Genomic DNA, 70239 nt, shown 5'->3' with positions numbered 1-70239 from the left:
AATCTGCTCCACCACACACCTGAAAGGTTGTGCTCTGTCCATTCTACTAGAGTTGAAACAAATTTGTCGAGCTGCCTCTGAAATTCATTCCAAGGATCCCCACTCAGCCCCTAACATCTCACAGAAGGAGGAAATATGTAAACAAACAGCAGACTGCCCCCGTCAGCTCAACACTGTAACTCTTTGGCTACAGTTTCCCAGCTCTGTTTATAGGCTGTATTCAAACAAAGACGAAAACATCCTGAGTTTAGACGACAATTTATGGCTCATTTTTTAAAACAGAAACCAAAGACAAGACTTTACAGACCCATAAACTTGTTAAAGTGGCTCAAAACCATGCTGAAGTAATCTGGCTCATTGGACGAGATGTTAAAGGAAGGTGTTTTCTGGTTTTGTAAACATGTGGAGGTAAGTCTCTGCTCTTAAATCTCTGAAATACTACTAATAATAATTATTATAATAATTATTAATACAGTTTATTTTAATGCAAGCTTTTAATTGCTAAAAAAAGCTAAAATAATAAAGGTGATGGAAAATTAAAAACAAAACAAACCAAAAAAAATTAATCTATACATACGTTTCTTGTTCATAAAATGAAAAACTGTAGTTTATATAAAGTATATATCCAAATTTTTGTTTTGGGTGGATTTTCGCTCAATTTCAAATCTGATGGCAGAAATTCACCTCCATATAAACACACTGTCACAAGGGATTCGAGAACAAAATCACTGGTTGATGCTTGATACTTGAAATTTCCCTACTCTTCACATTGCTCTACAGACATATAAAGTGGATGTCAGACAGACCAGATCATAGCAGAGGCTGTTTATATAATTTATGGCTCCATAATGAACATTCAACCCCCTGAAGAAAACTGAAAAAACATTGTACTGCATCATTTCAGGCTCTGAAAAGTATGTTACATAGTAACTATATCTACCTCATACAGTGAGTGCGCAAAAACCACACCAGCCATTGCCAATCTAACTTCCATCTCCACTTCAGCCCAGCTGCATGTGCCTCCCACTAACGCTGAAACCCGAACCCCACTGTCTCCGAGCCTCCTGTCACTGCTGCCTCACGTACTTCCAGACAGAATTACTCCACATGTTGACCCTGAACAACCTCTGTCTGTACCTGACATTAGTTCTCAGTAAGAAACAATACATCACGCGGGGAGTCAAACAGACATAGAGTTGAATTTGGATGGTTATTTTTAGTTGATGTTTATCAACAAAAAAAAAAAAAAAAGATTGTTTCATCCAAAAATGCGTAGCAGCAACCAATACTAATTGTGTATTTGTGTGATTGATGATAAACAGAAAGTCCCTCAAGGAACATCCAAGCAGCTGTGCTGTATCGACACTGAGAGCTCTCATTCATGAAGTGCTTTCCAAGTTGTGAGGATGTGTGAAAATCTCACAAAATACCCGAGCTATGAATGCATCTACAGTGAGGCTCTGTTTAACCAGCCTCTCCCAGGTTCCCCTTCTATGACTGACGCCTATTTGTGAGCTTTTTTCTTTCCAACTGCAATGGCTTCCCTAAAAATAGCTTCAGCAGGAAGAACTATCACTCACCTCGAAATGCTCCACCTGGCCTGGCTGAGCCAAGACAAAGTAAGAGCAACCCAGGTTTAGGAACGCCACGCGGTAGGAGCTGATCTTCCGGTGACCCTGCACCAGTTTGTACAGTTCAAGACACATCAGGCCGGCCACTGCAGCGGTGGTGGTGGCAATGGCGGGAATGATTTGGCCAGCAATGCCCTTACTCTGTGAAGAGGAAGAGAAATCTTCAGTGGTGCCAGGACAGTGAGCAGGGCTTCTGTCCATGCAACACTTTCAGATAGGAAAGAAAAAAATCGAATAAAGAAATAAAACAGGAGAATTTATGGAAGTTTATGTTTTATTTTATAGGGGAAACTGCATTTTAAATCGGTTGTATGAGACATAATATTTTAATGCAAGTACGGGTGGCCAAAGAGTACCCCCACAAAAAAATATTTATATGATATGGAGATGTTCTTCTTTAAATAATCTAATGTGTCATTATTAAAAAAAACAAAAACAAAGTTCCATCCATGTTTCTAACAATGTTGTAGTTTCAGGCCGGCAGTTTAACAGACTGTATTTTGTTCTGTGACTCTTCATATGATCGACTTCTGCGACACAGGTACATGTTCGCACTGTAGCAGTTACAGTCAGTGCATTATCGTTTTCTTTTTGTGAAAGTATTTATACTACATTTTGTGACATTGCATTATCAACAGTTTGATGATGTCACTGATGACAATATATCATACACTGCCCACCTCTACAGTCTCAGGAAAGCATGTGACATGAGGCAGCTCTCTCATTGGACACTTGATTTTAGCTGAAACGTGGGCCACTGTATATGGTGACTCAGAAAATCGATATATTGCGATAGTCTGACTAAGTTCGGACTAAATGCAAGTGAACAGCTCAGTGAGACTACTGGAGAGGAATTGGAATTTTTCTTAGTCGGACTCCACAACCTGGATACCGTGGGTAATAGCTGGACTAAGCCACTGTAGCATGTAGCCCAGTCGCTGGACAACGACCAGACTGAGTGATGTGCGGCTGTGTTTTGGAACTGGCCACGACCATGATCTCCAGATTTGTCTTCAACTTCCTTCACTGAGGTCGTTTTTATCGTTGGTTCTCTCAAGAAGATTAGAAAACCTGATTTTGTTGGTTTAAGGAGACAATATTACCTCCACATTTGCAACCGTTAGCATGGTTGCTAAGTGAGTCCAGGCTCACAGCGATGATCAAATGTGCGACTCTGTGCTTTAGCTACTCCACATCTATCATTTTTGTGATTAAAAAGACAACACGGTCTCTGCAACATTTTATTTTACTCTGAAACTAGCGAGTTTAATGCCAAAACCTTGTGAAGACGCATGGCTCCATATACTGTAGATGGAGTTGGGGGACTAAAATAACCTACTTTAAAATAACTCCAGATAGTGTTTTTTGCTTAATGCTCCTTTATAGATTTGCAGAAAAGTACAGCCATATTGCCTGCAGTTTTCTTTTCGTTACAGTGGGAGGAAAGCGGAGTGACAAGCAACTGTACTAAACAGATCAATAAATGTGTTGTTGGTTATATTCTTCTAGAACTGATCCTGAAACTGTACTTTATTGCAGAGGTGAGTAAAGTAATCCCTAAACGTGCTGCAACGCGTGCACATTTCAGCACGAACACAAAGGCACGGCACTGCTTTGTCTGCCCCTCACTCAGCAGTGACCATCCCCCACGCCACCTCCTGATGCTGTGTGTGCGTCTGCAGCGGCGGCGGGTACACGGCGCGGCTCAGGTGTCACCTCTCAGGCGACAGGTAAAGTGCTGTGATTAGTTCTGCTCCGGCAATAATAAGGTGCCGAGGCTAAAGGGCAGGTGTGCGCAGTTCAACGCCCCCCAGGAGAGCAGAAGTGGTCCGTGGGATACTCTCTTCCTACGCTACCAGCGCTGACGGACAGAGTTCACCTTGTGTCGATCAGCTGTGGGGATGCCGTAGTTCTCTGCCCTCAGGTTGGAAGCAGCAACAACGTAGTCCATGTGAAAGTTGGTATCATCGTCCTGAAGCAAAGAAGAGGGAGACACTTATCAGTCAAAAAAGTTTGATTCAAAATGCTCCTACAACTGAGTCAGGATTGTTTTTTTTGTTTAATGTGTGACATGAATATTTGCAGAAATAATAACTTGGAGACATCACCACGGGGTCATGCGAGGTCGTCTGTTTCCATTTAACTCTGATACCTTTGTGCCACTTCAATCAGCCCCAAACCAGACTCATTGCGACTGCAGTAAAAGTCAGATCACCGGCACGGTGAGGTCATCCCGCTACCTCAGCGGCTCTACAAAGAGCGAGCGGGCGTCTGTCACTCAGGAGTGGCCTGCAGGGCCGTGAGGAAGCACCGAGCGGGCAACCTGATGCCTCTGAAAAAAGGCCGCCTACACACATTCCATCCATCCTCAGCCCGACCAGCGTGGAATTGAAGGAAGAGCTTTCTTTCATCCAGGAGGACATTTGACCTGACTTACCTCACACACCGTCACCGACAGTGTGCTCAGCCTCAGCTGGCATTTATAAGCTGCCGAAATTCCAAAACACACCACAGTCGATACAGGGGCAACGGCATCACGTCTGCCTTCTTTACATGCTCAGTTCAATATGAAGCTTTATTGACTGGTTGCTGCAACAACACGCTGCTCAGGTCCAACTGAAATTGGCTAATTGGAAGGGTCAAAGGGTCAAGATGATGACGGTCAGAGATATGACTGGCTCAGTTGAGCTTTTTAGATTTGCGTCATACAGGACTACAGGCAATGACGTCATTTATGACATCTGCTACAATTGCGAAGTGAATCCAAAAAATGATGCAAACAATGTGAGGTACATCTGAATTTTTGGATTCTAACTACTGATATTTATGAAGAACATATCTTAAAAGTTCATGAAAACCAAAACCACTGACTACATCATTCTTCCGAGACTCTTTATAGACCAGTGGTTCCCAAAGTCAGGCCCAGGGGCCATTTGTGGTCCTTGGATTTACTGATAAAATTGCAAATCTTTAAGGCTCAACACCTATCTGTCAAATAAAAACACCACTTGGCGTTTCAATACTGTTAGCCTGTCTGTTTCCTATTTTATCCATAAAACTTGCTTGTGATGTTTAATAAAGAAGAGGAATGTTTAAAAATTTTCAGCTCCTGGGAGACAGACTTCGTCATAAAATGATACTTTTATGGCCAAACAGTTGCACTCTTTCTGTTGCTTGTACAGCAACTGCTGACAAAACAAGACAACCTCATGAAAAAAAAAAAAAAAAAAAAAAAAAAAAATATATATATATATATATATATATATATATATATATATATATATATATATATATATATATATATATATATATATATGAGTCCCTTGGCCTTGGCTGAAGCGGTAAATCAAGACATGTTCTGTTTAATGAAGACTGGAAGGAGAACTGGGGATAAAGGACGGAGACATTACTTGAAAGCAGCAAAGTTCTGCTCCCTGCTAAGTTCCGGCCGCCAAACTGTCTGTGGCTTCTTTTATCCTCACCTTCTCAAAGTCAATGGGGTACATCTCCGCGGCTGAGGGTCTCAGACTGGCCAAGAGTCCTTTCAACTCTTCCAGACGGGCTTTGTCTGATGTAAAGACAGTACAGCATTGAAAGGAAGATGTGAAGGATTCGCAAGATGGAAACTAGGTTCAAATACTTTACCAGTGTCATCACTGTCTTTTGCTTTCTCCTCCTCCATCTCTTGGTCAGTGAGATGGATCTTCACAGACGAACTGGGAGTGAATGAAGCAACATGGACTTTCTCAAGGGTTCTCCTGATCGATGGACGGTCTGAAGAACCCTGGAGTTTGTAGATCTGAGCGTAGAGGTTTGCTGCCGCCACCACGTAATCCAAGTGTGAGGACTGAGAGACAAATTCAGAAAAGCCATTGAAACGTTTATTCGCGTTAGCTAATAAATTCTTTTCATGTTTATGGTTTGCATGTTCAAAGTAAGGCCCTGGGCCACAGGCAACCATTTTCATGCATTGATCTGGTCCTAAAAGGCCACGCTGAGAAAAGAGTGTGTTAGGATGTGACTTTATAAGACTGAGCTTATGTTTACCTTATCAATGTTAAACTGATGTGAAAATATTAGTGTCAAAAAGTTTCAGTTGCAATATTTTTCTTTCTTTTTTTTAACCAAACTATTAATAACCATCTGCCTGGTACTAATTCCTCATTCATTGATGCAGTTTGTAAAATTATATAAAAAATAAAAAAAAATATTTTTTTCAATTTCTGCATTTTTTTTTCAAGTAAATAATTAAGAGTAAAAGAAAATACAACAACAGCAACAACAACAACAATAATAATAATAATAATAATAATAATGAAATCCTTAATGTTCAAGATATTTAGTTTAAGAGTACTTTTTATGGCTGATCTACATGGAAAGAAAAAAAAAATATATACATATATATGTATATATATATATACTTTTTATATATATCTTTTTGTAAAAAATATTTACAATATATAATAACAGATATATATAAGAACAGAATAATTTAAAGAAATATTAATCAATATATAATATAAATCAATACATTTATTTAAAGATATTTAAACGAATTATTTTGATTTTCTAATTGTATTTTTTTAGCTCGGTTCACTCTTCTATTTAGAAATCATTCTCCTCCTGATGTAAATGACCTCACAGGGACCAACAATGATGGTGGCAAACACATACATTTGATATGAGTTGGTGGGAATACAATGGCTTCAGCTATGAAAAAGTTGACACCAAATGTAAGTTGTTTGTTATTGTCCCACTGTGGTATAATGAGGATGCGAAGTCTCACACAGCAAGTGAGACACTCTGAACTGATAAGGCTTCTGTATGCAGCTGGAACAGTCTTTATCAGAGCTGATAAAGGGAGAATGTAAATACCTATTGACTAAGACTCAGATGAGCTCGGAAGGCATGAAACAGACTGGGGATCAATGTAGGAGCAGGCTTACCTCATCAGGGTCAAAGGTCAGAGGACGAGGGCATTTTTTGGATCCAGACCAGAAGGGTACACCAGATTCAGTTAGCTGAAACCAAAAGAAAGCCTTTCATCACATAAAGAAGATATCATACGAGTCATTCTACACTTCACTTTTTTGTTGTTTTTTTTTTTTCCCTTTCTGCTTTGAATTCAGCGCATTTGTTTACGATGGCCATACGGGCAGGCGAGTACTGTATTGCTATCAGTTGTGTGTCGACTCCACAATTTGTGCTCCTGATAGAGGAACAAAAGAGGCTTTGATGTTGCCAAATGGCCCTCAGGAAGGAGAGTATCTCCTTTAAGTGGTGAGACTTTTCAGTGCTGGGACCTTCTGTTGTCGCCAAAAGGCTCCACACACTTTCTCCTCAAGAGAAACACACTGGCAACAACGTGTTTTGTTAACACTCCTGATCAAATGTGATTATTAACACGCACCAGTCATGATGTCTGAGGTGCCATTTGGGCAGTGTTTTGAATTTGACTGAGTCTGTTTATTTTGGGAGTTACTCTCATGTATTTCATAAAAGTGTGGTGTGGAACAATAATTTCATTCATAAATCCCAGACATTTCTGCCAAAAGATAATCTCTCACCACGTCTGTTCAGCCTTTATGAAGCCAGATCCAGTTTCTATTGACTTTGTTTCTTTGTTAAGCAATGCATTTGAATGCAAGAAGCATTCTTTCTTTCCTGTTTTGGTGTTTTTATTTTAATTTACCAATGTAAAAAACAAGTTTAACTGTCATATACAAATATCCAAATGCTGACCTTCCTGTTTTCTTAAACTGAAAATGAGTGTCCATCATAATGTGTTTTTATATAGTTTACAACTCATACGGAAACAATTATATTGTTTTGTAATGTTGTCCAATATCATAATAATATAATATACTATGATTTTTGTCTATTTTGTTCTTAAAATTGTTATTTATAAAATATTATTCAATTCTATTATTTTCTTAATTGAAAAAGAAGATTGCATACTGCAGTGATATTTACATTCAATTTTAAATGTACAAAAGGTGGTGTTAATAATCATATTTTACTCATTAATCTTACCAAATTTGTCAATTAATATTTAGCTTGTTACATTAAAGCACAAACTAACATTGCTCCCTATTCACCAGCGCACATTGCGTCACATTGTTCAATGTGGTGAACTCACTCAGCTTCAGTACGACAGAGTCAATAGTGATCCACCGTTTTATTAAGCTCCTATTGTGACAGTTAACGGTCAGCAGTGGTCTTATCAAACTTCCTCTGAAAGTTCGGAGGTGAACCTTCCAGTGAGGCAATGAAACTGTCACAACTGGCACATAAAAAGGAGAAGCGTCATAAAAAGCAACTGCCTGATCGGCTTGTGGTGAATCACACTTGCTCTAACACAACTGGATGCCCACTCATAAACCACAGAGCGAAGGCTGAACTGGAACGTTATGGTTTGAAAATGAGCCGCCATTGCTGGGACTTGAACCCTGCAGATACAGAGTGACTGGCACCAGGGTTAATGAGGGTCTGTTTGGGTTGATACAGATCCCTGCGCCCCCAGGTGTGACAGCAACATGTGACATCACTGTCTGCATGCTTCAGCAGATTACCAACCCCAAGAGCAGCACAGAGATATTCATCTTCAGCACTGCTCCGTGGGTCAGGTTTCAAACACTGGCCAACCTCGCTGAGAGAAGGAGCCAAGAAACAAAATAGAATGCGTTCCAGTGTTGCGCCTCCAATTTTACCTGCTCAGGAGGAAAGCAGTGCAAAAGCTGAACGATGTCATCATGATAAAGAGTCTGCCACTTCCGACGAGCCCACTGGACACAGTCGGCCCAGTTGGCCGGGCGTTGGCCTTCAGACTGAGCATCCGACACGCTTCTCCGGACGCCATCGAGTATCTCCAAAGCCTCAGAATCACTGAGATCCAAAGTCCGCTTCATGAAGCCAGGAGGATCCCTGAGTGACAGAACACCAAGCATCTTGATGTGTATTAAGGCAGACAGGCTACAAATCTGCTTTGGATGGTGCGATATGAAGTGAGAGAGCTCTAAAAGACTAAAGAAGACATTACAGAAACAATAGGATAGAAAGGAAAATGATAAATATAGCATGCTCTGCTGTAAACAGTTGCAAAAATATGGAATGGAACACTGCCAGTCAAGAAGCGATAAAGATACAAGGAAGCAGATAAGAAGATTTTGACACTAGTTTTTAATCATGAGAAGTAAATTTCTCTCTAATCTACAACCGAGTCTTCATATGTCCGGCCAGAATGAACGACTTGAATTCTGCAAGCAACAGACTTCAATCAATATGATGTCTCTTTTTGGATATTCTCATGACAAACATGCTGAAAACCATCATGTTCATCTCCACCTCCATGATGCATCACGTATTATCCGTTTGTTTTCATGTTTCCTTTTTGTTTAAGTAAAATCGCAATATTTTCGTGGCCCAAAAAAAGCACTTGTACTAAGGTAGAAGTGATGAATTCTACTGATATTCTGTCAGTTCATTTGGATTTATGAATCTTGTAAGGACTCCTCCATTGAATTTTAAATGAACAAAAATGTATGTTTGTAAGTTTCTCGATTGTTTCCTGAGTGCACCTCTTCTTCAACCTCCCATGTTTGTAAAATTAAACACCTGTGACAGTACTGCCACCAGCAGAATCAGAATCGGAATAGAATATATTGCTATGGTCAGTGGGGGGTCCCACCAACTAGGAGAGTGGTTAGAAATAAAGTGCTGTTAATAAAATAATATAAAATAGAAGAGAAAGATTAGACAGAGGTATGCGCTGTCCCAGTGCCTTTCTAGTTGTTACTTTGACTCAGCTGCAGCTCAAAATATTTTTCAATAATATAAGTCTACGTTGCTGACAGTGAAGAGGAGCAAAGAAACGACTATTCACTTGTCTACATTTATGTAGAAAACATTTAAGCGCACGCGTTCTATCTTTATTTTGGAGGAGTGATGGGATGTCCTGTGTGTCTGTTCTCAATGTGGTCACCCGTTAGAGCGGTGAGTACCTATTGTGGTCGACAAATCGGACATGAGGCAACACATTTTAACACCATGTGAAGAGGGACAAAAAAATGTATTTTCCAAGAACTGAATGGTGTTGTGGTGTGGCGGTGAAATGACTCACTGTATGGAAGTTCTTGCAGCAAACAAGTCTGAACAAGAACATTTTGAGTTTTACACCGACCTGTGAAGTCGGTCGGAACCAACAAAACGTGACCAGTGCTTTCCATGGTGTCATAATCAGGACACAGCATCTACTGGATTAGACGGCTGAGCTCATCAATAAGACACAGATCTTACGCAGAAAAGCACGAGGAGGAGAACTTGATGAGTGACTCGGAAAATCCAAATGATTTTAGTTGGATTTTGGTCACACAGAAACCAGCCCCGAGTGTAAACGCGTTACAGTCTGGTGGATTACGTGGAATCCCTGCCAAACAAACACCGGGATGAGCTAAGAGACTCAGGATTAGAAGGGCTCCGATGAAGAAATCTCAGACGAAGCGTGGGCCTGAAGAATAGCAAGTGGCTTCCTGTTATATTTAGGTTCAGTTTTACATTCTAAAATACAAGAGAGAGAATAGAAGAACATGACATATGACAATTATATGAATTCATGACAGTATGAGCCCAACCTTCTAACATCAAGTCAAAGTTCACTTAGACTCCGATAATCTGCATCCGAGTGTTCAAGGATGAGGATCAGCAACTCTGTGTCTAGACTGTGAGCATTCAGTGTTATTTGTAGCAAGGCATCATGGGATTTGCAGTATGAAAGGAGGGAGAGACTTTACCAACTGATAATAATAGGTATTACAAAACTATGTCGTGGGCCATGTTTAAATTTATTGCCTCACATCAAACCAATGAAATCACATGCGTTTTATTGACATTAAAGCGCTCAAAATGCGCTGTTGCCCGTGTGTCCGCAGCTCCGCCCACAGAGTTGTGGAGGACCGGAGACGAGAAGAAGCAGCTGAGACCAGCTGTGGTGTCAGAACTTCGGACACACAGGTGAAAACAATGCATTTTGAGCGCTTTAATGTCAGTAAAAGATGTGGGAAGTTCATGATTCTACTTCAGAACATTGGCCAGCTTGTTTCATGAGTCAATCTCCATGCTGGAACCTGTTTTCAAAACTAGTTGCACCACTGACCTTTCTACGACACAGACAGCACCACTGCACCCGCGGTTCATATTTGAACAAGATCTTTTTTTCTTCTTAAATTTAGTGGCCATGGCTAATATTCCAGAATTTACGCTAAGTGCGCCTGTATTCCTACCAGCCCTTATTTTGTTTACAGATGAACAGAGCCCTAACAAATAATCTCTGCCACGCAGAAGCTATTTTTAAAGTCCAGCTTCTAGGGGGATCATCCATCATAAGATGGCGCTGTGTACGTTGAAGTTGAAGAAGTTGAAAATTCTTTCTTTTGCCGCAACAACAGCAAAATCTGGGATGCAACAAGATAGCAGAGTCAGTTCCAACTGCCAACTCTGCCATCTTAGCAGAAACCTTTGCGTCTAGTCTAGAGGGGGTTTTCACCTCTCATGAATGTACTTAGGACTTACTTAGGTATGAAACTATAACGTCACTTATTTTCCCATGATTAACAAGCTCTTCATGGTGGAGGGGTTTAAGCAGCTGAATGATCCGAGGAGCCGCTCTGGCAGGGTCTCTCATTGCAAATAAAAGCTTCACAAAATAGCAGTGCAAAAAGCTGAACAGGGATCCACTGTTAATGGACTTTTACGAGCGTTTTGCTGCCAAAAGCACAACACGTCTTCCTGTTCATAAAACAAATAATGTGCCACGAACACTTCATTAGCTCTCGTACGCTGCCGGAATGTTTCGCCAGAAAGCGGAAAAACATTGTAAAAAAATAACAAACCGTGATAATTAAGAGCCAGACTTTGAGCCTGGTTTCAGTTCAACAATAACATAACAAACGTGACGCTTACCTGACATAAAGATTCACATTCTCGGGGGTTTGTTTAAAAAGTCCTTCAAACTGGTCTCTGGCCCACTACAAATAGGAAGCAAAAGTTAGACCATTGAGCTATACATACATTATAACCCACTTATTCCCTCAGCAAGGCCCTGGAGTCTGTCTCAGCTACATCGGAAAAAAGAGGGAGACGTATCGCGATACAGCAGTGACGATATGATATATTGCAATATTGTAGGTTCGGTGTCATGAAAAGTGGTCTATCGCAAAGAAGCTTTATGGGAAAGCTGTTTGTGGTATGCCTTAAAACATCTAAAAAACACATACATACCCAAGTGTTTATTCATAAAATATCACTACTACACACTTAAAACACTGTCTCAATATCATACCATCAATTGTCGTGATGCTAGAGTGCATCAATGTTATAATACATCTCACATCCCCGTGCTGAAGGAGAAAAACATTAAAAGGATGGCACTTGCGCAAACTTCCTCAGATGACCTACTTTTCCCTCATCTTGACTCATCCGCAGACAGATCAGGGTGGATTATTCATTTGCCTTGTACCTGCAGGGTGTGCTCGATGCGGTTGGGGAAGTTCTTCAACGTGCAAAGAGGGTACTCCTCACTGGAGCTGGGAGCAGGTCGACCATAGGATTCGGTCAAGTGTGGCACCACCACCAGAGTGTGACCCTGTGTTCCACGAGTTCCTCCTTCCAGCAGAGACTTCTTGTACTTCAAGCAGAGCTCGTCAAGATACACCCCTGCCAGGAAAGCACACGATCCTCTTTCATTCATGGGTGTGTGACAGGAGGCTGACTTCTTTTCACAGGTTCTGAGTCAGTGGTTGAAGATGGAACCCAGTGGTTTCACAGACAGGAGTGGCCTGCACGTGTCCTGTGGTGGACGGGGGACCTGCCCAGGATGTACCCCTGCTATTTCCAGGGATCGCTGGTGGTCCCTGGAAACCACCTATCCCGAGACTGAGCAAAGACCAAGATTTTAAGGGGGACAGAGTGACCAAGTCATGATCAAGACCAAGCAAATGGACAGACTAAGACTCTTAATGCATGAACTCCAGGATTGGCGAACGTATTATTTTTGGTTCATAGCTATTAATTTAAGTAACACTTTTTAATATGTTCTCTTTATTTTATATATTTTAAAAAAAGATAATTATGAATTATACATTGAACTAAATAAACTCTTTTGTTATTTGACTAACTTTTTTCCTTCTGTCCTTTCTCACTCCGTTACAAAAGTCAGTGTATATAATAAAGAATACAGCCATATAGCCACCCCTGACTTAGAGCTAATACGACACTCACACTCTTTTTCCCCTCATATCTCATGTAAATATGGTCCACTTATGGGCACAAAGGCTGCATTCAGGAGGTTGTTTTGGTCTGAAATTTAACCCCCTTTTTTTTTTTTTTTAAATCATAGCAGTTATTCTCTTGACTGGTCCAGCATGGCTGAAAGAAGGCTGAGTCTAAATGCAGTCAATTCGGGTGGCAGGTCTAGAGTTCGATAGGCCACTTTGGGGTAAAATAAACTACTGGTTTCCATTAATTCTATTCTTGCCGGTTTTTTTTATTACTGTATGATGCATCTATGGTTGAAAAGAAGACATGGCTTTGACCGGAGTAGTAAGGTGAGGGTCAATGAGCTTTGTCCTCTCAGGGACTTAACTTTGGTCTTCCTCCGTTCTCAGTCTGCTTTGCTTCACTCAAAACGGGCACATTTCGATTTTTTTTTAATCACTAGAAATGACAGCTGAATGATGTCTCACTTTTTTCCAATAGCTTTAAGTTTTTCATTTGGTTGACAGACAACCCCTCACACATGACACACTGTAATGTAGCGTCATCAAAAACATGCTCTCCGAAAAGTTTAGAAAGACCGGTGTGTTGTTTTCTTACTGGCATCGATGTTGTCGAGTGCGGCCGCAGTTCCATCCAGAGTATGGAAAAAATTGTGATCGTAGGAGATCTCACTGTCAGGACCCAGACGATTCTGGTGGGCCGTGATGTTCATCTGTGGGTTCATTACTTTCACTGCATTTGCAGCCACCACAGACTTTGGTTTCTTTCAGAAGAAGAAAGCAAATGGAACGTTTATTTTCCTCAATTTGATTAGATTTCAAACGTCATCCTCACATTGATGTCACAGTGCCGGAACAGAAACTGGCGGTTCAGGTTGGATTTTTCAATAAAATCCATGTCTGTCACCGTGACTCGACCCTCTCCAGCGCCGAGTCCCATCAGAGCAAAGTTCTTCAGAAGCTCGCAGCCAATGGCTCCAGCTCCAACCTGAAAGATGTATGCATTTTTTAATGATGTTAATTTGCTACAAAGAAAGCACAATATAACACATTGCCATGAAACGAACCTTGTTATGTCATATTGATTTTTTTTCCAAACCCAATAACTTGAACAAGTAACGGGAGGACTCGCAGGAAATGCCTTCCTTTACCAGACACATCAGGTTTTACGCTCCATGTGCGTCCTCTGCTGGACAAACAAAATACTCACCAGGAAATACTGCTGTCTGCCCAACTTCTCCTGAAGGTCCGGTCCAAAAACAAGGATCTGGCCGTCATATCTCGTCCTTTCCTGTCAGATATATACAAATAAATCCTCTATCTCAATTCTGTATTTTCACACTATTGTTCATAACATTAATATTTTTAACTGAAATTAAAACTACCAATGAGGGTGCAGACTGGTGTGACTGGTGCTTATCCTCTGGAAGACACTCCAGCGCGTCGAAGTAAAGCCACTGTCTCACTGGAATGAATTTACTGGAACATGCCTGGAGAAATGTGAAGCGTTCACTGTGAGAATGGTTGAGAAACAGCACCACACGACGTGACCTCTGCATGGACCTTGATCACTTCCTGAGCTGCCAGTCCACCAATAAAAGCGTTGACTGGAGCCAGGTCTCCTTGTGCCGTGTAGGACAGGAGCCGGACAGCCTCCTCGTCCAGCTGCGGCAGATGTGCGGAGTCATTCAGCGCCCAGACAATCCTGAGCAGAGCCTCGGCATCTGTCTGTTGATGGACCCCAAACAGTTCACATGAGTTAGTTGTCCATGAGTATCAACTACTGATGCTAGGCACTTCCACCAGCTCCTAAATGTACTGCAGCATTTAAAGCTATTATCACAGTGCACAGTGAGATATGAAGGTTAGAATCAAGCTTGTATATAATAGTTCCCTTCAGATTAAGCGGTTGAGTCTGAGGGGGTCAAATGATGAAGAGAAGAAAATAATAAAGAAAATTTTAATCTGTTACTCTGCCCGCTTGCTAGTTAAGTTATGATACAAAGAAAGTAAATAATAGCAAGATAATTACAGTACACACATGCTGAACAGCGTTTGACAGAGAATTGTCTCCTCTCTACCGCCCCCAGCTGGACAGAGTCAGTACTGGAAAATGGGACAGTTCTGGAGAGGGTGGCAGGAGTGGCTTATAACTGCAATAAGAGCTTCAGCTGCTGCAACATTTGAAGACATTTGAACTGCAGTGGAAATAGCTTTTCCACAAACCTGAGACCAAGGATCAGGAAGTCGCCGCGACTCCCACACGAACCGATGCAGAGCTTGGAAGGCTAAATGCAACGTCTGATTCCTGGTCGGATTTCCAACGTAAACCAGGAGCTGGAGGTCTAGTAGAGCCTCAGGGATTGGCTTCTGTGTTCAGGAGAGTCGAGTCACAAAGATGGTGTAGAATCGAAAAACATGAAGGGGGTTGATGCTTACAAACTGCAGGGTGATGGGCTCCTTCACTGCAGTCACAACTCCCCCACCTGTGTATTTGGAGCAACTGGAGGTGCTGCCAATGGTGAACGAGTGCTCATCTGTGACATCGGAAACATGGCCACTCAGTGATGTATAAATCTATATGTATGCCTGGGATCAACAACCATACTGATGATGCAGATTTCCATCGGCCTCGTGTTGTTGAGCTCAGTCATTCCTCCGACCTCTGAAAACACAACCCTACAGCCACTGCTAAAGCAGTGTGGCAGCTCATCGACGCAGACCACCACTCCGGGGTCGTCCTGGAATCCGAAACAGACAATATCAGCAAGATTTGCAGGACGTGATATTTACAGTACTTACCTGGGTGATACCCTGAACTAACACAGAGGCTGGTGGCTGTCCATCAGGGTCCACAACCAGAAAATCCTCTCCGAAATCGCAGAACAGCTGACTGAAAATTGACATCAAAAATAGATGAATTTCTGGCTAAAGTCTGTTTTTGTGTTCTCCAGAACTCACCCGCACAGCCCCCTGGTGTCCGCTACGATAAACTTGATTCTATGGGAGTGGCAAAATTCGCCAAAACGCTTTTGGTCATCCAGTGAGGAGTTAGTCAGGACAACCACCTGGAACATCGACCCCTTTTGGTTAGACTTGTGTTTGATATTTTTATTTATTTACTAACTATAACTACTATATTTTCAATGTGGGTTAGGGGGTACGGAACAAGGTTACTGTAGTTAACAAAAACTAATGGAAAAAATAAAAAATTGAACTGTAAATCATTTTCGGTAACTGAAATAAAATAAAAACCAAAGTTTTTCATCAAATGATAACTAACTGAAACTGCACTGTTTACAAAATTCATCAAAACGAACTAAAATTATAGCCATATTGTCCTTTGGTTTATTTATTTAATAAAGAAGCATTTGAGAAATGTTAATTTTGGTCCCCTTGATGGACTTTTGGATGCAACTTGATGCATTTTTTTACATGCTGTCCTTTGTTGAAAAAAAAAAAAGAAAAGAAAAACTATATAAAAACGAAAACTTGTGAAAAATCCAAAACTATTATATAGTTGGTAAGAAAAAGGTGATTACATTTCCAGATTAACATCTGGAGCCAAGAAGTTCAAGCGCAAACTCCTTTTTCTTCTATTCTCTTCTTACTGTGTGTGATTAGCACGTTTTGCAACGCTACTGCCACCTGCTGTCCCACTGAGTTATCACAAAAAGATACCATAAATACAAACAAAACTAATGTACGACACTAAAATAGGGTTAAAAAAAAAACATAATGCAAGTGTCCATCTGGTTTTATCGTGAGAAACTTGTTGCTTTAAATAACCACAAATGTCTGTGAAATCATGTTTAAAAGTCCTATTTAAGTGATTCAAGACATATAAACCCTACAAGGTGTCAGCACCTGATGTTGACGCAGCAGCTTCTCATCCAGCGGTTCTGTGTGAGCGTGCACAGCCACGTATGGGTTCAAGTCTGATAGCTGTTGGACAGTACACGCGGCTCGGTTCTGACCCAGGTGGGACTGATTCAAATAGAACTGGGGACGAGAGAGAGGCGAGATATGAAGGAGAAATAGACAAATCTTGGACACCAAATAAACAGCAAATATTACAAGACTATTAACTTGGATTGAGGAAGCTCTTATACAACAGTCCAGTGGTTCAAAGTGCTTAACTGAAGTCTGCTTTTTTGCTAGATGATCCTCTGGTTACCTGAGAAGACAGATCTCTCCACTGGGTCAGGCCCTCATCTTGGACTGTCACCGACTTCACTCCAGACAGGATCACATTTTTGGCTATTTCTACACCAAGACCCTTCATACCTGCGATGAGAACTCTGGACGCCGCCAGGCGGCGCATTGCGTCGTGTCCCAAAACATATCTGCAAACATACAAAACCAATGAAGACCGTTTTAAAAGGCTTCCCGCGTGCAGTTACTCACAGCTGCCTCGAGTAGAAGCCTTCATCTATGTGGACCGGGTCAGACATGCTGCGTCGATTCACAGATGAAAATGCCAGCACATCGAGCAGGTCAACCGAATGCCACTTTGGACTATCGCTTTCGTTTTTGTTGAACTCTCGTTTCTTTTTGACGTGCTGTAGGCTTCCACTGTTACCTCTAGAGGGAGACATTTCTATTACATGTCAAACATTCTTCTTATCTACTCCCTTAAATTAATCTTCTCGAAACTATTTCATAAGGTTTAAAAAAACGATTGCATGCAGAGCAACAATAATAACATTATTATTATTGCTATTATTATTATTGTTAACAACAACAACAACAACAACAACAACAACAACAACAACAACAACAACAATAATAATAATAATATAGAACGATCAAGTTCTCCCTTTGGGAACGTTGGGAAAGTTGTGTAAATTCAATTTGCCCTGAGATTCTCTGGGAACTGAATCCCAGACACGAAAATGTTTCTTTTACAGACTACAGTATGACTCTTGTCTCATGATTGGGATTGTGTATGTGAACCAACCTCAGGGATCTTGATTTGGCCATGCATGCAACACAAACTTGTTTTCTTTAAAATCACTATTATGGTGTTTTCAACACAGATGCAATTGGAGCACAGTCCCTGAGTATTTGACGTGCATATTCCTTTAACCTTCTGCCTGATGGCAACCGTTTGGTTGGCCTCTGACATGAGTGAGTCATGGAGTTTTCTGTGGTTAAGAAATGAAAAAGAAAAAAAAAAGAACAAACCATTGGCGCGGTGGAAGTTTTTATTCAATGAACAAACACAAGCAATACATTCAGCAGTCAAGAAAAACTTATTGATAAAGCAGTCTTCATGAAAAACAAAAGAAAAAACAAGATGACAAATTTCTTATCAATTAAAAACGGTTAGTTAGGCATACTGTTGGGAACAATAAAAGTGAACATAATAAGGGAAAAAAAACGCTTTAAAATCACAGCCAATATGAAGTGGAAAGAAAAAGGGAGGGAGAGTAATAGGGGATCATTGAAACAAAAATAATAAAGTACTAATAACGGTTTAATGGTTTTCAATAGAAAACGGAAATGTAGAAGAGAGAAAGAAAACATTTTTTTGTTTGACCTTTCACTTTTCAAACCAGGTGCTGAGTGTGAGGGATAAACATTCCTCTCATAACTTCCTTACAGGAAGAGCCCGATGATCCACCTCCATTTCTCATCTCAAAAAGTCTATGAGGTCCAGGCCAAAGAGATAGTTTCCGCAGCGTTCCGCCAGTCAGTGACGCGTCTAAGGAAATTTTCCTGCTGGTGACAACGAGAGTTTATTGCGATGATGCAATTCACGGAGTGGTCACATTTCGCAATTTATGTCCTAGTTTTTTTTTTTTTTTCTGGGGTGCGGCTTGACAGACGAGCAAACACTAGGGACGTAATAGTTAAGCTGTTGTGCATGGGTAGCACTTCCGGCTCCTAACAAAATAAAGCCCATTTGAAACCAAAAATCCCACAACACCATGTACAGCTATAAAAAAAATAATAATAATAAAATTACATTTTCTGCAGTCAAAGTTGCAATCTTTTAGGACCACTCAGTTGATATCTGAACAAATAGATTTTTGATGCCATAAAATTAAAGCTTGACATTTATCCTGACTCAGGAACGTTTTACAATCCCTGATCAAAATTGTGAATATTATAGTATTAGTAATTTATGTTTTACACTCATCTGGGCTTGTTTTGAGTTTCTCCCTGGTGGAATAATCATTAAGATGTCCAAATTAAGACAAAAGAAATCCACTGAAATGTCTTCATTAATGCATCAATAAAGTGTATATTTTTTGACATCTTAAAGTTGGCTGTAAACTTAAGTTCATTTAAACTTACATTAAATAAGATCGAAAAGTTTAATGTACCACTAAATAAAAATCGTGACTACTGCTTTTACTTTGAAGAGCTCATTCGCATTTCCGGTTCTTGTTAGCAGGTTGCTCATTGACCGATCGAGAGAAGTCAGTTCAAGGCTGCTGCTGTCAGGTGAGTTTTGAAAAGTCGTTTATCTTGAACTAAGTTTGTCTCGAGAGAATGACATCATCTGTATTGTTTGACGATTCTGCACGTAATGTTTATTCGATTTTTCTCATCGTATTTTTTTTTCTGACAATGATTGGACTTCAAACTTAGGCGCATCACGACTGCGTCACTGGACTTTTATCTAGTTGGAACAATTCCCGACCGTAGTGTTTTCGCGGTCCATTGCAAGTTACGAGGGTGATTTCTTTGCGAGAGTGTTTGCTCTATCTAGAATCGACAACAGGCTGACAATTGAATGACTCTTATTATTTAAGCGTCGGTTTCATTAATGTCCTTAGCAACAGCGCATGTTCCAACAAGTCAAGTCCTGCCCTGCCTAACTTTACCCAGCCAACATTTGTGTTTTTTCTCTCGATGTCAAAATGTACAACGAATAATAATGCTTTTATCTTCATTATCCATCAACCATTGTCGCCTCATCTGAGCCTCGGGCCAAAGAAAGGTTCTGCTTAACCCTGTTATTACTCACTAATGACAAAACCATCAGGTCTTTGAACAACAAAACTGAACCTTTCAAAGTAGTCCATTTTCAAATCTACCTGTACCAAAGAGATAGATTATGTTCTACAAATGCTGGACACTCTCAGACTGGAATGACTCAGAACCTTCAAAGACCTTTAACTGCTTCGTCTTCTCTTGAATGAAGGGCTGTAACTCTGACAGTAAACATCTTCCTCTCTTCCTGACAGAGCTCCTGTTGGTTTTCCAGAATGTTCTCAGCGACAATTTTATATCTTAGGTAGCGTACAAACACGGAGGACGGTGTTGTTGAGATGCTCACGTGGGCCTCTTTGTTGACAGTCTGCATATGGATTCAAACCTCAGCTGGACAGCACCGATGTCCGCTTGCTCCACGACAAGTTCAGAACCTCTCTGTGGAATACTCCCTCCCTTACTTCCAGACGGAGAAACAGATCCAGAACATTGCTGTGGACACGATCAAAGACAGGATTTATGTCGCTTCTCAGAATGTCGTGGAAGGCATTTTGGGGAACTTGACAAAAATATGGCAGGTCAAAACCGGGCCTGTTGGGAGTCCGGATTGCCAGACCTGTGCTGTCTGTGACATAGAAGTAGATCCCACAGATCCAGTAGACTCAGACAATGAGGTTCTGCTCCTGGACCCTGCTGCGGGCATCTTAAATTACCTCTACATCTGTGGAAGTACTCAACATGGGATTTGTTACTTCGTTGACTTGGATTCTCCAGAACTGGAGCCTCGTTGTTTATTTAATAAAAAGAAAGACTCTCAGGCCAAATGCGAGTCCTGTCTGGCTTCTCCTCTAGGCACCAAAGTCACCATCATTGAAGAAGGAGCCACCTCTTATTTCTTTGTGGCAGCTTCAGTGAACAACAACGTGACTGAGAACTACCCACGGAAGTCCATAAATGTGCTCCGGCCGTTTTCCACAGAAGATGGATTTCAGTCGCTCAATAACGGCCTCACTGTGCTCCCGGAGCTACAGGAATCCTACAAAATCGATTACATCTACACCTTCTCCACCAAAGAGTATGTCTACTTCCTTTCCTTGCAAATGGAAGACCCGTTAAAAATCCGCTCGGGCTTCCAGACCCGACTGGGACGTCTACCTGTCCTCATCCCGGAAGTCTGGATGTACCGTGAGGTGGTCTTAGAGTGCGGGTTTCAACCCAAGCGCCGGAGACGACGGCGAGAGGGGTCCAAAATCATTCTGTATAATGGACTGATGGCTGCTCACTTTGGACCGGTTGGGAAGAATTTGGCCAAGGAGCTGGGAGTGGAAGTCACAGAAGAGATCCTTTATGGAGTGTTTGCTGAGGTGGACGAGCAGGGGGAACCCCAGAAGAACTCTGCCTTCTGCGCCTTCCCTTTGTCACACATTAACATCGCCATCGATGCTGGAGTGGAGGATTGCTGCAAGCTCGGCTCAGAACAGCTGTCCAGAGGACTGTGTCACTTCCAGGCCTGCGAGAACTGCCCACATGAGGTGAGTGAGCAATCTGGTTTCTAATATGGCTGTAACTAGAGGAGGAAGAGTGCAAAGGTCTCCCATGACCAGACAGGAAATGCTCTACCCAGACAAACAATGTGTAATTGAGGTGCAGTGTTGGATGGCACTGTAGCTACTGATTAATTTACTGTATGAACAGATGATTATGATTGGACAGAGAAGTTTGTGGTGGGAGAGGGAGGGAGTGCATGAGTCAGTGAGGCGACCCGCACGCACAGTGACATGGCAGTTTTGAAAGATGGCTTTTCTGGTTGAATCTGTGTCTGAAGAGGAGCAGTTTCACTCACACCCATTGAAGGGCTTTTTTTTTATATACCTTTTTACCCATGACCTTTTAGGGCAAATGTTCATCTGCAAATGTAACTGAAATTTCACTTTGTTGTTCATCAGTTAGAGCTGTAGTCCGCTCACATATAGTTAGGACAAGTGAGACATCAGAAATTGTGCTATCAAAAGAGCAGCCCAACAGAGGTCCGCACTCCCTGTGTGCTTTTGTAGCATCTTCTGCTAGTTGTTATTTATTTTATTTTATTTTATTTTCACAAGCAACAGAGCCCAACATCTGGTTCAGAGTTAAACCCTTCTGTAAAAAATAGTGAACTCTGTAGGTCCCCGTGCGGTGCAATGATGGTGATATTACTGACTAACAGGAAGCTGTTGTCAGACTTGAAGTTAATAATGGGAGAGTATAGCATATGACTTCCCTCCCAAAGGTCAATGGAGTCGAAGCCGTTCAAATTACTCAGTAAAACTAGCCGGTGTCATTCATCATATGATGTTCTCATCAAAATGCGTTGTGTCTTTGTTTTTGTGCAATATGAACTAAAAAATAATAGCAAAAGATCACCTGTGTTTTTTCTCCATATTTGTGACTCTGAAAGTGACGTAACCTATCTGGAAATGAGATTCCCAGTATGTGCAATCCAATATTCCGCTCTGCAGCCAGGGTCAGTGAGCTTCAGGGGATACCAAAGTCTTGCTGCCACTTTAGTTTTCACCTGACCTTGACTTGGGCTGAACTCCAGTTCATCACTGAGTGCGTCTCTGTAACAGTAAAATCAACACTCTGAATCCTCCTCTTCGGGTCAATTGTGAGTCAAACAAGCTGGTTTAGCTTTAAAGTATGTCACCCTTTCAAAGAAACATCTTTGACACATTCTCCATCCACCCGTTTCCCCCCTTATGTCAGTGGGAGCAGCAGTTAAAGCAAGGATACACCCCTCCCCCCATTTCCTCTGGAGAACACCAAGACATGGTGTATACTTACTTTGACTCCTCCGCGTGGGTTGGGATCTCATCTCCAACATGGGCAGGATGTTCAACTGTTTTCAACTGGGAACTGGACTCAAACTGAAATGACAAATTTATGATTTAAATTGCAAAGTGTAATGACTGATTAAAATAACGTATGCAACAGTCTGCCCTCAAGCGGTCGACTCCCATGCATCTGCCCAGAGGTGTGGCAGCCTCTTTTTTTCTGATTTCAACCTTTTCCCTTTGACTTGTCAAGTTGACGTGAGAGACTGCTGGAGTATCTGCCGAGGCGCTACAAACCCTGCAGATAACAAAGGTGGAATTTAAGGGGCAGGGTTAGATCCTTATGGTAGAATGGGTTGATGAGGGGAAGAAAGCTTTCCAGAAAGAAGTTTACTTTGACTCATAGTTCAGGTGGCGTAGAGAAGCTTCCTTTTTTGCCACTGTGGGCCACTGTCAAGAGCCTGAAAAGTCCGGACTTTGTATCGGCACGTTGGGGCGGATGAGATGAATGACTTAGCTGTGGAATGTTTATCACTGTCAGGACTTTGTAAACTGCTCCCAGCACAAGTGTGTATGGGGAGCTGGTTCCTTTCACACAGGTACTTACCCAGATTCTCTGCTGTTTTATGAGCTTGCTCTGCTCACAGCATCCCTGGAGGGAATGCAAGGATCGTTTCCTCCTCTGTGAATGAATGAGAAATATTTCCTGCTCTTAAGAAGATTACACAAAATATGTTCAGCTAAAGATGCTTTTGGCTGTAGCTGTGCTAAACCTGTTTACAGTTCAACATTACTTGCAGACAGATGCTAATTTCAGTTAGATTAGATTAGATACTGCCCAGACATAAGAGTTTAATCCAATAAGGAAGTGATAATTATTTATCTTGCTCAAAGATAAGCTTATTATTGAAGAGAGATTTGAAGATTTTTTTTAATAAAGTCAAATGGCTTGTAGTTTTTGAAATGTGAAGGGATTAAACTGAGTCTTACCAATACATTTTCACATCTTGTGACTGAGTCCTGATATTTGCTTGTATCTCACAAAACGTCTGCCAGAAGTCTCAAAAACGATCTCATCAAGACGATGACTGTCATGAGGATAAGTGCTTGTGGCTTCATTGTGGATCAATATTTGAGTTGTGTCATTGGTTTCCATGGAAATTCTGTGGGTTATTGCTTCATCGGTTCTCACATTACAATCCTTTGGCTTTAATGTGATGCTGAAAAACACTTCACATCCAGGAAAACTGAAAATATGCTGCAACACTTGGTGGAGAAAAACACTGCCTCAACACAACACTTTATACAGACAGGCAATGTTTTGCTTAAAGAGTTAAAAAATGTTTCACTTCTCTCTCATTTATCATCACATCCCGACCACAGGTTCAGATGTAAATAAGATAAATCCATCATAAACATTGTGATATTAAAAGATGTTTCATTTGTGTGTTTTATAACAACACTAGTCTCATACTGCACTGCAGCTGTTAGACATCTTTAATCAGCATAAAAATGTTAAAAAAAGATTAAAAGAAAAGTTCTGATTAAACACAGTTACTTTCAGTGTCAACAGCAAAGGTTTTTTTTCTGTCTGTGATCGAGTGCGAGTCTTCTGCTCTCACGCTTCTTATGTAATGACAAGGCATGTTTCCAGAGAGCATAAATCATGTTTTAGAGTAGAGTTCTTCTCTACTATTATTTTTGCATTGCTTGTTCTGGAACTTTTCAATGAAGAAAGTTGAATCGGACTTAGTCTTTAAACAGAGCTTTATTCATAGCCGGCACATCAGACGTGCCACCGTGGAAGAGACAGGACACAGTTTTGCATTCCCTTTTGTACAAGTCGCAGCCCTGTTTCACTACATGCTGTTATTGTTTAAAGCATCACGTATCCCACACCACCCTCATGAACAAGATGGAAAGTCTACAGTAGCTGAAGGAAGTTAATGTGATCACCAAAAAGCTCAGCTTACAGTTGATTTTCCATCATATTCAGGTGACGGGTTACAGCCTAAACCCTCCTGTATCTGTTATTATCTCTGTCTGCAGCCTGTTTCATGATACATTCTCACGCATAAACAGTCAAATCTTTTATGTTTTGGCTTTGTGGGTAATATAAAGGTACAGGCGACACGTTAAGCTTTCATGAATCAGTGGTTCAGAAGACTGTTTTCTCTCCTCTCGCACAGTGACTGGTTGAAGGTCGCTGCTTGTTCTGTTTACAAATGTGGAGTTAAATTTGGTTCCAGATAAACCTTTGAATAGTATGAGGTAACAAGTTGGGAACAATAGGAACATGTTAATTTTAATGAAGGTATTACATTGGAAACACGATTGATCAACACAAATAATGCAGCTTAATCACAGATGAAGTTATTTTTAAGGGGAACATTTTCCAGTGCAGTCCATTACACAGTGTGATGTCATAACCAAAACATCCATTGTGAAGGGGAGAAAAAAAAAAAAAAAAGGGGGTTGAAACTGAGGTGGAGAAGTTCTATTAGAGCTTTGGAAAAAAAATCTATTTTGAAATATGTCGCAATTTTTGCGTGACAATATTTAATATCAATATTTCTGCCCAGAATGAAGTGAGTCATATCCGTTTCCTGGTAAACAGTTGTGACAAGGTTTTATTTTCAAACACCAACTATTGTCAAATGTAGATCAAGGACTCGTTGCTGGATTCATGTAGCTGATAGTGCTATTTTGTGTGCACCACAGACTGAATTCAAAATATATATACATATTTGGTCACTTGGCTAGAAAGACCAGAGAAATGGGAAGTGTGGCCTGACAGAAGCCTTTTTTGCCAGAGTTTTATGCCAGTTACAAGAGAAGTGGCAGCCCTATGCTAACATGTTAGCGCTCTATGCTAACACCTGCTCAGTATAGCTCTAGTTGGATATTGTTTATTTACTCCAGCTACCACGGCATCTCTCTCCTGCTGCATCTGCACATTGGTCTGTGATAACGCAATTTAGTCCCCAAGATATTACAGTTCCGTCATCTTGTTATTGCACATCAACTGCCTTGTATATTTATAAAGAGCGAATAATACTCTCAATAAATACACAGCTACAAGCACCATAACCACTTTGACCAAATGTCTGTGGGAAACTGTGATGTGGATTTTTATGATGATTTATTTTTGAATGAATGAATCACAATCGCAATATAAATCCAATTGGCTGCCAAGAATCAGGAAAATATCGAATCGGGAAAAATCCAACTGCAATGAATTCTTGTTGCGCATTTTTCATCTTGCTCCGAGATGTTTTTGCTTCGTCGAAACTGCTGTCTGCAACTCCACTGACAAGGTCTCCATGCGTCTCTACAGAGTTCTCAAGGCAACGCCTCATGCAGTGATAAACCCACTCTGGTTTCCAAGCCGCTCTACAGACTGGATCTCTTCGCGAGTGACATGAGGAACGTCCTGTTCACCTCTATCCTGGTCACAACCAAGGAAGAGCACACGCTCGGCCACTTCGGTACCTCAGACGGCAGGATCCTGCAGGTACTGACTTCAAATGAGTGTAAACGCAGCTGCTTGCCATCTAATAGTAGTTTAGTGGAGTTGATTTCAAAGTCTACTTGAAATGGCATTTCTGACTTTGTTGTGTTTTATCCCCTGTGTTGTGCAGAATATCTTTACTTCGCAGGTTCCATGCAGGGAAATAAGCCTAATTCTCCAGGCTCTCACACTCATTGTGGCTAAGCAGAGTTAGCAATTTGTGCTGCCTCCTGAGTCCCGATTTACATAGCTTCCACTAAATTTGCATATTCTGGCACGACCCCTGCCAAGAGAGGTTTTGTAAAATGCCTGCGATTTCTGTGGCTGCTGCTGAATCAGAATGAGAAATGTCTGTTCTTGCCCTCTTGTGCTAAGGTGTGTCAAAATTTTTCGAACTGTATTTCATCTGTGGTGCGGAGCAGAATTTGGGTCATAACAAACAAGCGGTCACATGATCAATTGAAGTTCAGCTTTTGAATGAATATTGTTTCATGCTTTTTTTTTTGTTTTTTTCGCAGGTTATCTTGACCCTGTATCAGCCCATTACTTACGCCAACTTTTCTCTCGGGAAAAGCCAAGTGTCCAGAATAGCAAGTCTTTACAGCCAGGATTCCCTTCTCTTCGTAGTTGGAAATAAGGTATGTTTCAGTAACCATGCCTTTTTATTATTCTTTCTCATGCGTGCTATTCACCAAACCTGTCATTTCTGCTTAAGATGTTCAAGGTGCCCTCGACAGGACCGGGATGTTCTCACTTCAAGACTTGCTCCTTGTGTTTGATGGCTCCTCTCTTCATGAAATGTGGCTGGTGTTCAGGAATGTGCTCCTGGCAACAGGAGTGCGGCTCAGTGTGGGAGAAACAAACCTGTCCACCAGTTATTACAGAGGTGAAACTGCCATTACCTGTAACAACAGAGTTCATCGAGGGATTTATAATCTGGTTTCACTTGAGAGTCATGTCATTCCGGTGACAGAACCCTGAGGGTCAAGAGTTCAGTCACAGAGGGGGTTGAGACAGCAGATACATGTCACCAAACAGGATTCACATTTTTAGAATTTTGAAAGCCAAGTTTTCTCAGCAATAGCAATCTAACCTTTGACTCTTTAAGGTATTGTCAAACCTTTTAATACATTTACTTAACTCAAAAATCTGTTTATTTTTAATGTAAAGTTCTCCAAAACTAGATAATTTCCAGTGCATGTTCAGACAAAGATTGCTCTTTAACAAGCTGTTGACTTGGGCACTCCTAAAATATTGATGCAAATGGAAGGAAATTCAAGAACGATGAGAAGACAGATAGGAGGCTTTCTAGTGAGCCAGAGTGATGAAAAACAGAGATACTCCATGCCACCAAGAATTAAAACAGAGACTGATGTAGCATGTGTTTACTCTTATTTCCTGTTATAAGCTGATGACTTTTTGTTTAGCCCACGACTTGGCCTGTATTCAACAGGTTCATTCATTGGATGCAGGGAGTATCGTGATGACTAGGGTTGATAGAAATCGAATTGGATTAGTTTCAGTGTTTATAACGTCTTTATTATTTCAAAACATTTGTATGCTTGCACACTTGTTTGGACATTCAAGTACCGTATATTCCCGACTGTATTGTAGAGTGCACTAGAATATTAGCTGCAGCGGTCTATAAGCCGCGGGTGGACTGGTGCTGTCTGCGCCATAGAAAGGTTAGTGGTGTTTAAAAACGCATGAGGATCACTTTTTGAACTTCCTCACATCTTTTATTGACATTAAAGAGCTCAAAATGTGCTGTTTTGGCCTGTGTGTCCGAAGTTGTGACACCACAGCTGGCCTCAGCTGCTGCTTCTTTTCTCCGGTCCTGCAGGAGATCGCCTGTGTGGGCGGAGCTGTGGACACGCGGGTGAGATACAGTGCCTTTTGAGCTCTTTAAGGTCATTAAAACGGCAAGGACAAGGAACAATATTCTGGCAGCATGACGGTCTTTATCCTGTAAAAATCCATATATTACCACTGTATCAGATGCAGGGTTTAGACCACGAGAGAAAAGTAGCATCTTATAGTTTGGAAATTATGGAACATTTTTGAGAGAGAGAGCTAACGGACTATTGTTTGCAGTTTTTCCCCAAAACGGCTCCCGTGTACGGAGAGACGGAGCTGACACTTTGCGGTTGGGAATTCAAGTCTCCTCGAGAGCCGGAGATCGTTGATGGTCAAACACACATGGTCACTGTGGGCACTGGTAACGTGTGTTCAGTGCTCCCAGACAAAAGCAGCACCCAACAGTAAGTAGACATCCCACCCATACACACACTCAAGCTCAGGTTTAAATGTTGAAAGGGTCAAAAGTCTTGGTTCATCTTTGACTGAAGAAAAACATTTCAAATGTAACAACACAGTACTGCTTCTAATATGGACTTCAAATTGAGCGCTAGATTCAAATCATCAAAGCAAATTATGAATTATTATGTTATGAATGGGATTATGATGACATTACATGACCTATTTCCACTTCATGACTTTCCACCCATTCATCCTTTTGTTTTCCTTCTTGGTGGAGATGTGGGGGTCAAATCATGAATGATATCAACCACCCTAAATGTTTAGTTTATTTTAACCATTCATTTCTATTGTTTACGCTCTCCTCTGTTGAAACAGACTTGTGTGCAAAATCCGGGGCATGAGTCCAGTCCAGAATCTTGAAATCACCCTGAAAGTTCAAGAGAAGAAGGTGGAACACCCTTACGCGATTAGTGGATCCGATAAGATATCTGGATTCTCTTTTGTGGTGAGAATGATTTCATTCAAAAAATGGTGGCTTAAAATGTCATTTCTGGCTAAGATATTGATCATTTAACCTCAGGAACCAACCCTTGTTGACATCAGCCCGAGTTTTGGGCCTGTGTTTGGTGGGACATTGGTGACGCTGACTGGCAAACACCTGGATTCTGGAAAGTGGAGACAAATTTATTTTAAAGATGTGCAGTGTAACATTCAAACGTGAGACCACATATTTTTGCCTTTTTGTCCTGTGTGGATCACATACATACATACGTATATATATAATTTTTTAATTTTCATTTTCAGCGTCCCTCTTGAAAACGGTGAGTTATCGTCGCTGGTTTGCCTCACGGCTACTGTACAGCACGGCGGGGAGGTTCCGGTGAGGGTCATCATCGACGGCTTTGAGGTTACTTCCACATTGATGTTCACGTACAGGGACAACCCAGTCATTACCACCATCAGTCCTCGATGCGGTTTCATGAAGTAAGGACACAAATATGTTCAGTCACGCACAATATTTCTGTATTTTGCTAATTATCAAGTAATGACTAGGGCAGTGTATTGGCAGGTATCTTGCGATACAATACGTCTCCCAATACATGAGTGGCGATATGATACATTGTGATATACTGCAATGCTGTTGCAATTGTAATATGTATTATAATCTATTGTATTTAGAGCCATTATTTTAAGGGTGTAAATCAGATAATGCAGTGCAATATGCATGCAAGTTTGTTGTTATGACATCAGTCCAGCTAGACTTAGTTCAACTTATATATTTAAGTACATAAATCAACAACAGGGGATAAAGGCTGCGCTGATGTTTGTACTCGTTCATTCTATCTTAAACCACATCCGTCTTTCAAACAGTGGCTCCAAGCTGGTGATAATGGGTCGACACCTTGATTCCGCTCACGACACCCTGATCCAGTACATTTCTAAAACGCTCCCTTTTCAATCTCAGGAAGAAGTAGGTTTGCCGTTATTCTGTGTTTGATATGATTCCTTTATGACTGATGGATGAGTCACGTGACCTTTCTTCAGAAATGCTTCGGTCAGGGGAATGCGACACACATGGAGTGCCAGGTTCCTGCTATAAAGAACGACATGTCGGAGGAGAAGTCAAGCGCGGGAGATATTTTGATTCACATGGATGGAAAAAGGAACCTTTGGAAGAGTCGTTTCGAATACCAACCGAATGCCAAGATCATTCCTTTTGAAAATGAAGACCATGTCTTATTTCTGAAGCCGGGGGAAACTGAGGTCTCGCTGCATGTTAGTATGATTTTATGCTCTTTTCTCATCATCTGTACTGCCAAACACTACAGTTGGAAATCATTGGTTGGAACTGTTATATTGATCAACACACTGTTTCTGATAAAGCATTGTTTTTCAATTTTTCATGAAAGGATTTTCAAAATTAGTTTCCATTGTGAAAAAAAATGAAATAAAATGAAATTGACTTTTGTTTTATCCATTTTTTTTCAACTAAAATTGTTTTCATTTATTTTTTCATGGTTGTCACTAGACTAAAATTTTTATCTCAGTCACACTAAAACTGAGTTAACTCGCGATTAATGGCGAATGAATCCCATATTTATATATATCTTTTTAAAATGTAAATGATTTTATCTACACCAGAGTGGCCATTAATGCTTTCCACATGCAAACATTTGCATTCCACATGCAACAACCCAACATAACAGATGATGTCAAAAACATTCTTTATAAGCTGCAAATGTCTCCCATCTCTTCAAAACAGCACAGCAAGTTGAATCTAGTGGACAACTGCATGAACATCGTGATGACCATCGGCGGTGTGAACTGTAACGCCCAGGTTCTGTTGAACGAGTTGACTTGCAGGATTCCCAAGGGTCTCACCATCCCCAGTGAAGGTTTGCCTGTCCAAGTAAGCCAGTATGACCAATCCCACGCTGACACTGTCCAAAGACAGCTCGGTAACAATCTCACTTCCTGTCTTCAGGTGACCGTAAACGGCGAGGAACATGATGTCGGCATGGTCTTCAATGATGTGACCACTAACGCTGCGATCATTGCGGGTATAGTTCTGGCCATCATTGCTGCGTTGGTAGTGGGAGCCGGAACGGCTCTGTTCATCATGAGACATCTCCGGAAGAAAAAAAGAGGTGAGGAAAATTTTTAAAAACATATACAAATATATTGATAATAATGTTGTTAGATTTGGGTTCCATTCACACTGTGTGTTTATCTTTGGTGTGTAACATTGTTCTGAACTACTCCTCCTCCTATTTTAGACTCAATAGAGAACCGCTTGTCCTCAGTGTTTTCCATGAATCGTTCAACCTTGCAAAGTGATGTGTCTCCGACAGGTGACTACAGACGTGGTGAGAAACTTCATCAAAAAATCCAATTTTGATTGTGTCACACTCAAGGCCTAGGAGCGAAATCTGTCATTTTAAGTGGAACGTGGATGTTTGTACGAATGTGATGTACAATAAGCGTTTTATATTATATAATATTTGCCCGATACTCGGGTGCCCATTCCATCTATATTGTGATTCTTTGTATGTTTCAATTTAGATGGCTATTGTGATTTATTAATTTAAAAATAAAAAACAATTAAAATGCACATCATAGTTTCCCACAGACATCTGGTGAAAGTGGTGACCGTGGTTGTATTTGTGTATTTATAAAAAGTATTATTCACTCTTTCTAAATGTACAATTACAAGCCAGAACAGGTTCTAAGGAGGAGGTCACAAAATAAATAAACACACAACTTATGTTGTGTAATTTCATTTTATTTTCATTTTATTTTATCATTTATTAACTTATTTTACACTCAATTATTTGCTTGTTATATTTGTAATTCCCATTGTTATATTATTAATATTTGTATATTTGATCTCTCGTACTTTGTTATTCATTTGCCTTCAGTACACCTGTCCAGTCAGACATCTGGCTCAGGAGGAATGGCCTTTCAAGGTTTGTTGTACGCTGCCAGCCAGGATCACCTCTCCGTCCCTCTGATGCCTCAAGACTCAGTCTCCATGAACAGTCTCAACTCCGATCTCCTGGAGGAGGTCAAGGATGTGTTGATTCCCGTTGAGATGCTCAGAATTGACGACGCCCAGATTATTGGCAAAGGTAAACGCCCTTCTCCTTTTTAGTTGAAATCACTGTTTCTATCAATGCTTTGCCTGTCCAGGTCACTTCGGAACGGTTTATCATGGCTACCTGATGGACAGCAACAAGCAGGAGATTCACTGTGCTTTAAAGTCCCTCACCAGTATGTGAATATATCCTTCCTTTTTTGTAAAGACTTGTTTGAAACTTAAGTTTTTAAACTCATAAACTTTTGCAGGAATCACAGATCTAAAAGAAGTGGACCAGTTTCTCAGAGAAGGAATTATCATGAAGGGTTTCCATCACCCGAACATCCTCTCCTTGCTCGGGATCCTGCTGCCGAAGGAAGGGCTTCCTCTGGTGGTGCTGCCTTATATGAAGCACGGGGATCTGCGTCATTTCATCCGCTCAGAGAACCGGGTGAGTAAAAGCAATAAATCTCTGCGACCTTGGAAACATTTTCCGGGTGTCAGAGTTTGTGTGGGGAGTAAATGATTTCACCTGCATATGACTCAGACATGATAAAATGTGATCTCATTTTGTCTTCATTTCAGAACCCAACTGTGAAAGATCTGATTGGCTTTGGACTGCAGGTTGCGAAAGGAATGGAATATTTAGCCCAGAAGAAATTTGTTCACCGAGATTTGGCTGCACGTAACTGCATGTGAGCATGGAAAAAAATGTTTGGACGTTTTCAACTTTATTTTGTTACCTCATGTTGAGACGTGGGGGAAAGGCGGTGGGATTATATCGTCCATCTTCCAAACGAAAAAAAGGGAAATAGTTTCCTTATGATCCTTAAGAGTGCAGCCCACAATCTCATTCCACTGTGGTGTTAAAGTGTGTTTGGAATGTCCCTTGTAAGTGTATGCATCTGAGGAATGGCTGGGAGAAGTGGGAGGAAAACAGCATGAGATTAGATAATCCCACGTTACATGAATCAATGTTCCTTTGGTCCGTCATGACATCATTGCCTACAAATGTACACCAGCGCCCCTCCCATGCAAACTTCTCGCTTTGACTGTGACTTAACTAGGTGGGATTAGAAATTGAAAGTCAGGGAGTTAAGAATGTGCCTGTGCATGTTTATCTCTGCGCAGCAACAGATTAGACGACAGTGCTGTGCCAATAATCCAAATAGTTTTATTTTGTTTGTCCTAAAATACAAAAATTGTATTGGACTTGTGATCATAGATTTCCATTGCACGGTATTCTCTCATCAGAAAGTGTTGTTAAATGAAAGTGTTTTCTCTTTAGGCTGGACGAAAAGTTCACCGTGAAGGTGGCAGACTTCGGCATGGCAAGGGACATTTTTGATAAAGAGTATTACAGCATTCAAGATCACAAAAGTGCCAAGCTGCCGGTGAAGTGGATGGCCATCGAGAGTCTGCAAACACAGAAGTTCACCACCAAGTCTGATGTGGTGAGTTAAACTTCTTTTTTTTTGGCCCCAAAAACAAAGATAAACAAGATACATTCTGTTTTTATTTAGAAGATAAATCCGTTCGCAACTTCAGAGATAACGTTTTGTTGTCGGTGTCCCCCAGTGGATTGAGAAGTACCTGATGCTAGCATCGGGCAGCCAACTGTCACTCCACAGTGGCATTTCGCAGACGCACCACGGACTGCGTTCATAATTCATAATATATATTAAGTCACTTTGCTAGAAAGGACAGACAGATGGGAAGTGTGGCCTGTGTGACGCCGGTTCCCAGAAAAGAGGCAGCCCTGTGAAATTGAATCGGCACCTAAGTATTGTGGAAATATAAAATTGGGCCTAATGCATATCGTACCAGCCCTAAAAACGAGTAACTAAAATAACAGCTAGATTGTAGTGTGGTCCAGAGTTCAAAATTTGTGTAAAAGGTCTGTCCTTCTTCTGTTAAATAATGAGTAAGACCAGCAAACTAACGTTAAAGCAGTGGACCACACCTAACCCTTTGTCCTCCTCGCCTTTAGCTGAGCTCATCACTCTTCACCGTCCATCTTTTCATCTCCAGTGTTGTCAAGGCTTCTGCTTATGTTTTTTCTTCGGTACCAATTCTATGACCTTGCGAGCACGTCCTCTTTATTGTCGATGACTGTGCCGGCTCAGCAAAAAGACCATCTCAACACTCTCAGCCACGTGGCAGGTGACACTGAGGCCTATCTGGATTTGACATTTCAATAACAATGTAGAGATGTTTTGAGACTTTTGAGACTTCAGGTCTTGAACCAAAACTGCATCATCAATTGGACAATTTTCTTTTCTTTTACTTTTTATCCTTAGCGCAACATCAAACAGGTCAAAAGTGTCGTACTTGATCAGGCTGCTGCACATTTATTTGGTTTGCCTTATCTTTAGTGGTCATACGGCGTTCTGCTGTGGGAGTTGCTGACCAGAGGTGCCAGTCCGTACCCCGATGTAGACCCATATGACATCACGCACTACCTGCTGAAGGGACGCCGGCTGCCGCAGCCGCAGTTCTGCCCGGACGCTCTGTAAGAAATGACCCTCTTTTCTCAACATACTTGACTTGAGCCGTGAACAGCAGTGTTTGTCGTTTCTGCTGTAGCTACTCCATCATGCTGGCATGTTGGGACCCAGAGCCTGATCGCAGACCGCCTTTCCCCTCCTTGGTCACTGAGGTCCGACAGATCCTGCAAGGCCTGGAAGGGGAGCACTATATCAATCTGAAGGTCACTTACGTGAACCTTGACCAGCCCAGGCCGTACCCCTCAATGACGATATCTGAAGATGAGGCAGAGCACTCTGACAATGAGAGATGACCGGCGTATTGGAGCGCAGGAGGGCCGTCCTTTATCCTCCTGCTACTGAGGAAACAAAAAACATTGTACACATGTGAACTGTCAATGGAGCCAAAATCATGCTGGAAGCTGCCTTTCTGACTAACGTACCGAAAGCACCAACCCCGATTGTATTGCAGAGGGGCTGCTCAAGAGGGAATGAGACACAATGATTGTATTGTTTTCACATTTCCAAAGAAACAAAATTGTCTTTTTATATGTAACTATGAAACCATAGAACAATAATTTTGCTCAGGGCTCATCATTTTGTCATTGCTAGTTTTTTTCATTTTTATATTAGACTAGCTTTTTGATCATTTACGGGAGGTACTGAAGTTTTTTTTCACAGTGTAATACATGTTTTATTACAGAACATTAGTACTATAGAGCAATGGAAGGGGATCCAGAGATCTTTATCCAACTTTAATTCCTACCATTGCGTATGTTGTGAGCCTCAGGAAGGTCCGGCTTCAGAGCTTTGTTCAAGCCAAATGGAAGATGATTCTTCATCTCCCAAGATTTGCCTGGATATAGAGGTTTCAGCTCTGTGGAATGAACTTTCTATGGTCTCCTGTGATAAACACAAATTGACTTGATGGAAAACAGCATGGTAACACAACATACCTTTGCAGAATGAAACAATGCATTGAATTGACACACACCCCAGAATAGCAGGAGCAAGGGAAGCTGGATTGCAACTCTTGTCCAGGACAGGAAGCAAAGTGGTTCCCAGAGGATCTGCACAAACACAGTGGGCCAGGTAGTAGGAAGCCAGCGCTACAGAGGTCGCGAGTTCCAACCCCAACACAATGTAGGGTTAGCACCACCCTGCTGCAGAGGAGGAGGTCCAACACCCTGCTAGAGATATGGGACACATGTGTGGCAACAACTGAGAACATATTTGTTATGGTTGGTTGGTTAGTTATATTGTCCATATGAAGTTTCAACATGAAACCACGGTTTAGTTCTTGTGAATCTGAAAACAATTTCACATTAAATGCTGTTTAAACCTTGTTCATGAATTATCATTCATGAATTCAAAAGTATTTCAATGACGTAGATGTTTTTTTTATTTTTTTCTGAGCGTATCTGCCTCCGTCACAGAACTCAGTTCCCACTTTGGCAGAGAGATGGCGCCCGATGCTTCAGTCTAAAGTGGCACAGCCTGTGCTGCAGTGATGCTCCGCACTACCGCAGTGGAGCTCACCCCAACAGAGGTGCTTCATAAACGGCAGACACCGAAGCCTTCACACTCACACTGTACATCAAGTCATCAGAGGTTTCCTGCCCATCATATCTGCTGTTTGAGTTGGAATTATCTTGGTTAAATATTTCCCTGTGTCATCATCAAAATCCGCACTGATTTTATACCTGTTCACTAGTCTTTAAAGAAACATGTACCTTAAAAAAAAAATCCATGTCCCCTGAGATACTTGATGATTTTGAACTGGTGAAATATTCTGCTGAATTTGTTTTCCGGAGGTAGAACAGTAAAAAGTGGGGTTTTTTGTTTCTGAATTTACTTTCTGGCTGTTGACTTTGTGTTTTCTGCTAATTTTTATGTTGTTTTAAGAATTCTGATTGTCCCAGAAAAAGAGCTGAAGCCTTCATCTCTGAAGACAAAAAGTGCAATATCTTGGTTACCGCCCTTTCGTGTGCTGAGATTTTTATAAAGCTTGAAGCGTGACTATTTCAGCTCCAGCTCAGTGAATATTGCATGTTATCCGCTCGGTCTTCAGTTCTGAATTCTGCCAAAGAACGCTCGATTTCTATAAAATGCTTCAAATAAATATGAGTAACTTTTCTTTCTGCACTGTTATTGTGTGACCCCATGAAGGTTATTAAATAGCTGGCATATGTGGTTCAAATAGGGAGAAAAATGAAGTAATGTTAAGTACTGCGCCGTCGAACCTGCAATAACTTTGACGCTACCAGGACTCTGAACCAGAATTTTTGGCCAAGTGGCTCCCACAAAGGCATAAGGTCCTCACAAGGATGTGTTTTGTCAGGAATAGGCCCCTACAAGTAAGGATAAACAAGGTAGATGCACACACAGACACCTGCACAGGACCTTATCTGAACAATGTCTCTTGATAGGTAAACCATTAGAGTTCTTGAAATGACGTCTCAGCTAGTCAAAAGGTTTTGTTCTCCACAAAAGGCCAGAGGTCAAATTGCATTCATACGTCAAAACATGACACTCCAGTTAGAGTGTTTGTCCCAGGACACATCATCAAGGTTTTGCTAAAAAGTTGTTAAAACCAAAAGTTTTTCACTGGAAGTGTGGGACAGCAGCATGGAATGTGATGAACGGATAACAAGAGGAAGGAAGCCCAGCTGTTCACATATCTCCATGTAGGCTTGACCATGCTGATCCTCCATGACAGCTCAACATCCCCCCCTATATAATGACAATAAAATGCAAACCAGGTCATGTCTTCTTTGAAAGAGCGAACAGCTCAATGCTGCTACCCCCGCTAATGCATCTTTGAGAGTGAATGGAAATAAAGTGCAGAAACTCTAGCCCTGTAAGATCATGGACACATCCACTGCAATGCTCACAAGCACCGCAAAATGCTGCAACATATTCATTATATATGCATTAATATCATTCTGTTTCAATGGAGCACAAGATCGGCCTCCTGAGATCAAGATTATTTACAGCCACCGGATATATTGCTCTTTTCGCGGCTTTTATCATAAATAAAATATCACAATGTATATGGACTTTAGGATTATTCAGCAGTATGTTTCACTACACAAGCTGTGATTTCCTGCTCAGGTTGCAGGAGTGAGGGGGAAAGCAGCTGAGAGCAGACCCCTTACGTGCCTGGTCAACAATTCCTTTAGTAGACTGTATATTTATAAATATTTAACTCATCCTTCTACACTGTCCTGATTTTCCAAGCAGAGTTTGGTTGAGTCAGTCAAATACATCTTGCAGCAGCTGTCGTGCGAATCGGAACAAACTGGTCAGGCATGACCGAACGTGACAGAGACTGTAACGCGATTACGCCGATCTGGAGCGCCATTCTCCACAAACACTGGTGATATTGGATGAATTAAGTGGAAGGGGTTCATGGATTCAACACTTTTTAATGCCAATGCAACATCATCGGGGTCTTTTTCTGAATACCTAACGCTGTCAAAAGAAGTGGAACTCATGGATGGAGATGTGACGTACATTGGAAAATATTATAAAGTACTGCATATTGTGAAATTTCATTGGAACTACTATTATTACTATACTACTATTATACTATTGTATACCTTAAGTAGTATGGTATACAATGACAATAAAGCCAAACCTGATCCTGATGTTCTTTCAAAATTTAAGTGTTTGGGTTTGCAATAAATGACTTGTGTTTATCATAACGTTATTTGAAATTAGCTAGTTATTGTTTGTACTTGTTAATTCACTGCTCATTCACAGTTTAAAACCATTCAGTGCTTAAATTAGAAGCCTCAGATGGCCCTGCTTAATTAAACTCAAGGTTCATTATTTTTTATCATTGTTTGAAAATATTCTCTCAATTTAGCATCAATGGCAATCAGAACATTTTGTGTTTTCAAGTGTTTTCATCCTCAATTCCTGTCTTGCTATCATAAAACTGATTTGCTCTTAATTCTAATTCTAATTCTAGTAGCATATATGAACGTATTAAAAATTGTGTTTTTCATATTGTGTCTTGTCTATTGTGTCATTTCCACAAGGTGCGGCCATTATTGAGTCAGAATAGTGGTGTTTGTTGTCTAATTTATTTTAAATAAATGTATTTGTTTTGTACATAATTATGACTTAAAAATTATTATAACAATTATTTTTCTCTTTTACATAAAATACAATATGATGATATAACCAAAACGTCCATGATGACCAACACTGAACGACTCTGCACTGATGGATGGAAAATTGAAGTTAAAAAAAATGGAAGCATGATATTCATTGTTCTGCACTGGTCATGCAGTTCCCTCATCGCTGGAGCGCTGATGGTACATCTGGTGCGTACGATTTCAAATTACATTACAATATTAAAAGGCGATTAATCCTGATGAACTAATAAAGTTAAGGTTAAATTGTGTTCATTATAAAACCCGAAATTTTATAATTACTTCATTGTCATTGAGGTGTGAAAATAATAAAGATGGATATTAAGAAAGCACACACCTCCCCCTCACCACTCTGTTCCACCCATACTACGATTTCCATCTAAAATTATAGTTTAGTCAATCTGAATCATATTTTTCAGCATTTGAAATATCATTGATATTATTAGCAATTCTTAATTTTTCTATTTTTGCATGTTTTTATCTACCCTATTTTGAGCCAACTAAAAAGTGGGCTGGTTCTCATGAGCAAAGCACACAGTCGCCACAGAAGAAAATTAGCATAGTCATAGTTAGCGCGGCAGCTCTCGCAACTGCAACCTACACTCACTCCCAAGGAGTCAAAGTGCGACCCTTCAATACAAGTAACTTTCACGTCCAATGAACTCAGCCTTCTTCGTTGCGTGTTCACAAGAAGGAGTTTCGGTGGAGTAAAGAGGGATACACGCTTTCTGGCGTGCTGTAGTCACTATGGCTAACACTCACCCAGGTCTTTCCGCTATGTTGACACAAAAGTCACTTGTTGATGGCGGCTATTCGACAACTTCTTTGTGAGAATGTGTTGCTCTCTCCCTGACCAATCCACCAAAGGTATGCAGATCCAAATGGAACTCCTGGATACCATGGGAATGTCGTTTTCTGTCCGATTATTGCCTTAAATCTTCAGGCAATAAGATTTAATCTGATTTTGCAAACTGGAAAGTTATATTGCTATAATAATAATAATAATAATCTGAGCTCCTAGTCTGCTCCTCAAACATGGTGACTCTTGTGAGTTGGTAGATTTAGCAGGCTTTTGCATCATATTCTGGCTGCGCAGCCCCTGCTATAAATGAGGTAAGCAGGGCGCTGAGCTCCTCTGATGCAGATTTTGAGGTGATGTCAGTCTCAAGATAGGTATTTCAACGACAGAATAAAGAATGCAAATGAAGAGGTAACTGCAAAATAATGTATTAATAATTTGTTGTACCGATCTTTAACATTGTTACATGTAGGAGTGTTTGTATTGGCGTGGATACGTCACATTTTTGTCAGGTGAAGCTTCGCTTCCATATCGTTCGTTGGTGAAGAGAAGACGTGCTTGCGTGCTTGCAGTTTCCCAACATTTTTTTTCCTCTGTAAAGCGAATCAGCTATCCTTGAGCTTGTCTACAGTCAGCGCAGCGCTCAAAAGCGTGGCAATCTTCCTCCCTCTTCACTGAGCCTTGCCATTGTTGCCTTGCTTTCAGAGGAAGGAGAAGGAGCAGGGAGGTCACAGATGGAGAGAGGTGTTATGTTTGTTACCATCTCTGCTTCGTGAATGAATGCAGGATTCCACTGAGCAGAGCTCAATTTGCAGAGCATCGGCGGCGCTTTAGAAGCTCAAATACATTGCATGTCCAGAGAAAAACAAGTAACTCATCGTCCATCTTCCTATTGATGCGTCACGCTGCCTCAACTGCTCACTGTTTCAAGGTTCATCATGCAAGAGCTAAGTAAAAGTGATCTCTTACGTCCTCATGTTGCAACAATACTTTGATATTTTAATATTCATATGACATGTTGTTCTTCATGGGGACAAAGTATGCATGTACTGTGTACATAAGCCTTTCTATAGAAGAAAAGAAGAATGATTTTTCCAACCAGAATACTCACTGCAAAAGTATTTTATCTTATCTTTATTGCTGAGGGCCCGACCTGTGACACGCTGTAGTGCATAGTCTATATCAGGGGTCACAAACATGGTGCCCATGGGCACCAAGGCGCCCGCAGAGACCAGGAGAAAAGAAGTGGGTAATGAACCGGGTCAGTGCCCTTGGAGCATCTCATGGTTACTGACCCCTGCTATATATTATTATAGTCTAGTGCAGTGGTTTTCAACTAGTGTACCATGAGAGACTGTCAGGTGTGCAGTGGGAAATTATCCAATTTCATCTCATTTGTCTTTAGGTAGAGGTGGGCGATATGATGACATTAAATGGATTTGGTCACAGTTTCTCTATACTCTATAGATCTATACTGATGCATTGACTTGTCCAAAGCTGTTTCCACAGTCGGTCAAATGTGCAACTTCAAGTTGTTTTCAAAACTGATGCCCCTCTAACTTGACCACACACCTTCACGGCGGAATAATGGAGTGTTCCTTGTGTCGGACCCACGATGCCAAAGACTGTATGAACCGGACTGCTAACACCTGACGGCTAATGTGACGTCTCACATCAAATCTTTGACAGTCGTAGACTATAAAACTTTGTTTTGTTATTTAAAAGTGGACTAAAAACTAAATGCAGAACCAAATAAATGTGCTCCAAAATGTGGAGAGAGAATGAATCATTCTAGTTATGAATCAAGCTGAGGCAAAGAATGTTAAAGATTTGTCTGGAAATTTATTGTTTTCTAATAATCTGTGGAAGAAGTGTCTATTTTCTAGAAGTAAAGGATTTTCTACAGGATTTTCAAGTGTACCATGTCAACTCTATACATAGTTTGTTTTACAACTCTGACCCTTGCATCACTAGAAGATATTTTTTTAATAATTCTCCTTAATATAAAAAGTGGAACTTACTTTTATGGTTGAAAATCATATTTAGATTTTGCATTCCAATGTTTTGTCAAGTGGGTGATGGCTTCAGTGGTTACTGTAATCTAACAGCAACTATTTTTATGCTGACGTTTGAGGTAAGCGCTCTTGAGACACCCCGGTATCAGCCACAGAAATACATCTTCCCAGCTTGCTTGCTGAAAGCGCCAGAGAAAGCCACCAAAAAAACACTTGATGGAGTCATCAACTAATCTCACCGTCTGCTTTTGGCTTGTGGGAGGAAACCAGAGTGGTTGTGAGGCTACACCACCAACCACTTTGGTGCCAGTCAAACATTACTTTAAATGAACAGAGTGTTTCCAATCACAATCTAGTCATTGGGGTTTCAGTCAATAGAAATTATGCATAAAAGAATTTTCCTGTTGCGGCTGAACTGTATCTGTCCTTCACTAGCGCTGTTGTGGCTTGCGAGCTTGTTGCCATGACAACCAGCCGTTTGATGCCAGTGGTGTGTAGGAAGGCAAAGAGATATGAGTGAAAATTAATAAACTGTATTAGCATGTTTTATAATCGGTTCAGACTAGTTTGTGTGAACAGATGGGTTGGTGGGGAAAACTATACAACACGATGCAAAACATTAAGTCACTGCTGCGTGTTGAGGTCATCGTCTACAATTAAAGCAGCTACTTTTAAAAAAAAAATCCGTCTACAGGTTGACGCCAGATGCTGTTATGTTCCCTCAAAAACAAACAAAAAATAAAGACCAGCTGACAACTTAACCCACGAGTTACATTTAAAATATAAAAGCAGTGTACAGCAGTTTGTACTTCAACAGTTACATGTTCTAAAATGACAAAACTCTCCAATATATTGTGTTTGTTTGTGTTTATTTCAATCACACTTGATTAAACTTTTCCTGTTATCCTAATTCAGACATAACTAATTTGTATATAAAACACATCTGTGAACTGAGCATGTGTATTACAGTACGCAAAAGGATGGCGAAATGTCTTGAATATTTCTCTGTAAACAAATGACCCAAAATACTTCAAACCCATTTACCAGTCATTAGCACAGCTATCAAGTATTTTCATGTGGGAATTGTCTGCTTTTTGAGCATAGACACATTGTGTATGTGTAACTGTGTGTAGCTCTGGTCAGTCAGACTCCTGCAGGCAGCGAGTACTTAGGACTTTACCTCTTCATTTATGTTGTTTTGTGTACTATTTTTGTTATTTTCATGTGTCAAGTGCTCTCAGCTGCCAGGACCTTTCACCTGTGAGTACCATGCTGTTTTGTAAAGAGCACTGACATGGATATGATATGATATAGTCCTGAGACATCTCTCTGTCTTGACCCATCCTGTCCACTTCAAGGTCGTTGTGAGGACTACAACTCTCGATATGTTCCGGCGACGCGGACACAACCAAAGACATCTAGCTCATAATAAAACTACGTCTGACGCCACATCATTGTTTGTGGAGCAGCTTTTCTTCTGACCTGATCGGTGGAGTTGAGAATGTGCTTGCCAGTGTGGATATTTTAAGACTTGTGAGCTCATGTCTTTGCGCGAGTGTTTGCTTTCACAACAGAGATCGATTCTGCGCTGCACTATGGACATCCGGTCTGGCTGTGTTGTGGTATCCATGGTAACATCCAAAGAGCACTAAATGTTCTTGTCGAAGTGTGATGGGATCATCAAGAAAAGTCTGTTGTCTTTCCCTCTGAAGTCAAACTTTTTTCAATTGACTTCAACGCTGAGTGGCGCGTGGATCTTACCGTACTTGAGTACATACACTTTCTGACTCATGGTGACCATCGATGGTTGGCCTGTTATCCCGTATATCTGCCATATCACATCCCAAACAGACACAACATAGAAGAAATAGATGACAAAGAGGAGGTGCAGGACTTTTTAAACCCAGTTTACTGTAGTACATTCACTGAAATCACGTTTGCATATGACATTTATTATTTTAAATAACTTATTTTGGAGGGTCGGAAACAGATCAAAAGCATTTTAATACATGTCAAAAGTGAAAATTGATTTGAGATACAGGTAAGTTAAGTCACAAGCTGCAACTCCTCGTGGCAGCACTGAACACACGTTGCTCTTCTGAGACGACCGACAGAAAGTCCACCATTATAAATGTCAAACCTGTCATGGTGCTGAGAATCATGTCTTCAGCTCTACAAAGGTTTCCTTCAAGGACCCCACAGATATTGGTATTGGTTTCCATGGAAACCAACTTGCAGTATAAGTTGACTCATCTTTTAGAAGCAGCGGTACAGAATTATTCCGGATTTTATTGTAGCCATAAAGGCTCCCCAGCAACCGGACAAAGAAATGCATCACGGTAGTTTGACAGATTTTATGAGTTGACAATCCACCGAATATGAAGAGTGTTATTTCAGCAGCAGTGTCACCAAGTGTGCTTTCTGTGACCCCCTCGATGTGTTTAAGTTGATGTCTGTGGTCACTGCTTCCTGAGAGCAGTGACAAAAGGCCATCTGACCTAGAAAGGGAGAAGGAAAGAACAAATAGTGTCATCAAAAACCACCCATCAAAATTGACATCACAGTATCATTTACAGTCCATGAGACGACTGATTTCTGATGGAAGTCAATGGAGGTGCTGAACTTAAGGAAAGCATGTGACTCAAGGCAGCCGTCTCGTGGTATGGAAGTCTCTAGACAGTTTCAAAAATGGACAGCAAAACAAAACAAAATCATTATATTGTTGAAATGATAATATCTATTGCATGACCACAACAATAACTATATTAATTATAATATTTTTGCGAGCGAGTCCTGCTCCTCAAACATTCAAAGAAGCATCCACAAAATTCAGCAGGACTGTATTATGTCCATTTCAGTGGAAGACAAAAAATCTGTAACATAAAAAGAAGTGTTGTGATTTACCACTCCCGCAGCAGCAAAGAGAACCCCACCCTATTTTCATCCTCATTTGCATGTTGCAATCTTTGCTTCTAAAAATAACTATGAAGGATTTAAGAAGTTTTGCAAAACAAATCACATTATAAAAACAGACCGATCACAGTTTCAACTTGACTACATTGTTACAGCAGAAAATGAAGTGTGAAACCTGCTCATAGGCCGAGGCAACGGTCCATTCACTCGTGAATGCTGGATTAACTCGACGCAACCATGGTAACATAAGGATGAGCTGGGCATCGAGTAGTTTCAGAGAAGCACACAGATTTACGCCTGCAAGCTCTGTGACGCAGATTCACATTATTTTGGTGAAAAAAGCTTTGGCTGTCATAATAGAGATGTATTAAAAGATATCACAGCCAGTTGCAGTTACACCGAACCCAACGTCAGCATTAGGAATAATAGCAAATAAATCAGGGTTCACTAAAGACACACACACACACACACATATATATATTTATATATATATATATATAAAGATATATATATATATATATGTATATATATGGACTGCACATGTGGATCCTGGATTGATTTAACAAGGGAGCGAGGTGCGAGGCAGAGCAACACAGAAGTGCGTGGCAGTTCATGTCAGCACAGCAATCAGTCAATGGCTTTCAAAAGCAGAAGACGGCAGCAGAAGTAGGACACAGAGTCTATGTAGCACTAGAGAATGGGAAAAAATGATGTTATATAGACAGCATTAGGATGTAAAATCCTCATGAGGGAAGTGAAGGTGAATATGCGAAAATATTTTTGAAAGTTCATTAGCAACTTCATTGTAAACTTGTTTATTACTCGTGATCAGTTCACTTTAAACATTGTTGAAGTTATGGTCATTTCATTTGTCTTTTTGTCTGTGACCTGTCACTCAAAATAAATGTAAAATGATAACAATTCAAGTGCCGATATATTAAATATACATGAATGTCCATCATTTTAAAAATTTTAAATTAATATAAGTACATATGTCAAATTAAATAATTGTATTATGCAATTTTATTATCAGAAGTTTTTCCTGTCTTTTTTTTTTTCATTTGTCTTTTTGTCCTTCTGGCTTGTCAGCAGTCACAGTATGTGATGTTGCCACTCTCTAAATGTGTGTTACCCTGTGTCAGTGATGTAACACCTAGGAGAACTTCAAACAAGATGTGTTGTTTATTTCACATTTTCAACAGCTGGCGTGAAAATAAAAGGGGAAAGCAATCCATATAATAGAGCTATCAAACAGATGGTATTTTTTTCTGAGATGGTCGGACTATGCTTCCTGCCTACAACACTTACTTTTGGTAACTTTAATTCAAGACATTGAATTAAGCATTGGTAGCATCCACCCCGACGACTTCATTTCCCATTACGCTTAGTTGATCCATCTAGTGGGAGAACATTCATGTTTAGTTTCCTCATTCAACACACGCACACAAATTGTTCACAAATGCATAAGGTCCCAGGTGTGCAGGTGTGCTTTCAAGAATTGGTCCCCATAAGTATAGATATACAAGCACCACACCAAACATATATTTATATCTTTGCAAAAATCCAGTCGTCTGAGAATCCTTCTCCTTTACTATCTGAATAGAACTGAAGGCAGAATTACATATTTACGTCACACACTTTCAGTGTTAACCACAGTCCAAATATATTCATGCGATACTGATGAGATGAGATTGTATTGTTTCTTTGGACCCCAACCTAACTTTTTATGGGATACATGTATGGGTTATAGGCCATTTTTCTTGCCATGACCTACTTGGGTACAAAGTGGAATCTAGCTGCGATCATCAATCTCTCCTCAGTGTGGCAACACTATATATTCCAGCACTCTGTCATCAGAGTGGCGTGTCCTGAGCGTCCCGCTTCACTTCTGCGGAGTCATGTCATTGGGAGTTACAGAAGAATGAGTGGGATGTTGCACAGTTAGATAGGGAGCAGGTTAGCTGCACCACTACTGTGTTTCCTGTTTCCCAATAGCCATTACTCATTTTAGGACACTTGTGTTATGTAAGTCGAAGCTTTTGGAGTCTGCCTACCTGCTAAAATCCCTGCTGATCACCGGCCTCTCTCATGTTTTGTCTGAATACTTGGAAATGTAATAAGATACATCCTTTCATGCGTTTCAGTAAGTACTGGGAATATGTCTCCTATTGTAGGACATGAGGTGAGGGACACCCTGGAAAGGTGGTTGGCCATCTTAGGGATTGAGTAGATGAGTTTTATAAGTTTTTATTTAAATTTCATTAAATACCTTGATAATGCTGAAACAATTGTTTTTAAGCATTCCATGATGTCCTGAGTTGAATTTTAACTGTTTAACTGTTTAAGATGATTCTGAAGCAAACTCTCGTTTTTGATAATGTTGACATCAACGGACAATTATAGACAGTGTATAAAAACAAATTTAAAAAAAAGAGAAAACACAGCATTCTGACCGCATTTAACCACTATTATACAAAACAAAAATCCCTGAGTTATCGGTGACGTGTCCAAACGTCCGTGTTTTATGGAGCCATTGCTTCATACATTCACTTTGAAACACTGAGTTTAAAAGTCCAACTGTGCGCTTTGTCGGTACAGAGGCGCAAGTATTCCCGAGCATGCGCACTTCCCAGCCTTCCTCCCCTCTCTGCATCACCGCGCCGTGTCCTCCTCAATCTCCGAAACACAATATCACTTGTTGGAGAAGCTCGTGGCATAAACCGTCGCACCCCTAAAATATCGGAGGAAGTTGGGTGGGAAAGCTGCAGCAGAGAGGCGGTGCGCTGTCGGAGCGGAGGTTTGATGTTGTTCTTCACCACTTTACTTTATTGAAGGTACGTGAACGCACCGCTTGTTTTATAACCTCATTCACAAGAAACATTCATTCATGTTATTTTGGCTTGGGAACTGCTCAGTAAACTTTTTAGCATTTTAACTGCTCATGATATTCGATAGACAGGTGTGACCGCGTTATACTAAACGGATAAAAAGTAATAATGCAACAATAACAACTGGCCAAAAAAAAAAAAAAAAAAAGGATTAAAATGGAGGCAGATACCATTCAGTAGAAGCAGTGAAATCTTCAAAAACATATTTCAAACGGCTGTGAAAGGCTGATGAAAAGACTGGTTTTAACCTAACACGATGGGCTGAAGAGAACTGCAGCTCAGCCACGCTCTCTCAAGACTGGGACTGCAGCACTTTGGAGTTTTCACAGTCATGCAGTCTTCTCGCTTCATTATTATTTGTCATCATTTCACACCCATTGACACAGAGATTGCAAAACTCATTTAGCCCCCCCTCCCTCGTGCTCACTTCCACACAAACCCCAGGAGAAGATATGAGGGGAAGAAAAATGACAACAACAAAGAGGGAGATGTGTCGGAGAACTTCTACCCCATGCTGCTCAAATCTCAGCTCATTTCCCCCCAGTTTTACAGGTGCCTCATTTTTCTCCATTTTGGATCGAGCCCTGTTTTTCTTCTTTTTTTCCAGAACATGCCAGGCGTGTCATTTAAAATATATTTTTACATTGTCTTTCACCAACAATCATCATGATGTTTGAGGGGCTTTTTCTTCTATGTTTAAGTTGCCTTACACCATGTTTAAAAATGAATTTATCCACATTACCATGGCGCATCATGTAGCAGCTGTTTCCATGGCAACAAAACAACATCATAAGAAAGTGGTCAGATGATGCCTGAAGAAGCAGTGAGTGGTCCAAACTCTCTGAACAATAGAAACTGCCAGAAAATCAAGTAATTGCTTTGTGTTTTTCAGTGGTGGTGTGAAGCTTTGTTTTAAACCCTAAACCCCCATGAATCATGCTGCAATATGTATCTGACCAACCTCCAGTTCGTAGATGCTGCATTCTTTTTTCTCTCTGTTAGAAAGAAAGAAATCTGAAGGAAATCTTAGTCATGCTTTGTTATATGATGTTCATTCATTTATTTATTGTCCTTAACCTGTGAATGATCAGAAAACCAGATGAGACCACTGGTTTTTGATGCTGCAGTGAGTTCTTATTATTTGAAATATCTATTTTGCTTTTAGAATTAGACATTTGTTTTCCTCTTTAAAGCTAAATTTAAAATGTCAAATAGTGATCGGGAGGCTGGTGGACTAATAGGATTGTAGTGTGTCTTTGGCGCAAACACATCAGGGAGTGGCTCCAGCTGAACCAAAAAAGGAGGTGGAGGTGCAGAGGTTCATTGAGAGTAATCACAAGGAAGCTCATGCCCACCATTAATAGTCTACTTCAATAGTTCTCATCTCAAGTCTTGGTCATTATCAGTTAAGTAGCATGTATTTGGACATGCGCTCAGCTCAGCAGCATTTGAAACATTTGCATTCCCATTAGTGAAGAACAGTTCATTCAGAGTTTTCAAAAGCGAAAGATAAAAAGACCCTGAATCAGCAACTGTTGAGGGCCATCCGTCTTTTTGTTCTCCTGTTGAAGGAGAATCTCCTCTTTGTGAAGAAGATCGCTGTGATTAAAAGAGAGACACGAGCAAGCAGGTTTTGTCCCAAAGATGTGCGCTCAGTGTGTTAAGTCCCTGAAAACAACCCACGCTTCATTATTCTAGTCAGCAGGCGTGACCTTTGTTTTGGTTAATTACCTTTTCGATATTCTTTGATGTTGCTCAATAAATGTTATTATCTTTAGTGTTACAAGAAGAGTATGTGAGATGGCTGGAGAGTATGAAACTTACTGTACACATCCCTTGTTTTAGATCAGTGTTTTTCAACCTTTTTTAAGTCACGACACACATCGTTCACTGAAAAAAAAAATCCGAGGCTCACCACAAGTGAAAATCCATTTTATTTTGTGAACAATTCTAGCTACTGACTCTAGGCTATTTTGGCATGTTATTTGCAGAAACAAATTTCAGAAAATATATTTCTTTAAAAATGTCTCCAGAAAGGGTGGGCGAAATGGCAAAATATATCAGGATGAATTTATTTTCTCTCGTCAGTTTACATTTTGGAGCACATTTATTTTGTTTTGTATTTAGTATTTGGCCAATTTTAAACCACCAAAGTTCCACTTTTGTTGATATTAGTAAAAAATAAATATCAAGACCATAAAACACTTGTCCCCTTTGACTGTGTGTCATGTTGTCCCTTGTTCAGTATCTTCATCTACATCTACTCAAATTACTTTAGCATTAAATAAAAGAAAATAGTGAAGAGCCATTTCATTCTGCTCTAGTTTTGTGTTTGTCGAAACACATGTAGGATTCTGTAAAATGCACTTCAGATATAATCTTCGACATAGTCGTGTGGAGTATTTTGATGGTGGGTTACAGGCCAGACTAAGAGATGGACTCCTCCACTTTAACTCCCATTTTTACTTACCAGATGCAAACTTTTCTGTCTACTCATTTGTTTGGATGAAAGCTCCGGAAAGATGTACTGAATCCACTTGATCATTAATAGCAAAGGCTCAATATATGTGATACCTTTTTTTATTTTTCATTTTTCATTGCCATTGATGATTCGCTTTCATCTGTCATTAAATTTTCATACTGAAGAAACAAAAATCAAATGTCAAAAAATAGTAACACTTTATTCAAGGACTCATCTGTAATGCTGTAATGTTTGCATATTCAAGTATATTCATATTCAGAGGTCAGAATGCAGTCATAAGGCTCTATAGAACACATTCTAAATGTTCAGAATTATGTATGTAACTTGTGACAAAATGTATAAAGTGATATAAGTTGTCGACCTAACTTCATCTAGTGATAAAGAGTCAGAATAATAATAATAAGTGTGATAAAGATTCAGAATAATAATAATAATCATCTCATATAACATAAACATGAGTTTCCTTTGTTATTACAAAACAAATATTTAGAAGCTAACCCATAAATGCCAGGCTTTTTTCCCAGTGCATACAATGTGCAAAAACAACAAACCTTTTGGTTTACCAAAACAGTGAGGAAAAAAAATGGCTGTTTTTTTTCTTTCAGTCACAGCTGTTTCTGCAAGTTTAATTCAGAATTTCATAATTAAAATGCTAAAAGTATTTTTCCTGGTGAATAGCTTAAATAAAGACTTTTACCATTGATTTTGGCAACTAAGCGGTTGACTAGTGGTACTACATGGCCTCACAGCAGGAAGGTCCCAGGTTTGAATCCAGGATGAAAGCACCCAGTGGGGTGCGACTCCATATCCCTTCTGTTTGTTTACCTGACCTTGGACAACATAGTTTCCTCAAGCAGTCTCAAAGAATGGAGAGGCTGATGACTTTAAATTGCATGTTGGCTTGAGTGTGGGAGTTTGCAACCCCTTTACCCCCTAAAGTGGGAGCTGGATTAAATAACCAATATCCAACTCGTCAACTCGTCCTTGGTCTACATTCACCAATAGTTGTTGTTTGAAAATAAAAGCTTCACGAGTGTTAAACTTATGTGTTTGATCCAATGCTCTGTTGAGCAGGACTCACGCTTGAGCTATGCCTCCCAACTGTTAACCAGGAGACGGATACGATGTCGCGTCTTGCCACTGTCATAATGTGTGAAAAAATTCTGGGCAGAAATACTATTTAATACTGTCCTGCAAAAAAAAGCTATACATTTAAGAATCTTTTTTTCTCAGCCTAAGAAGGAACACTAGCACATACAAACACACAAGAGCAGAGTGCAACAATCCTGACAGAAAACACAGCTGGATAGAAAATCAGATTCATATTTTGAGATTGAATCCAGTGCGGATATAAAAAGTTCAATAATGTCTCCAGCATCATATGACAGTTGTAAATATTTTTTTTTATTATTGTAGCATTATTAATAATAATATCCACAAACATATATTTTTTCTAAAAACAACAACACAGTGACAAGGCATCTTCACAATGTTCTGATGAAGAGACGACTCCTGCAACCTTCATTGATTCCCTCCAGCATGAAAGCACTTTCCTGATACTTTGCACTATTCAGACAGGACAAAGGATCAACCCTCCAAAAGAGGTGGGTTTTGATAATGAAGGAAAATGAACCATAATAGCATCTGAGGAAAAGGCAGAAGTCGTAATTATAGAAGGGTCATCACACAACCAGAAGATCAGGTAGTTATAAGAATTATAAGAACCATCAAGATGGTTCCTTTAAGCAGAGACATCTTTTTACTGCCATTTTAATATAGCAGAACTTACTTTTCTTTCTTTCATTTGTTGCCTAAAAAAAGAGGTTATTTGATTTTTGGTGCTGTTCTGTGGTTTGGTTTAACTTCATAAAATTCAACATTCAGTTGAGTCACTGGAATGTGAAAATCATTGGTGACAAACAAGGGTTCTGGTAGGAAACATTTTTATATTTTGTTTCGCCAAGAGTCAATGCAGTTCTTTAATGATGGAAGCTGCTTTATTAAACAAATTGTATGCTTCGTTTTTATGACGACATGTGATATGGTGCTGGTAGGTGCAATCTGAATGCCTTTCTAGTTTTAATATCTATCCAACGATATTAGGTATTGTGTGATCACTGGTGGCATTTGTTAACAGTTCTCAAAACTGAAGACTTCTCCTCTTTATCACACTTTTTCTGCTGTTATTGAACGAGTTAAGCGCCTTTCAGTGATGTCACATGCAGGTAGACAAATATAATTCAACATGAGTGATATAAGCTATTAGATTTATTGGCATGCCTCTGCTGTGACTCAGTTGGTTTATCCTCTGCTACAATATTAACTACTTAACCTCGATCCCTATCCGGTATCTGCAGCCCCCAGTCTTAGCCAGCCCAAGTCTTTGGACATGATTTCCACCTCTGCTTGGTGACTAGATCTGCTGCCACAGATTCAACCTGTTATTTTTGTGACCACACTCTTGCTCTACATTTTCAACGTGATGCTGCAGCGAAGAAAAATATCAGCCTCCGATCAGGTCTAAGGCTCCAGACAGAAGCTTGCTCAGAATTCTTTTACTCCCACTCTTCCTTGCTGGCTGCCATTTCTTCTACAGGTCTTGCCAAAAAGCAAGTCTGTAAAATGTTACATGCATCATGTCAGAATACTACAACACTTCTAAGGTTTGGGATAATTGCTGCCACAGCAAATTGTATTGATTGTTATAAGGCTTTAAACATGATGTATATTTCAGATTAATTCACACTTAAATCATTTGTTAATAGAAACGAGTGAGCACCATTCCACTATAATACAAATGAGTTTAGAAATGACAGCACGGAAGAGACTTTCTCGCAAATGACTACAAAAAAAAAATCTTTCACGCGTATTTATTTTTCGTGTTTTTATGTATGAGGCAGATTATTTTAGATATTACAGGCTCATTTTGCTGACTCACTGAATCCAATTTAAAATCCACCCACTACTGCAGAGTTGGCACCCGGACAACTTTATTATCACGTGAGACACTTTTTTTTAAGTGAATAACAAAAACGTCTTCCTGATCATTTCTGGAGTGTCATTCACAGAAGCAAGTAGATAAATATTCATGTGATGGGATCTGAGGCTCATAGGAAATAATAATTGTTCAGTTGTTTTGCTGTTGCTTTAAGCAGAAATTCCAACAAATTAAGGTCAGCATGTTGCCAAGAACGTCTGAATAAGAGCCACTGCTGTGTTTACATGGACTGTAATAAATCCATGGCTGATCATTTTTAACCAAGGCTTTTGTTTGCTGTCTAAAGTGGAGTTTCACACCATTCTTCTCTGCAAACTGCTGCTTGTTTTGTAAAGGGTTGTTCTATGTTCCAACCTTTACTATGCTTCCGCCAGGTGTCTCAGAGAAAGGGTGGGTAGACAGTCTCAAAGTTGAACTGCTCACTTCATACTACTTGGCTGAGGTGACTTTAAAATAGTGTCAAGATGTGTTTAGGTCAGGTGCTCCAGGATGCCATGCTGGGAAGAAGCCCTCGGGCAACCCCAGGACATGGTTTGAATGCCTCAGCTCCTGCAGAGAGTTCTGGAAAAAGAAAAAAATGAATGGGTTTAGTGACATACTGTCAGAGACATTTGCGATTTAAACTCAGATTTTTTAAGAACTTTGAGTATAAATACAAATAACGCTGATAGAGAGGAGAATACTTCAACCCATCTGGTTCTCAGTGCACTTATTTCCTCATTGACCTTTCAGGGAAGATATTTTTGTACTTCTTAATGAACATTATTGATCTCATCTTATGCTTTTCTGTTTTTGCGGGGTTGTTTTCTTTACTAACTTACTCTTGGAGTTAGTTGTCAGCTTGGCAAATGTTTGTGCCAAAACAAATATTTTTTTCCCCAGTGGCTCAACTGGTTCGTTTTTATATTTTTCAACTTTAGTTTCCAATGGTGTTAATGTTCAGGCTCATTTTGACTCGCACATCTAAGTTCGGGGTGGGCAAACTGTTCCTCAAAGGGCCACAGCGGGTGCAGCTCTTTGTTCCATCTGCACCCACTGTTTGCCCACCTCCGATCCCAATAATTTCCCCAGGGCATAATGCTGCCTTTAAAGGCACCATGAAGAATAAGATGATTATTATTGAAAATGTAAATGTCCACCATTAATTTACTTTCTTTTATTCTTTATTTCTTCATCTCCAGGATTTACATATTTTCGATGTAAAACAAAAAAAATGTTACATATGTTTCAGTGTTCTATTTCTATTGTTCCTGGTATAGTTTTTGGATTTGTTGTATTTTAACACTCCAATGCTGACCAAGCATTTTTCTCAATATTTTCAAAAATTGTCATCATTTTTTTCCAATTTTTGTGAGTTTCTTTCTTATGTTCCCGTGTCATGTTCACTTGCTTTTATATTTTTGATACAGTATGTGCTGCATTTTACTTTATGTTCCCACAACATGACTATTATGTTATTAACGTGATCTGATGGCTTATAAAAAGTTCTGATTCTTTGCTTAGCTGAATGGGCAAGTTGCCGTCCCACCTCCATCATTAGCGTAATATTGTTTATGACTTATGTTTGGAGTCTAAACGCACCTTGCACTGTCACCTGCAGGCCGTATCTTCCCTGGAAGGGGCACAGGCTGCCATGCCATTTGGCTGTCTGACACTCGGTGACAAGAAGGATTACAACAATCCCTCAGATGTCTCAGACAAATATGACCTCGGACAAGTTGTTAAATCGTGAGTGGCATCAATGCTCGAGTGGCCCAGAACAACCTTTTAAGGTTTCTTTTTTTTTCTCCTTCAGGGATGAATTCTGTGAGATATATCGAGCGAAGGATAGGAACACCCTGAAAATGTTCACCTGCAAGAAATTCAACAAGAAAGATGGACGCAAAGTGAGGAAAGCAGCCAAGAACGAGGTTATGATTTTGAAGATGTAAGTCTACCCAGTTTGGTTAATAACATGATAATTATTATAGTGATAGTACATAGAAGGGCTAAAGCTCAATAAAACAAGGTTCTGGCTTCTTCCAAGGTGAAGGTTCACTGATCAGTTATTGATGCAAGACTCAGCCTTCATTTTTATGTTGTGAAGAGCCACTCAACGGTTATTCAATTTCTGTAGGGTCCACGCTACTGCGAGGGCCCGTCAAGCAAAAGTAGGAGTGAATAAATTAAAGGCTTATCAGGGCGCAAAAAGTGCAAAATAGGAAATGCTGTATGTAAGATCGTAATTATTCCATAAAAAACATTTGTGTGTGTGTATATTTATCTATCTATCTATCTATCTATCTATCTATCTATCTATCTATATATATATATATATATATATATATATATATATATATATATATATATATTCGAATACAATGTTTTTTAAAGTAAAAAACATTTTTTTACTTTACAAAAAAAAAAACAACCCACATTTTAAATTTATTTATTTGTTCATTTTTCAGTCCTGCACATGTATGATTTGCCTTTAATTCCGCTCCTTTTCTCCTCTTTGTCTGCAAGGATCAAACATCATAACATTCTCCAGCTGGTTGATGTATTCGAAACGAAGAAAGAATACTTCATTTTCCTGGAGCTGTGAGTCACAGTAAAAGGCCAGATGTGAAGTTACGCTATATGTTTGATCAAAAATCTGAAATCTCACCAGAGCCACGGGGCGGGAGGTGTTTGACTGGATTCTGGACCAGGGTTACTACTCAGAGAGGGACACCAGTAACGTCATGAGGCAGGTTTTGGAGGCTGTAGCATACCTGCACTCTCTCAACATCGTCCACCGGAATCTGAAGGTAGACTGCACTACTGACATCTAGTGGGGGAAACAGAGACTGAACGAATGATCGCTTCTCTTTTCCAGTTGGAAAACTTGGTGTACTTTAATCGATTGAAACACTCGAAAATTGTCATTAGTGACTTTCAGCTGGCCAAGCTGGAGAACGGACTCATCAAGGATCCATGCGGAACCCCGGAATATCTCGGTAAAGGATTGTGATGTGCGTTTTGCCCACAAACTCACACTTCTGCTGAATCATTTTGCCCACAGCACCTGAGGTGGTTGCAAGGCAGAGATATGGACGGCCTGTTGACTGCTGGGCCATAGGCGTCATCATGTATATACTGTGAGTAGCTGCGGGGCCTATGAGGAGTTAATGCAGTGTTGCCTCCGTCAAGCATCTTTCTTTCCCAACAGTCTGTCCGGAAATCCCCCCTTCTATGATGATTCTGAGGACGACTCTGACAACAGGGACAGAAATCTCTTCTTAAAGATTTTGTCAGGCGACTATGAATTCGACTCTCCGTACTGGGATGACATCTCAGATTCTGGTAAGAGATGCTTTTATTTTTACGATAAAAGAAACGCACAATCTGATACGTGCTGTGTTGTGCCTGATTTGTAGCGAAAACCTTGGTGGCTTCTTTGATGGACGTAGACCAAGATCAGCGCTTGACTGCACAAGAAGCCATCGCCCATGAGTGGTATTCATCAGTCATTTATCTAGCCATTTCATAGTGACACCAGAGTTGCAGAAGAGTCTGTGTGCTCTGTTGCATTGCCGCTGTGTTTATGGAGATTTGTGGTGACACCTGTAACATTTTTATGCTTCCCTCAACAGTGTCTCTTGAGTTCCACCAAACTTTTCACCTCAAATGTAATTCTTTAATAACTAATGTTTGTTCACGCAGGATTTCCGGGAACGCTGCGTCAGACAAGAACATCAAGGATGCAGTGTGTGCCCAAATAGAAAAGAACTTTGCTAAAGCGAAGTGGAAGGTACAGTAACCCATATTGGAGGCAAACTCTACAAGGTTTTAATGTTGCCGTCATTCTTATAGAAAGCTGTCAGAGTCACCACCATGATGAAGAGACTTCGAGCGTCAGAGCAGGGGGCTGCAGGTGCCACTGGTCTGACCACTGAGGATCCGAGCAAACCCGCCGGCACTGCTGCTGCTCCAGGCAGCATCAGCGTTGCCTTGAGTGTCAAGTCTGTTCTTAGTGAAAAGGCACCTGACACACAGACTGACAACGCCTCTGCAGCTCAGATGAATGCAGCCAGGCAGGGAGAGAACAATGGGGATGCTCTGCAAATGTTGCCCCAAAGAAAGGCTGATTAGGAGTCAAGCAACACAGAGAACAGGAGTTTGACATCCTGGAAGCACATGAGCAGTTTGACCAATAAAGTCAGTGTTGCGTGTTCCGTCTAGCTAGTCCTGAGTTTGGTAAATTGTTTTGTGCGATCGCTAACTTTTCAATTTCTTTGTTTCATACTGGTTGTCCAAATGAAAATCATCCTTGACTTGTTTTTAGTGTAACAGTCCCTTTAAAAAAACTGTTTAAGAAGTAGCTTTTCCTCTGTTCTTTATCTTCAAAAAGCAACATATAACTTTGTGTTTCATCATATTTGTACATCATTCTGTATATATGAACTATTTCAGCAGGTCAAAATCTATTGGCTTCATAACTTGTATTTTTTGTAGTGTGAACTTTAGAGAAGTTAATAAAATGAGAGAAAGGGGATACATTATGAGCATGGAGGATGTGTAATCACTAGCAAACCCTACCAAGTTTTTTTTCTTTACTTGCTTTTCAGTTGAATGTAGTCACGACAAATCAAATGTAATACATGGGTTCTAATAGTTTCTTAGGTACAGTTTAAATAGAGATTGCGTATTTTAAAAAAGATTACTCCAATAAGTCCTCATTTTGTCATAATCCTGAATAACCGACTTAATTCTACTTTGTTTATTGCCTCATGATAATTTTTTCAAAGACTTCTATTTGGAGTATATGGAGTAACTGGAAGGACAATGTTCTTATATGAATGAGGATGAAATGCATATTTAATATAGTAGAGCGAATTGCCTGCAGTTTAAATAGAGGGGGGAAAAATGTTCCGATGCAAGAAAGAATTCAAGTGTATATTAATATAACTTGCAATTGTAGAAGACTTTTTGTTTGTTTTAATTTTTGTTTTAAGTGCCTTATTATGTGTCGCAGTACTGAATGAAAAGGAAAAACCTTGCTTAGAACTGCTTGTTAATGTGTTATTTGTGTGTTTTTGCCAATATCTTGCTTTGCTGTCCAAATTGCGAAATTAATGTTGATTCCTGTGTTCCGTCACTAAATGACTTCATTTAGATGTAAATCCTGAACATTCTCTGTTGTGTTGTTTATAGCTGTTGTTGTGTTGTATCACTTGAAATAGCACAATTAGGACAATTCTTCTTTTTTTTGTACCACACTGTATAGTTTACATTGTATTGTAGGTTGATATGTGTTATTTTATTATGTGTATATTTTATTTTATAATTTGGTTTTAGACACTAAAAGCTCAGTTGTTGCAGCATTGCTTGTGATGTAATAAAACTAGAAATATAGATATTACTGATTGTTTGTCATTTATATTCTCCTACACAATCCTATAACACTTCATATAACTACGGCTAAAATTCATGAAATTAAACAAATTATTAAATGAAAACAAAATGATCAATAATTTACTTTTTAAATACTTGATTTGTTAACGAACCGTATAAATCGCTGCATAAGTGTGAGTATGAAGAAAATACACTCGGACAGTATCGTATCCTAACGTTAACCTTCGTCCATCTTCGGCTGTTTCCGGTAGTCATGTGACGTACCGCTAGGGGTTCGGCTCTACAGTGTGTCACCCGTTTATAAATAGCCAGTGGAAGCTATCGCACAATTTAGATTCAAACCTCTGGATTATCTTCCAACATTTTGGGCGAGCTTTAAGGTAAACCTAGGCCTATTTTGAACTTTAGTGTTATCGAACCGAAATTACGATGGCGCTGTTTGTAGAATCGCTTATATCAAGTAGCTGGCTGTGTTAGCAGTCTCACCAGCTAATGGATATTCTCGGCGATTTGCGAAGCTAGATGAGCTACATTTCTTATTCCTGTGACGCAAATAGCGGTGCTTAGTTCACTCTGCCTGAAACAATAAAATAAGGTTAAAATAAGGCCGCGCTTCGGAATGCGTAGTTATAAAAACCCAGCGCACTTTAGCCCAGCGGCTAACAAAATTAGCAGCGCTGGTGTGACGCTTGCAGCCATTTTTACTGATGTGCGGAACACATTTTTCGAGATTCTGCACAATGAAACGATAAACGTCACTGCGTGCCAGTGTGGCATTGTAGCAATCGTAACACCTTGTCTGGTTTACAATGCGCTCATGTTATTCACGTTCAATACTTACAGTTATGCTATATGACTTTCTGATTATGTCAATGTTAAAGTTTTCACTCATATTTTATCAGTCAACAGTTTTCTATGATCTACTGATGTTTTTACTTGTGTTTTAATAAGTTATTTTCTTTACGTAATTCGTTCCTGATTATGATTTAAAGTTTACATAGCAATAATTTCAGTGGTGTTTATGTTTAGGCATGCACACATTTTGTGAGTCTGAACTGAAGATGTGTTCTGAGCTGCCCTATAGAATGTGGCCTTTAAATAATCGTGAATTTGGGCGCCAACTTGTCCAGGGACACCCATCCTGCCTGGTACAGGTTGACCTTATGGTGTTATCAGCTGTATCTCACAGGGTGCAGGAAAGTCTGTGTTTATGCATGTGTGGAATAGCCAGCTAACTTTCTTGGCATGGCTTTAGGCTCTTCCATCCTCTTGTTTTCCAAGTTCAACCAATAGTTGAACCAGAAAAGGAAGCGACAACATGCACTTATGTAAATGTTGGGACTTAAATCAGGGCTCTGACAAAGCCCTTTGCTGCAGATGCTGATGGATTCATGATCATGTGGGTGTTCACCATCCTTTTTTACTTATTCTGTGCATTATTGCCCAAACACACTCCTCCATGTCTGTCCTTCATTGTTCCAGCCACCGCCTCAGAATCGTGGGGAAAGGTTGATCAGAAATCCTCTATAAATTTTGACCCAGTCTCGTAATTCCTTCAGGTTCCCTTCTGTTTTCAAAATGTGGGACGGACCGGGACATGGGCATCGAGGGGGTCCAGCATTTCGGTGAGTTTTGCATTCGATATACATTTTATATGCCATTGTACAATGTTAAAATCTTGCTTTATTTTTGGTAACTTGTTCGCAGTTTGCGAGATGTCAATTTCATTTGCCTTTTGTTATTATTTGCAACTATAATTAAAAGACTTATAATTTATCAATAAAAGAAAGAATGAATGGATATAAATTACTATGCAAACATACTTGTTCCATAATTTATAAAGGTACTTTTTTGTTAAAATGTAATTTAGAACCTTTTACTGTTTGACAGATAAAACTTCCTTGACTGTATCGCTGGCTCATAGACAATCGCAGAGGAATCGACAATGAATTTATTTTTGTATTCAGAGCATCAAAGACTATATTTGTCACATGTGTAAGACACAGGTGGCATGAGAGCCTGTGAGCACCCTCATTTGTGTGAGTCTTGACAGCCCTGTAAAAACCTGCACTACACGGAACCGTCGGAATGCAGAGAGGGAACACTGTTGTAGGTATCGGGTGCTGTCATGAGCGAGTGTTTGACTTTTTGGCCAATATCGGTACTGGGACATCTCTAGTTTATACCATCGTCCATGTGCTGTCGTGATCATTATCCATTGAATTATGAGAATATAGATACTTGGTCACAAGTATCTATATTCTCAAGGTGGGCGATCCTTGACGTACTCCTGCCACACATGATCTGTTTTGACCTCTTCTGAAACCTTTTGTTCACTGAATGTGTTTTATGTTCCAGAGGTGATCATCGCGGGGAGAGATTTGGTGGCAGAGATCGCTCTATGCTTGATTTTAGACCTAGAGATCAAATGAACATGGGCCCCTTTGGCCCCATGGGTTCAAGACCCCTAGATTTTCCTCAAATGGACATGAGAAGAATGGACGGTCCGCCAATGCGGGGGCGTGATATGGACCCACGTGATATGCGTGGCCGAGAGCCTAACAGAGATTTCTTCAGATCTGGAGAAGAACAGAATTTTAATTTTAGAAGGCAGTATGACGGTCCTTTCAGAGAAAACGCAATGAATTTACATGGTTTCCCAGGCTCGGGTAGAAACCAGCCAGATATGGGAGCAAGAGGGATGCCACAAAGGGAGCATGACCGGTACATGGGCATGAGAGACAGGGACTCGTCTCACTTTGATATGCCTCAGCTCAACAATCCTAACATGGAAGGGAGGCGTGGGTTTCCTTTGGATAGACAAGACAGAGGCGACGAGTTTAGAGATAGACATGACAAACCTCCAATGCGGGGCACTGGTCCTCTTGAAATGAACATGCCGCCACATGAAAGGACATTGATCAACTCAGATCGGCGAGGAGGGCATAATTTCCCTCAGCGAGGTGGGTTTGGTTCTGATATGGATTTTCGTAACCGCCCTGGCCCGTCAGCTGACTTCAGGTGTCGAGAACGCTCTCCTTTACGATTCGGACATTTTGGCTTCCCTCCAAAGGATGAAACGCAGTCTGATGTCCATCCAGATACGAGTGATTCTAGACAATCAAGGGAAGGGGAATATCCGGAGCTGAGTGAAAGTCAACTGATGGATTACCGAAGTGGCGAAGAGATGACTCTTGCAGAAGAGTGGAAAAATCGGCAAAAGGATAAACAGACGTTCTTAAACAAGGACACGAGAACCGCACCAGAACCCAGCTTCCCTGGTTATTTTGGTAGAGATAGCAGTAGGACTTCACCACCATTTTCCAAACCAGGTCAGCCACCAGCTGATTTTGATCGGAAAGATGGCTTTCCTCATGGTGATCGCTTTGTTTCAATGGAGCAACCACCTCTTGGCAACAATACTGCCCAAAACCATCAGCTCCTTACAGGAACTCCTAATGCTGGCGCTCTTGGAATGGAAAACAAGAATACATTTTGGCCTGGCCAAGAAGGCCCAAACCGTCATTCCAATCGGTCCAATCACAATGAAAGGCTTGGATTCCCTCCAGAGAAGAGTCAAGACCTTCAAGAGTCTCAGAATCCCATCGATGATTTAAAAAGACACAATGCGGGACCTGTCAAAAGCAATGTAGAGGAAGGTAGTGACTTCCCAAGCAGTGATTCTTTACAAGGAAAAGACCAAGACTATCGAGACATTGACTACAGAACTGGCTCTGGAAGAATATTTGATTACAAGAGCGAGGAGTTGCATGCGACGGAACCGCTGATCAAAGACTCTGAGCCTGTCGCATCTTCAAAATTTAGTGGGCCTGCTTCTCAGGTGGGTGTTGTTTTGGTTCTTTTGCACTGATAGCTTGCTAACTTTTTAACGCTTTTTTTAATCCCATCATTATGAAAATATTTTTGAAGGATCAAGATTACCGGAGTGCATCATTAGAGGACAAGGTGTCCCAGTCCATCTCCATTACAGGCATTCCAAAATCTGCTACAATGGAGCAGGTGATGGTTTTTAAGAAAAAGATGAGCCACACTGTGTTAATGCTTTGTAAATATAACTGATTTCATTTGTTCTGTTTCAGATTCTTAATGCCTTTGCGGATCATGATGGTGTGCTAATGCGGGGAATGAAGATCAAGAGTGTTGTTCCAGGTATAGTTTCAGTTTCTGTACAGAAATGTTCGTGGGGCACTCGATCGCAATATGTCCCTTAATGTTTTGTTTCGAAAAATACTACGGCACTGTCCTTTAAATCTCCATGTGGTGCGATTGCTCTTGAATTGTATGAACTCTCTCAGTAAAGACATGATTCTGCTGCGGGGAGGGTGTTTCGCCAATGCTGTTGTGTGCCACGGTGACTGAGTATTTACTGGCAGCATCGGAGACGTGATGCTGTTACAAGTGAATGTGTCTTCTGGTAGAATTTCTCGTCCCAATTCCTTCCAAAGCACATTAGTTCCAGACCAACAATATTCAAGTTACGCTGATATGGACATTGTTTAAATATGTGCACTTTTTATTTTGTATAAGTTTCAGACAGTTTGTGGTTTCTGGTGAAACACAGCAGTCTTTTACTGCCATTCACGATGGCAAATTGTTTGGAATACGACTTGGTATTACTTCTCATGAAGTCAGATTATTACGCTGGACTTAAAATACCTTGCAATAAAAGGTATGTCGAGGTCCGGCTCTGAGAAATCTTTTCCCAATGATCTCGTGCTGTTTGTGACTTGCTCTCTTGTTTGTTTAAGTGGGTGACTGTCCTTACTGGAAGTGACTAACGAAAACCATCTGTATTTCAAATGCTGTCCCCAGGTTACAGCTACGATACCGCCTATGTGGAGTTTTTAAAGCTCGAGGATGCAGTCCGCTTCATGGAGTCCAACAAGGTGGCCTATCCTCGTCAATCTGCGAAGGCCGCCTCTCCCATCAGGAATAAGAGGGCTTGAGAGGGCATTTAGTAGATGGGCAAGGAACAGATGACTCAAATAACCAAAAAAGGATCCATTCAAATTTACTTGGTTATGCAAATTAACTCTCTTTTTGACTCTTGAAATGTTGACCACCTTCGTCCTAAAGGTTGTATTAGGTTAAAAAAATACAGGAAATGTGTTGCATGTACGTTTTAGGAGAGGGGCCATTGTGTTGGGATAGTTCCAGTAACGTGCTAAATATCTGGCACTTAAAAGTGACCCGTCATTTAGTAGAAGAGCTCAGCTATCTTCTAAAAAGCATTCATGTTTTTCTACTACAATAATTAGTAAATGGTGGCTGCTTTTAGGTGGACCATTGACTTGTTATGCCTCTGTGATGTGTCATTTCACCTGAGAGTTGGTATTATGAAGTTTTCAGATGTTAAAAACATAAATTTTAAATGTTGCTTTGCTGTGTGTGTGCAGCGCTTCAGGAGGACGATTATTACAGTGCATTATATGTAATGCATATTGCAGATTTCCAGATTTTTGCTATCCAGAAAATGCTGTTGAATGGCGGTGTCTTGGCCGCAGTACTATTGTGGTCATAACAAGAGAAGGTTGTGACTTGTTGTGTTGATAGTGTCTTTAAGTTGAGTAGATTTTGCATTTGTGCTACAACATTCACTAGCTATTCCACATGTGTGGGTTGGTTCCCTGCTGTTTTATTTGATGGATACATTTCAATGAAGTGTACAAGGAGCATCCAGCGTGATCACCTAGAGGGTTGTTTTAATCTTCAGACAATCAATAGCACTTCTGCAGACTGGATTTGGAGTAAGAGGTTTGGCTCTGGTTTTCAGAGATTCAAAGTTGGTTTGAAAGTCATTGCTGTAAAGGATTTGATTTGGATGTGCACTATGAATTGCATGGTCACATTGAGTCCATGTCGGGCTACACGTGTATGCGTCATCAATTTCAATGGGGTTTTGCTGCATCAACTCTTTGTGCATATCCTCTTATTTTTTTCTGAAACTTGTTTGGGTTAAATACAAAAAGCCTTAGAGGTCCTACTTCCATATTGACTATTTTTAGTCTTCTTTGTCACTATGTTCTTGAACTGCTCAGCGGTAGAGCCTTTCCTCTTCTTTTTTTTGCCATTTTGTCTTCAACCAATAACCATAGCTTATTGGCTCCTGCCCTTGGCTGAACATTTCCTGCCCTTGACCCTGACCCCGGAAGAGTATGCTTTCTTCATCTTTGAATTCTCGCTGCAGGAGTTCAGCTCATTTCTTTCCTTATTGCATCTCCTCTTGGTCTGGTCTTTTCAATCTTCATGTTCATCATGTTATCTGGAAGCCGATCACATCTAACTTGGAGAGGATTTTCATTGAAATTCTTGTCATTCTACAGATGTGTTTAGTAAGTTACTATACTATACTATACTTTGATCTTGGTCATTTGCTGATTTAACATTTCTCACTATACTTGTCTTTGGGGTGCGCACATCAACTCCTGATTGGAGACTTGTGAGGTAGAAAAAGGTTGTTAAAAAGTTTGTCCTGAACATTTATGGTATAACTTGGTGTCATGAGGATTTACCTGGCAGAACCTGTAAACTCAGGTTGTCTAACATGGAAAGAGACAGTTGTCCTTGGTGGTTCGATTCCTTCTTTAAGCATAACTTGATTCCTAGTTTAAGCTTAAACTCATCGATATCTTGCAGAAGAAAAGTGAAACACCCTTGTCTCGAACACCTTTTTAAAAGTGAGCCAGAATATGGGTGTTGAATGACAGTGATAGCGAAAGTGAAGGGCCTGCACCGACACTGTACAATCTGAGCTTCAATTATTTCAATTCGTCGATGAGCTGCCATACTGAATCCATCCTTTTCTTCCAGGGCTCCCTGAAGGTTGGCACTAAAAGCGTTTCTATGAAGTACGTCCATTCAGAGGAGCATAAAAGTGGTGTCCATGTAAGTTCTGAGATTTGTGTGATAATTAAATTGGACTGAAAAGCCAGAATCCTGTGCTCAAGGATGTAAAGTTCTTGAATTGTTTTGAATTCCATTTCGTTTTCCTAAGCTTACACATGTATTTTTGGGGCAGAATCAGGTTGTCGTATTGGAAATAAAGCGGTAGTTTGTGGACAATGAACTACTAATGGTGAACTGACACAGTTGCTTTGTTTGGTTTTAAATCAGGAATCAGATCTGAAACCATCCCACCTCCAGGACGCCTCCCTGCCTAACACCGATCAGCCGTCAGAGGAGCTTAACACCAGCAACCAAAATGGGTACAATTCAAAAGGCCCCATGGATCCTCTGTCCCAGCCTCCTCTGCAGAGAAGTTCTGACTTGACGCCGGAGGCTTGGCAACAACAGGTGGACCAACGTCTTCAGCAGCAGGAAAAGGACTCGTATTCAGAGTCCTGGGGTAACCCTCACCTCCCTCCTCCGCATCATGGTGCGCAGCACAGTTCACAGCAGTCTGATGGGATCTTCAAGTACAGCAAAAGTAAGTCAACGTTTCTGTTGTTGACGTGGGAGCCATACCTTCCTCATCGTGTTTCCTGGTTTGGAGCCATAAAATTCTGTGGGGCAAATGATTTCCTTTCTGCTAAATGGGCCTTACAACTCAATAAATCTGAGGCAGTGTGCCTCAAGAGTAAGAACATTAACCCTGTATTGGACTGTGGAACGTGTGTTCTGAATGGTGTTTCTTACCTGTGGGTTAAGTGACTCAAGATAGTGGGGAAGTGAACTTCTGTTCATGGTTGTTTGTCTTCTGTGTTGCACAGCAATGATCATCAAAAATGTCAAGCCCACAACCACAGTAGAGACCTTCCTGAAAGCTCTGGATCCCTTTGCCTACCTGGATGAGAGAAATGTCCGTCTAGTAAAGGCGAAGCCTCCATCAACAAAGTGTTTCTGCTTTGTTGACATGGACTCACATGAGGTATTTATTTATGTGTTCTAATATTGTCACTTTAATTGTCAGATATTTCTCAAGTTTGTCTTTTCCTCCCTTGTGATTTCAGCAAGTGACACGACTGGTGGAGCTCCTCACGAAGCCTAAACCTCTCTATATTGATGGGGTCAGAGTTTATGCCGAGGTTGCAAAACCTCTGAAGAACAGAGAGTGAGTTGCCAGACCTGCTCAGGTTAAGATTCACTGAGGTTTCCTGCATCTCATTCATCTGGTGTGCGCTTCATTGCAGCTTCAGGAGGGACTTTGATAAACCGAGCAGCTCCATCATGGGATATCCGGCTGATGCCAGCACGGTAAGTGCCACCCTTTTGTCACTTCCCTGTAAGGACTCATTGATATATAGATCTGAGTTTGAGAAGATCTTCTCTGTCAGTCTCAACCAGTGCCGCATCAGCACCCGCCACTGTTCACTCAGCCTCCACCTTTTATGCCTCCCACGCACCCACCGACGTTTCCTCCTCCTGCAGTGCACGGTGAGTCTCCGAAGGTGAAAACAGTCTCTGAACGTCGGGTTTATTTGTTTGTCTTTTATTTTTATTTTTTTCAGTAGGCAATAGGACGACTGGTGTCCCCAACCCAGCTGTGCAGTCAGACCCCAGCTTCTCTCAGGTAGGTTTGTGTTATGTTGCCTCAATCTGAAGTGGAAACGTATTATGTTGGCAGGACAAACAAGCAAACTTTCATGATTTCATCTGGTCAAGGCTGGTGTTTTTAAAAAGTGTAACACTTTTCACCTTGTTCTGGGAACTGTTCAGGGGCTTGGTTATGGTCCGACACCAGTCCCAGATCCGTTGGGGCCGGCTGCTGGAGCCAACATGCCACCGGTATCCGAAGGAGTGTCTGCCACTCCAGATGCCTCACACTCGTACAGCTATGGTGGGTTTCTTAAATGGACCGTGAATCAGTCCAGTGATGCTTTATTTCACTTCATGAATTTTGTCTCTTCAGCTACAGATACTCCAGACGTGAGCGGCTATTTATACGATGCCACATCAGGTTTTTACTACGACCCAGAAACCACACTGTACTACGATCCTAACTCGCGTGTAAGTACACAAATATTAATCCCAGGTCCCTTTGGTGTCTCGTATTTAATGTCTTGTTTGCTTGTGAACAGTACTTTTATAATGCCCAAAACCAAGAGTACTTGTACTGGGATGCTGCTTCAAAGACCTACATCCCGGTGCCGAGCGGGTCGTCTGAGAACCAAACTGTGATGATGACAGCTGAGGACCAGGCCATCCTCTCCAACCCTGCTGCAAATGCTCCTCTGGAACTGAAGAAAACATCAGAGGCGCCACACACGGCGCAAGCTCCAGCAACTTCTGCTACCTACACAAATCCTGATCCTGTTGAGAGTACGCCACCAACCTCCGAGAAAAAAGAGGAGGACGAGGAGTCTGCGAAGAAAGAGAAGGAGCGGGAGAGCAAAGAGGAGAAGCCCAAGAGTCTTGCTGCTGTCAAGGTGAAGATCATATATTTGATTCTAACATTGCTGTGGATGCGAGTTCCTTCATCTGCAACTGCTCATGGACAGATCATGAAGGATATGGAGCGCTGGGCCAAGATCCAGAACCGCCAGAAGGACAGTGTGCGGTCGCCATCGACGGTGAGGTCGGGCTCAGACGAAGACAAGAGGCAGTCCAAGTCAGCCGATGTTGGATTTGCTGTTTTTGAGCGAAAGGTGGAAAACAGCTCTTTTCATATGTTTCCATATGCTGAGGTACTAATTGTTGGTTTCATTGTGTTTTCAGAACTCAGGAGGTGAAGACCTCTTCAAAAAACCTCTCGCTCCACCAAAGACCAAAGATGAGAAGTCAAAAGTAAAGAGAACTGTTTGATGTTCTACCGCTGGCTTTGATTTAATCTTTCATCCTCTCCTCCACCCAGCGTCCCATGGGATCACTGGGACTCCTGGCATCAGATTATGCAGCCGGGAGCGACGAGGAGGTGGAAGAAGATAAGGAGGACCCAGCAAAAACCAACCAGGTGAAGCGTTCGGAGGAGAAGGAGGACAAGCTGACGGACTGGAAGAAGATGGCCTGTCTGTTGTGCCGGAGACAGTTCCCAAACAAGGATGCGCTGATTCGCCATCAGCAGCTGTCTGACCTGCACAAGGTACCGAGGAAGGTTTCTCATTGATACATGTTCCGTCTGCTCTCATTGCTTTTATGTCTGCAGCAAAACATGGAGATTCACCTCAAAATTAAGAGGTCGAAAAAGGAGCTGGAAGCACTTGAGCATCAAGAAAAACAAGTGAGTGAATGTGGAGTGTGTTCTCCTGACTTCTGACTGTTAACTGGGATTGTTCTTTTCAAGGTCATGTCCTTGAAGAGTGGCAAAGAGGCCACCAAGTTGCCTGAATCTAAGCGGAAGAAACAACAACAACAACAACAACAACAACAACAACAACAACAACAACAACAGCAGCAGCAGCAACATCAGCAGCAGCATCACAGTTCATGGGCCAGTAGTTCGAGGTAAGCTAGTCGAATGTATTAAACCTTAGTAACATGACAGTCTGTGGTTCACTTTGCTCTTTTTTCTTCACATGCTGTTTTTACATTATTTTAAAAGCTTGGGAAGGGTTTGTCGATGTTTAAGGGTTTAAAGGCCTAATGCTGCCACCATATTGAGCCCCATCACATCATTGAACTTGAAGCAGCAGCTGAGACTGGCTGTGGTGTCGGGACTTCAGACACGTGGGCGGAAATGGCACATTTTAAAGGCATCAATGTCAATAAGATATGTCAGGAGTTGATGATTCAAGTTCAGTTTTATGAGTCGGTCTCCACGCTGGAGCCCGTTTTCCAAACTAGCTTAGAAGTGATCCTCCTGCATTTTTCAGCTGGGTGCACCACTGACCTTTCTACAGCACAGACAGAACCACTGCACCCGCGGCTTATAGAGCGGCTTATGTATGAACGAGATCTAGTTTCCTTCTTAAATTTAGTTTGCAGCTAATATCCCGATGTGCTCTATAGTCCGGAATTTACAGTTGTTAGAACTCAAACCAAGACGATAATTTAAACTGGAAACCAATCCCTTTGTGAAATGCTTTTGATCGGACGTAACATCTATTCTATTGATTAATTGCTTTCAGGATTAAAGTTTTAACTTTTTTTTCCACTTTCTTTGATGTTTTCAAAGGGACGATGTCAGTTCACTAAGCGAGAGGCCTGGATTAGGGGCAGAACCCCCTCAGGTAGGTCATCTGTCGATGAAGCTTTTAGATCACTTGACTGTGGTTCTGACATGGGTTTGAACTCTTCTTCTGCAGAAGAAGAAGAAGAAGGAGCCCGTGGTCTGGGAGGGCTACGCCTCTTACAAACAAGCTGTGCGGAAGGCCATGTTCGCAAGATTTAAAGAACTGGAATGATTGCGCATCACCAAACACCAGTCCAGTTGCATGGATTATGTTGGACTGAAACACATGGTCGTCGGTTTCCCACTGAGGCAATTTTAGGAACCAGTGTTGGAAGATGTTTTTTTTTTTGTTGTTGTTTTCTTTCCCAGACATCTGCTATTAGATGGTATCTTTTGGCTGGTTATTAAATTAAATGATTTTTTTTTTACACTTGAATTGACAATATTGTATGTACAAATATTTTTTACATAAAAAAGACATCTGGCTGAAGTTCGTCTTTCTGTCGTGCGTGTGTGCGCCTCCTCCACAAGGTGGCAGCATTATACCTCGTCGGCTCAAAAGAGGACAAAATCTTTCCTCTCCTTGCTCCTGTTTAAAAATTATAAAAATGCATGAATGCAGATGATTGCAGTGTTATGATTCAAAGTTTCTGAAGGGACTATTGTGTTAAATCCCTGTATTTACATTTTTAAAAAAATGTATATAATAGTTCTGTCCAAAATGCACATCTCCTGGGACATTTATTTCCTATGAGAGGCTCATGACGCTGCTCCTGACCTTCATGTCATGCAGGTTTCTTGCCTCATGGGTTCTTGGGTGTGTTTGCACAGCTCAAGGATAATTTTTCTCATTTCCTTTCGAAATGAAAATCAAATCCTCTGCATCAGTTTTAGACACCAGAGCCTCATATTTGCATTTAAATAGGAGAATTTATCACCTACATGGATTATGTTGGGATGTTTTCCAGTCTTATTTGGCCTCATTGTGTCTGTCAAATGGCCTTTTCTTATTCTGTTTGTGATGAACAGTGGAGAAAAACTGAGT

At 40.7% G+C, this 70239-nt stretch overlaps 4 protein-coding genes and 1 long non-coding RNA gene across 9 annotated transcripts in view; 4 read left to right on the top strand and 1 right to left on the bottom strand.

The window, feature by feature from the left end:
- Nucleotides 1–17435, bottom strand: part of uba7 (ubiquitin-like modifier activating enzyme 7) — a 31636-nt gene extending 14201 nt beyond the window's left edge. For all 4 annotated transcript variants that reach the window (XR_008414865.1, XM_053868456.1, XM_053868457.1 and 1 more), the window contains exons 1-21: nucleotides 17309–17435; nucleotides 17079–17247; nucleotides 16769–16903; nucleotides 15863–15969; nucleotides 15704–15794; nucleotides 15510–15642; nucleotides 15341–15438; nucleotides 15128–15271; nucleotides 14465–14629; nucleotides 14287–14391; nucleotides 14112–14192; nucleotides 13737–13889; nucleotides 13500–13665; nucleotides 12145–12341; nucleotides 11589–11653; nucleotides 8342–8555; nucleotides 6578–6652; nucleotides 5277–5478; nucleotides 5114–5199; nucleotides 3511–3603; nucleotides 1581–1772 (exon numbers count right to left, since the gene is read on the bottom strand). Coding sequence is in view for 3 of the 4 variants with exons in the window: in XM_053868456.1 (XP_053724431.1) it covers nucleotides 1581–1772; nucleotides 3511–3603; nucleotides 5114–5199; nucleotides 5277–5478; nucleotides 6578–6652; nucleotides 8342–8555; nucleotides 11589–11653; nucleotides 12145–12341; nucleotides 13500–13665; nucleotides 13737–13889; nucleotides 14112–14192; nucleotides 14287–14391; nucleotides 14465–14629; nucleotides 15128–15271; nucleotides 15341–15438; nucleotides 15510–15642; nucleotides 15704–15794; nucleotides 15863–15969; nucleotides 16769–16903; nucleotides 17079–17247; nucleotides 17309–17355 (2718 nt within the window). In the remaining variant the exon portion in view is untranslated. The remainder of the gene's footprint in view (nucleotides 1–1580; nucleotides 1773–3510; nucleotides 3604–5113; nucleotides 5200–5276; nucleotides 5479–6577; nucleotides 6653–8341; nucleotides 8556–11588; nucleotides 11654–12144; nucleotides 12342–13499; nucleotides 13666–13736; nucleotides 13890–14111; nucleotides 14193–14286; nucleotides 14392–14464; nucleotides 14630–15127; nucleotides 15272–15340; nucleotides 15439–15509; nucleotides 15643–15703; nucleotides 15795–15862; nucleotides 15970–16768; nucleotides 16904–17078; nucleotides 17248–17308) is intronic.
- LOC128760790 (uncharacterized) lies at nucleotides 2369–3739 on the top strand. Its single transcript, XR_008414866.1, has 3 exons — nucleotides 2369–2662; nucleotides 3171–3361; nucleotides 3431–3739. It is a non-coding gene; the product is annotated as an uncharacterized LOC128760790 (long non-coding RNA).
- A 1842-nt stretch (nucleotides 17436–19277) lies between the features above and the next one.
- Nucleotides 19278–36636, top strand: LOC128760997 (macrophage-stimulating protein receptor-like). The gene is made up of 21 exons (XM_053868815.1): nucleotides 19278–19354; nucleotides 20101–21378; nucleotides 25997–26173; nucleotides 26689–26808; nucleotides 26886–27056; nucleotides 28265–28431; nucleotides 28805–28934; nucleotides 29010–29146; nucleotides 29234–29413; nucleotides 29801–29900; nucleotides 29975–30205; nucleotides 30693–30839; nucleotides 30915–31077; nucleotides 31207–31296; nucleotides 31849–32058; nucleotides 32120–32200; nucleotides 32276–32457; nucleotides 32592–32701; nucleotides 33295–33460; nucleotides 34382–34518; nucleotides 34593–36636. Exons 2-21 carry the CDS (start codon nucleotides 20185–20187, stop codon nucleotides 34804–34806), a joined length of 4107 nt encoding a protein of 1368 aa, XP_053724790.1. The 5' UTR covers nucleotides 19278–19354; nucleotides 20101–20184; the 3' UTR covers nucleotides 34807–36636.
- Nucleotides 36637–47055: 10419 nt separating this feature from the next.
- On the top strand, nucleotides 47056–58077 carry LOC128760510 (caM kinase-like vesicle-associated protein). Its single transcript, XM_053867960.1, has 11 exons — nucleotides 47056–47216; nucleotides 54351–54478; nucleotides 54546–54677; nucleotides 55256–55330; nucleotides 55401–55539; nucleotides 55608–55728; nucleotides 55794–55869; nucleotides 55941–56074; nucleotides 56149–56227; nucleotides 56435–56522; nucleotides 56585–58077. Exons 2-11 carry the CDS (start codon nucleotides 54384–54386, stop codon nucleotides 56861–56863), a joined length of 1218 nt encoding a protein of 405 aa, XP_053723935.1. The 5' UTR covers nucleotides 47056–47216; nucleotides 54351–54383; the 3' UTR covers nucleotides 56864–58077.
- A 295-nt stretch (nucleotides 58078–58372) lies between these two features.
- On the top strand, nucleotides 58373–69684 carry LOC128761073 (RNA-binding protein 6). Of its 2 annotated transcripts, none has more exons than XM_053868970.1 (23): nucleotides 58373–58506; nucleotides 59686–59751; nucleotides 60485–61967; nucleotides 62057–62146; nucleotides 62227–62296; nucleotides 62960–63033; nucleotides 64958–65032; nucleotides 65261–65573; nucleotides 65857–66014; nucleotides 66097–66197; nucleotides 66277–66340; nucleotides 66421–66520; nucleotides 66598–66656; nucleotides 66803–66923; nucleotides 66996–67093; nucleotides 67165–67512; nucleotides 67585–67731; nucleotides 67802–67870; nucleotides 67938–68165; nucleotides 68229–68303; nucleotides 68367–68527; nucleotides 69198–69252; nucleotides 69328–69684. In XM_053868970.1, exons 2-23 carry the CDS (start codon nucleotides 59705–59707, stop codon nucleotides 69424–69426), a joined length of 4035 nt encoding a protein of 1344 aa, XP_053724945.1. In that variant the 5' UTR covers nucleotides 58373–58506; nucleotides 59686–59704; the 3' UTR covers nucleotides 69427–69684. The 2 variants fall into 2 exon arrangements, with proteins under 2 accessions (XP_053724945.1, XP_053724944.1); XM_053868969.1 differs by having other exon boundaries at nucleotides 66595–66656.
- Nucleotides 69685–70239: the final 555 nt, after the last annotated feature.

This window comes from Synchiropus splendidus, chromosome 6, assembly GCF_027744825.2.
Source record: "Synchiropus splendidus isolate RoL2022-P1 chromosome 6, RoL_Sspl_1.0, whole genome shotgun sequence".
In the NCBI taxonomy this organism is placed as follows: Eukaryota; Metazoa; Chordata; class Actinopteri; order Syngnathiformes; family Callionymidae; genus Synchiropus; species Synchiropus splendidus.
Note: the sequence above shows the minus strand (reverse complement) of the source record. Positions and strands in the feature narration are given on the sequence as shown.

Bases quoted from the DNA above. Each gene is read 5' to 3' on its own strand.
- LOC128760997 (XM_053868815.1), top strand. From the start codon at position 20,185: ATGCTCACGTGGGCCTCTTTGTTGACAGTCTGCATATGGATTCAAACC. The intron at 32,059-32,119 runs GTAAACGCCCTT...TTGCCTGTCCAG, and splicing joins CGCCCAGATTATTGGCAAAG to GTCACTTCGGAACGGTTTAT. The intron at 32,458-32,591 runs GTGAGTAAAAGC...TCTTCATTTCAG, and splicing joins TCATCCGCTCAGAGAACCGG to AACCCAACTGTGAAAGATCT.
- LOC128760510 (XM_053867960.1), top strand. From the start codon at position 54,384: ATGCCATTTGGCTGTCTGACACTCGGTGACAAGAAGGATTACAACAAT. The intron at 55,729-55,793 runs GTAAAGGATTGT...TTTTGCCCACAG, and splicing joins CGGAACCCCGGAATATCTCG to CACCTGAGGTGGTTGCAAGG. The intron at 55,870-55,940 runs GTGAGTAGCTGC...CTTTCCCAACAG, and splicing joins GGCGTCATCATGTATATACT to TCTGTCCGGAAATCCCCCCT.
- LOC128761073 (XM_053868969.1), top strand. From the start codon at position 59,705: ATGTGGGACGGACCGGGACATGGGCATCGAGGGGGTCCAGCATTTCG. The intron at 59,752-60,484 runs GTGAGTTTTGCA...TTTATGTTCCAG, and splicing joins CGAGGGGGTCCAGCATTTCG to AGGTGATCATCGCGGGGAGA. The intron at 61,968-62,056 runs GTGGGTGTTGTT...ATATTTTTGAAG, and splicing joins TTAGTGGGCCTGCTTCTCAG to GATCAAGATTACCGGAGTGC.